This window comes from Benincasa hispida, chromosome 9 (assembly GCF_027475165.1).
Source record: "Benincasa hispida cultivar pf3 chromosome 9, pf3_genome.v1.1, whole genome shotgun sequence".
NCBI lineage: Eukaryota > Viridiplantae > Streptophyta > Magnoliopsida > Cucurbitales > Cucurbitaceae > Benincasa > Benincasa hispida.
This window is the reverse complement of record NC_143486.1, coordinates 14021181-14093269: the sequence shown is the minus strand read 5'-3', so window position 1 is coordinate 14093269 and position 72089 is coordinate 14021181. Positions and strand designations below refer to the sequence as shown.

Genomic DNA, 72089 nt, shown 5'->3' with positions numbered 1-72089 from the left:
GGGATGTTAGGTTCAATTTCAAGAGTTGGGTCTGCCTTATGGTTGAGAATGTTTCACCCCACCGATGACATTTGTCCTGCCTCGCTGGGGCATCATTGCAAAAAAGAAGTCTAATCACTTAGGGTACTTGGAAATTGTTTTTGCTAAAACTAATTGGTTAAAATGTGATTTAGCAAAGTCTTATAAAAGTTTATTCATTTTTCAGCAACGATTTTAAAAATGGCTATGCCACAATAGCTTTGTTAAGCCCCGAAAAACTTACTGGCGACAGCTATTCGAGTTGGAAACATATGATCACGACGATACTCATCATCGAGGATCTCATGTTTTCCCTTATGAAGGTTTGTCCTCCTATTCCAGCTCCAAATGCCGCTCGAAATGTTCGAAAGGTGTACGAGTGATGGACACGGACAAACGAGAAGGCCCGAGACTATATCTTCGCCAGTCTTAGTGACATATTGGCCAAGAAGCATAGGCCCATGGTCTTAACACGTGAGATCATGGAGTCCCTGCGGGGGATGTTCGAACAACCGTCTGGACAGCTTAAGCACGAGGCTCTGAAATGCATCTTCAACTCCAAAATGGAGGAAGGAATCTCAGTTCGTGAACAAGTGCTTAACATGATGGTCCACTTTAACGTGGCGGAGATGAATGGGTCTAGAATCGATGAGGACAGTCAGGTTAGCATAATCTTGCATTCATTGTCGGAGAGCTTCCTCCACTTTGTTAGCAATGCGTTTCTTAACAAAGTGGAATATACCCTTACAACTCTTCTCAATGAGTTGCAAACATACTATACCCTTACAACTCTCGTCAATGAGTTACATACATATCAATCTTTACTGAAAAGTAAGGAGAGGAAAAGGGGTGAGGCAAATGTTGCCTCATCTTCTAGAACGTTCCATTGAGGTTTGATCTCAGGAACGAAGTCTGCACCTTCTACTTCTAACTCTAGAAAGGGAAAGAAGAATAACGGTGGTAAGGGGAAAGGGAAAACGCCTACTAACCCGCCACCTGTCGCCCCAAGGAGGCGTCCGCCGCCGGTTGAAAAAGGTAAATGTTTCCACTACAACCAGGACGGACATTGGAAAAGAAATTTTCCTTGCTGGCTAAAGGAAAGGAAGACAACCAAGGCTAAGGCCAAGGCAGACAAAAGTAAATATGATTTACTTGTGCTAGAAACTTGTTTAGTGGAGAATGATGATTCTGCTTGGATAATTGATTAGGGTGCCACTGATTACATTTGTTCTTCTTTTCAGGGGATTAGATCCTGGCGATAGCTGGAGGCTGGTGAGATGGCAATGCGAGTAGGTACCGAGCATGTCGTCTCAGCTGTGGTAGTGGAAAGCATCTAGTTAACTTTACAGAATAGGTTTCTTGTATTAAAAGATGTTTTTGTAGTTCCTGAATTAAAAAGGAACCTAATTTCTGTAAAGTGTATGTAAATACACTCTTTCTTTTAATGTGAATAAAGTGTTTATTCATAATGATGGTGTTGAGATTTGTACAGCTAAACTGGAAAACAACTTGTATGTGCTAAGGTCATTAGCCTTAAGTTCCCTCCATAGAGATGTTTAAATTTGTCGTAACCTAATCTAAACATCAACGAATTTCTCCAAAAGAAAATGCCTAACTTTGGCACCTTCGATTATGGCACATCAATATCAATAGGATTGAGAGATTAGTGAAGAATGACCTTCTAAGTGAGTTAGAAAAAATTTCTTTACCAGTGTGCGAATCTTACCTTGAGGGTAAGATGACTAAAAGACCTTTTATTGGAAAGATTATCGAGCCAAAAAGCCTCTTGAGTTAGTACATTCTGATCTCTGTGGTCCTATGAATGTGCGAGCCCGAGGACACTATGAGTATTTTATCAGTTTTACTGATGATTACTCTAGGTATGAGTATGCTTATTTGATGCAACGGAAGTCTGAATCCTTTGAAAAGTTCAAAGAGTTCAAGGCTGAAGTTGAAAATGCATTGGATAGACGGATTAAAACACTTCGATCAGATCGAGGTAGAGAGTTTTTGGATTCGGGGTTCCAGGACTATTTAATAGAACATGGAATCGTTTCCCAACTCCCAGCGCTGAGTACACCTCAGCAGAATGGTGTAGTCGAGAGAAGAAATAGAACCTTGTTGGACATGGTTTGTTCGATGATGAGTTAAGCTTCCTTATCGGACTCGTTTTTGGGTTTCGCAGTGTAAACTGCGGTATACATACTCAACTGTGTTCCTTCCAAGAGTGTTGCGAGAATACCTATGGAGTCGTAGAACGGGTGTAAAGCTAGTTTACATCACTTCCACATTTAGGGTTGCCCACACATGTGCTTGAGGCAAATCCCAATAAGTTGGAACCATGGTCGAGGTTGTGCCTCTTTGTAGGCTACCCCAAAAGGTTATTTTTATGATCCATCACAAAATAGGGTGTTTGTTTCCACGAATGCTACTTTCCTGGAGAAAGATCATATTAGGGAGCACAGTCCACGTAGTAAAGTCGTGTTACGTGAGCTTTCCAGCGAAACTACTGAAACTTCAATAAGAGTTGTTGAAGGGCCTGCTTCATCAGCAAGATTTGTTGATGATAGATCATCTAGTAGGTCGGTTCCACTTCAAGAGTTGAGGGAACCTCGACGCAGTGGGAGGTTTGCAAACCCACCCATTCGCTATCTGAGTTTCACGAAAATCCTTGCTATGGTAGCAGATGGCGATGTTGAGGATTCGTTGTCTTATCAGAAGGCAATGAAAGATGTTGACCGGGATGAATGGGTCAAAGCCATGGATCTCGAGTGGAATTGATGTACTTCAACTCAGTATGGGATCTTGTAGATCAGCCTGATGGGGTAAGACCTATAGGTTGTAAATGGATCTACAAGAGAAACGGGGTGCTGATAGGAAGGTGCAAATCTTCAAGGCTCGACTTGTGGTAAAGGGTTATACCCAGGTGGAGGGAATCGACTATAAGGAGAATTCCTTGTTTGTTTCCATGGTAAAGTCCATACGCATCCTCTTGTCGATTGCCACTTATTATAATTATGAGATCTAGCAAATGGACGTCAAGACAGCCTTTTTGAATGGCAATCTTGAGGAGACCATTTACATGGTACAGCCTGAGGAATTCATTGCCCAAGGTCAAGAGCAAAATATTTTCAAACTAAGTCCATCCATTTATGGGCTGAAACAAGCGTCTCGATCTTGGAACATTCGGTTTGATACTGCGATTAAATCATATGGCTTTGAATAAAACGTTAATGAACTTTGTGTTTACAAAAAGATCGTCGACGGTTCAGTAGTTTTCATAGTGTTGTATGTAGACGATATCCTACTCATTAAGAATGGTATAGGACTACTGATTGTAGTTCAAAACTGGCTAGCGATCCAATTCCAAAAGAAAGATTTAGGAGAACTCAGTTTGTTCTGGGTATACATATCTTTTGGGATCATAAGAACCATAAGAGTGTATTAACATTCAGCAGATGTAACAAAGATCAATAAGCATTCAAATTCACAAATTTTGGCATAAACTAAAGCATGCTCATCTAAATAAGAAGATTTTAGATCATACCTTTGTAGAACTCTTCAAGATCTCGATCAATCAGCAACAGTCTTCTTCAAAGATCACCACGAACCACCTCAAGATCTTCCCCACTATTCTTTTGGAGCTTTAGATCGAGTTGTGGGACTCAAGAATTGCTTGAAGCAATGTAATCGCAAGGAGAATCTCACAACCTCACTCGATGAACAGTTCTTCAGCTGAAACTTTCTCTCAAATTTCTATAGAATGCATGCTTCAAAATCACTCCATTATTCTTTATTTATTTCAGGTGAACATGCAAAGAAGAATTATGCATGGCTTACAGCTCATGCTTGGAGTTAATGAAGAAGAGAAATGGGTTTTGTGTAAGCATGAAGCAGATGATATGGAAAACTTTGAAATTCCATTTTGTGCATGTATTTCAAAATTCCAATTTATCTCAAAATCAAATTTTGATTTTAAAATCCATTTTGATTTTAAAACTGAAATTTTAATTTTTTAAAATTAATTTCATAAATTAATTTTTAAATAAAACTAATTGATTTAATATCAAATATTAAATTAATTTTTGCACAAATCCATCTTCATATATTTAAATCATATTTAAATATATATTTTCCTATTCCATTTAATTTGAACATTTTAAATTAATTTCTCAAGCTACTCTAAAGCTTAACCATTTACGAGATAGTAGGGAGACCTCGCGGACTTACAGATCATGGGCTCCAACGATCCGAGATTAATCAGTTAAACTCATTAGACCGATATAACCCTCATTTGTTAACTGATGGGTCACTCCACTATATCCCATAGTTGAACTCCCCTCACTGTAGATATATTATATCCACTTAATATAACCATAATCAGTAAGTCGATCTGTCACAGGTTGTTCGTAATCACAGCTGGGTCAATATATCAATTTTACCTCTGTGAATACATCTTGCTCTTTAAGTTTGCACTGACCCTCTAATGAACAATTATGATTCGTAACATCTATGAATTAAATCCTTTCTTTATCATGAGAATGGGGCCTCGATTGTTCAAGACTTGGAATCAGTACTTAAGAGAACAACCTATCTGCTAACCCTAAATCGAGTAGGAGTAAATTTCATCTTGCAAGGCTATGTCCCAGCTATTCATCCAGTCTTATCCCCAAAATGGAAAGCTTATTGAGCAGTGTTATTGAACTACTCTCACCGTTTGCAGTTCAAAGGATAATCTCGAACAAACAGGAGTTCATAGCTAGCTCAGGTTAAGATCGAGTTAACCTAGGTTATATTAATAAATGAAATAGTCAGTTTTAACAGTAAACGGTTGTTATAAAGAAAAGTGACTATTTTCGTGGTCTAGTCTATATGCAAACTCATTACATAGGATGCCCCCACTCACATGTCTCAATATGAATGATCTGTGGATCACATCGTTTGTAGCACTTTACAACTTCTTGTAACAACTACAAAATGGGCCGCATCCAATAGTGTTACCAGGATAAGATACCCAATTTCATCCATATACTTATTAGACCATTTGGGATATATACTGTTAACTTGATCTTATTTATGTCACTACATAAAGTTACAGTATTCAGACTATAGCCATGAATATGTTTACTGGGTTTTCACAATAAGATGCAAAATCAACAATTTATTATTATTGATAAATAGAATGTTTAACACAAACTGCGAGTTCTAGGACATTCCCAACAAGAACAAAGTGTTAGCACTGTCTTAGGCATCATACATTGGCAAGATGTTGCTTAAGTACTCGATGCAGGACTTCAAAAGGGGCCTACTGCCATTCAGGCATAGAGTCACTTTGTCTAAGGACATGTGTCCTAAGACGCCTCAAGAAGTTGAGGAGATGAGACGGGTCCCATATGCATCTGTCGTTGGCAGTTTGATGTATGCGATGCTTTGTACTAGGCCAGACATCTGCTATGTTGTGAGAATAGTCAGTAGGTATCAGTCTAACCCAGGCTAGGGTCACTAGACCACAGTTAAGAACATCCACAAGTATCTTCGGAGAACGAAGGACTACATGCTCGTGTATGGATCTAGGGATTTGATCCTTACTGGATACACGGATTCTGACTTTCAGATTGATAGGGACTCTCGCAAGTACACTTCAGGGTTAGTTTTTACTCTTAACAGAGGAGTTGTAGTGTGGCGAAGCACTAAGTAGGGGTGCATCACTGACTCCACGATAGAGGACGAGTACGCAGCGACTTACGAAGTTGCTAAGGAGGTCGTTTGGGACAAGTGGGAGATTGTTGGGGATGATGCCCTAAAGTCTCATGTCCTGTAGTTTGTATACACATTTTGTTCAAATGCTTGTGATGTATAATATATGATATTTTCTTCACTACTTGACTTTGCACATTGGATGTTTTATTTGCTTTACCACAAACCAATAAACTAAAATCCTTGGTTGTCATTATGTAACTTAAACATGTATAAGGTAACATACAAGTTGATCATATATTAAGTGATAACCAAAATGGTCTATAGTATATGGATATAGGAAGGAAACCGTATCTTAGTAACGCTACGTATGTGACCCGCTTTGTGGAATGGTTACAAGTGTTGTGACTTACCACAGATGGTCTGATCCTAATCATTCGTGTAAGGACATGCGAGCGGGGACGCTCTATACAAAGATTTTGTATAAGACCTGATCACCAAGTATTAATGTCTCGTTTATATAACGTCGTTCATGATCACTTCACTAGGATAACCATAGGTAACATGACCTCAATCCTGAGTGAGTTGGGAACTCCTGCCATTGAGGGCAGTCTTTTGGTTTGCATGGGTGCAAGTGGCCAGGTCGCCGACTCAAACCTTCCACTTTGGGGATTCGTCTGATTTGGGAGCTGGGAATTCAGCTACACAAGATGGAATTCACTCCTTCCCCGAAGCACGGGTAAGTAGATAGATTGTTCCCTTAAGGGTTGAAACCAAGGCTTGAACGATGTGGTACCACACACCTTCTCATGGACAGTTATGATATTAAACTATAGGTTATGAATATAATATGATTATATTTATTATTTTATTAATTGGATAGTTATGGGATAATTGCCCGGCGTTTTCTCTGTAACATACGTTAGTGGGAAGTTCCATTCGGTTTTTGTAACTAAAGAATAAAATGAAAATTGTTTTCATTTGGCAAGGAACACGATTAATTGCTCAACAAAGTGTTTGTATTCAATCGCTTAGTAAATCAGAGCCTATATGATAGTGCGAGTTTACTAGACGATCGCTTACATCCGCGCGCGCTTCTTCTAAACGATCGTCCACATTTTATTATACGATTGCTTGGCACCCGAGCTTTACTAAACGATTGTATAGATGATCTCTTAGATTTTCCTATATGATCGTGTACTTCACCTAAACGATGAAGCATCATGTCTATACGATAGACGTTGCCTTTCTCCCACTTGCTTGATCGTTGTATACGATCTGTTTTTCTCCTACCCTCTACCAAATCCGAACAGAACACACTCTTTGGATTCTCACTTCGAGAATATTAAGGGTTCCAAGTGGTAGTGTCATCCCCGTCTTCTTTCTATTCGTGTGGAGTCCGTTTGTGGTAGACGATCGGAGTTTTGCTGAACATTAGCATGTTGTTCCAGCGAGAGCGAGAGCATTCATTCGTGGAGAGAGCGAGTTTTTCTTAGAAGAGTCTTTAACTGGTAAGTTCCTTATTCTCTTATTGTTTTATCTTTAAGCATGTCGGTAATTTAATAGTTTAATGCATATTTGTATGTGAGAATGTAAATTTGGAAATTCTGTCACAATGTTTTGGAAAGATACGCTTCAACTCAGAGGTACTCTTGTATAAGAATTCCTTCAGGCTAGACACTAGTAGAGGTGATGGAAGCTGCCGATTGAGGTCCCTGCAGATGGCTAAGAAAGAGAGGCAGAGAGAGTTTGCAGGAGAGGAAAACTCAAAGAGAGAGGTTGAGGTTTATACATGTTGGGATTGCCGTTGATACTAGAGACTTACATCTCACCTAAACGACCATAGATGACATGACCTCAATCCTAAGTGTTTTGGGAATTCTTGCCTTTAAAGGTGGTCCTTTGATTAATATGAGTGCGAGTGGCCAGATTGGCTATTCAACATGCCTACCATTTTGGGGACTTGTTGATCTGGGATCTGGGATCTCGATCCACAAGATGGAATTCACTGCTTTCTCGAAGCAGGGATAAGTAGAGAGATTGCTCCCTTAAGAGCTTATTTCAGGGTTTAAACATAGTGACCACAGCTTCTCTTTGGAAGAGAAGACTCAGTCATAGTAGGGGTATAACTTATGTTCATTAGAGGGATCAGGGGTACTTAAGGAGACAGATGTAACTACAGGGGCATAATGGTTATTGGCCCAGTTGTACTTACGAGTGATCTGGGTTGTCGCACTGCTGATTGATTACGATGAACACATAATATATCTATGGTAAGGAGAGTTCAACTATCGGTCTTTAGTAAAGTGCCTGGCAGTTAACAGATGGTGGATCCCGTGACTAAAGAGTTTAGTCAGTTATTCACGTACCATTGGAGCTTCAAGCTACAGGTGCATAATGTCCCTTTGGTAGCTCAATGGATTCAGTTGAGGATCAGTTCTTGGTGTTGATTTGAAATTTTCAAATTAAAAAGAGGTAATTTGATTATATATGAAATAATCGGGATGATGTATGAGATACAACTAGTGGAGGATTGATGTAAATGAGATTTACATTAAACACCATGGAATAGAAAAAGAACTATGGTTTATATGTTTAATGAGATGAAATATTAAAACTATAGGTAATAAATATAGTATGATAAGTTGGTTATATTTATATTTATAATAATATTAATTATTGGATAATTAATTATTTTTCTTTAATAACCAATTGAGTGGGTGGTTATTGGATTTTCATGGTAACCATGAGATAAAAGAAAAATGGTTTCCCTAATTTTAGTAAGATTTACAAATTGTTGAAAAGGTTTTCATAAAAAGTTTTTTAGATTTCTCTCAGCGCAAAAAGGATCTCACGGTAGTCGTCAAGTAAATATAGATTTACTAAACGACAGCTTGGGCGAGCTAAACGATCGTACAGTATTTACTAAACAATCGCAGAGCTTTTGCTAGACAATCATTTGCCAAAGTAAACGATCGTATAGTGTCTGTAGGCAATAGATCGAGCTAAGCGATGAGCTAAACGATCACATAGATTTTGCTAGACGATCGCATAGCTTTAGCTAAACGATAGGGCATCGACTTATGCAATAGGTCTCCGCCATCTCCTACTTGCCCAGTCGTGAGGATTCTCACACCGAGAATACCAACATAGCCTTCTTGGTGGTGTCATACTCAATTCGACATTGTCGAGGTGTTGTGAAGGTCGTTCGTGCTATTGCTGAGGAGTTTGTGGCCGAGGCTATCATTGAGGACGAGCGCGAAGTGTTCGTGCAGTGTTGCGGTCGTGTAGATCGAGCTTTCGAGGTTGTTGTTGTTCAAGCGGTCGTGTGCGAAGGAGCGTGGAAACGCATCTTCAAATGTTCGTAGAGTTTTTTTCTTTGTTCATTTGACTTTTCATGCTCTAAGAGCGTGGAAACGCATCTTCAAATGTTGTTCTTCAAATGTTCATGATGCATTATTTTATGATGTGAAATAATGGATAAAATGCGTTAAGCACTCAAGTTTTCTCAGTGGAATCCAAGTGTAAACCCCATTGAGTTCCTGGTAAGTCCGGGGTCAAACTCAGGGATTTGTGAAAACAAGTTGCAATGGTAATTTTTAGAAAACCTTACGGTAACCGGTAACTCTATTAATTGTTGGTTTGTTATTGATTGCGGTAATGAAAAATAAACAAATGCAGTGGATTTGAGAAAAGTCTGATTGTGTGATAGATGCACTAAGTATTCGGATGAATGGGTTGAGAAGGTCTTTAGCTAGCGTTACTTGGGAATGCGTCAAACTATGCGATTGTGCTACAACCATGCACAACAAGACATTTTCCAATGCAAATAGGATGCTCCTAAGTCTAGGACGCATGCGTTGAATGCAAAAGTGTCCATAGAGCTTATTCCTAAGTCTCTACTCTTTTCCTATGCGATGATGCAAGATGCATAAAGGCAAGGTGACCACACACAATCATATCCTATGTCTAGGATGCATGCGATGCGTTAATAAGAAACAATGCTTATTCTTAAGCTCCTATCTCTTGATTATGCGTTCTAATCTGACTTTCCCGAGCCTAGATTCTAACCTGACTTTCCCAAGCCTAGATCCTATCCTTACACTACCCTCTTGAGTATCTCTAATGGACGAATTAAGCATACATAGTAAAAGATAATCGCATAGAATGAAGATTCCTAGTTGTGCTAGCTAAATGCTTCTCAACCCATTCAACAGATTTAGCTACTCATGCGTAAATAACAGAGAGTGAACAGATATAGAGAAGTAAATTCCATTTTTATAAATGAGTTTGAGTACAAAATAACAGTGGAAGATAAAGGTAGAGAGCCTGGTAGCAATTCTTTGCTGACTGAGGCTTTTACACTGTCAATCTCTATTCGGTTCAAAAGATATTCCTATTTCCGCAAGAGTCGGCCCTCTCTCTGTTCTTGAAGCTTCTGGTGTTCTCCCAAGTTTACCGGAATGATCTGTCGGCACAACCTTCTTCTCTCTGTTCTTGAAGTCTCCCTTATGTATTCCAATCTTGAGCTTTGGGTTTGGGCCCCAACGGGTACCCATGTTTTGGAGGGAGTGAGGAGATAGACCAATGTGGGTTCGGTGGGCGTCCCACACGCGCACCACCGTCCGTTCGTCCAATTGATCGGGCGAGGCGTGTATATGATTATTAATTTTTAATAAAAAGGAAACGATCCTCCTGTTCTTTTCGTCCGTGCACATTCTAAGGCTCACCGCCTTTTTCGCTCCCTACCGTTCCACGCTAAAGGCCTATAAAAGGCGTGGCCTTCAGCAGTTCAAAAATACAATTCATTGTTCACTTCATTTCATTTTCCTCTCCTCTTCCATTTTAGTTTTCCGAGCAGTGAGTTTAGAAAGGGTGTGTATTTCGGTTGGTAACGGTGCATTTTCGATCGGGTTTCTTTTGACTGTTTTATCCGAGGACGACATGGCAATTTTCAGAACTGCTTGCACATTTTAGCAGAGCCACGAAACGTCTTAAAGAAAGCGAGCTCCGCGACTCAGCCTATAACGAGTTTCTGTTTTGCAGGTCTTGCTCTTTGCTTGACCGTCGTGACTTGATCGTTTACTGTTCGTCGTTTTGAGGGTCCTGCCCTTTCCAACAAGACCACAATAGGGAAGAACCGTTCATGGAAGAATACAATGAGTAAAATTATTATGCGTGGTTAGATATCATTTGAAAGATTTTAAACCTTAAAGATTTGCTAAAAAGGGAAAAAAATACGAATTTGATATATTGAGTTTGAAGTTGGTGTATGCATAGTCGTGCAGTTTTAAAATATGATGTCAACTGATTATGGAAGACGGTTAGTTTACTAACGAAACAATGCGATAATTAAATTAATTACTTTACTTTACTAAAAAAAAATGTAATAAAATGATCACTTGATCATACATGATGATTTGTGTGTGCGGAAAAAATCAATTTACATACAATACCCCTCAAATTTGAATAGTGTTTCATTTATGTCAAATTTTCATTATATAGAAAATTAAAATAAAGTTGCAAATTAGGAATTGAATATGTGTTAATACGTCATTTGAGTCCAATACACCAAATAAACATGTTAAAAATTTTAGTCATAATTTTGAGGATGACACCAGTAGGAAGGAAAAGAAATGAAATATATGTCTTACAAAATTTATAGTGGCGAGACTTTGTTGATCATTTAAATCAGTATATTTGGTGCAGTTACTTAAAAAAGCTTTTCAGGATTTAAGTTGATATTTTTCAGCTCTTTTTGTATTTGGCAATTCATTGTTTTGTTTAGTTTTAAGGAGAAATTTTTATTTTGGAATTTTGTGGCATTTTCTACTTTAACATTAAGTTTTGTGTTTTGTTTGGTTGTTAAGAAAATTGGTTTAAGAAATGAACAACTAAGAAATATGTGAGTATCTACATAGAAAAAAATTGACTATAATAACGATAAGAACATTTTAAAACTTTTTTTCTTTTTAAGGTTATTGGTACGATTGTAATAATACAAATTTTGAAAGTTAAAAGTATTCTTAAAAAGAGATACTGACATTTTTTTCCCATATACTAACTGTTTGAATATTTTTTTTTAAAAAAAATGAAAGTATTATTAAACTTCTACCAGTTAGTGGTTTTTTTGAAATAAAAATATAAACAATTTCATACAAAACAAAAGACGAGAATATTTCTTTTAACATTTTTTAAGGGAAATTTGTATGGATAGCCTCTTAAAATTTGACCTCGTTTTAAAAAATGCTCGAATTTTGGCTTTCTGCTTACGTCAGCTGTGTGTGAAAACACCGTTTTAACCCCAAAACGCGCGCGAGGCCAAACGCAATCCACGCTCTTTCCTCTCGTTCCTTCATCTCGTTTCTTTTGCTCTTTCATCTTGTTCCCCGATTTACGTTGCTCTCCTTTATTTCTTTCTTGATTTTCCCTTCTTTTGAATTTTTCCTCTCATTGATTTCTCTTATTTCTTCCTCTTGCTTCTTCCTCTCACTTCTTCCTCTCATTTCTTCCTCTCGTTTCTTCTCTCGTTTTTTCCTCTAGCTTTTTCCTCATCATTTTTTTTTAGTTTTTTCCTTTGAGTTTCTTAACTTCATTTGAATTCTCACTCTTGTTTCTTTCTCTCGTTCTGATTCACACTCTAACTTACATCTTTAATCTTAGAAGAAGAAAAAAATGTAGACATAAACAGAAGAAATCACAAGAAAAGGAGGGCAACTAAAGAAAAGATGGTAGGAAAGAAATCTTGATGGAAAAATGAAAAAAAAAACGACGTAAACATAAATTGTCGGAAAAGAAAAAAAAGAGAAATTGCTAGAAAAACAAATGGCGTCATAAATATAAGAAATCGCTGGAAAAGAAAAAAGAAAAAAAAAACATAAGAAAGACGGAAAAATGGAAAAAAAAACCAACAAAGGGGAAGGAAGAAGGAATAAGGCTTAACATGGTAAATTCACAGGTTGATGACATCAACAAAGCCAAAACTCGAGCAAATTGAAAAGTGAGGTCAAATTTCCAGATGGTACCAAATTTTCATTTTTTAAGCTTAGAATATCATTGGAACTTTTAAAAGTTCAAGTTTATTTTTTAAACAAGGTATAGGGTTGAAGAGTATTTTATAATTTAACCTAAAATAAAATCAAGAAAGTTAGAAAATACGAAGGAGAAAAAAAAGGGTATTTCCAAATTTAAGAAAAAGGCCCAAACTATTTATAGTGGATAACAAAATTTAAAAAGAACCCAAAACCGGTGGAAGAAAGCCCGGCCCAACTAGTGAAATACGGAAACTATCCACGCCTAATCACGACTCGATAACGATTAAATTGGACTATCCAAATCCGCCCGACACCCACGTCCCTCTTCCACATCTTCTTCTTGCAACAACAAAAGATCTTTGTCTATCGCCCTCTATCTCGCGACTTCTACCTTTGTTCCTTATTTTTTTTCTTCCGCCACTATTGCTTTAGATTTTTTGGTCTCTCCTTCGTCAATAATCATAAGCCAATATCCATAACTTATTTCGTCGCCTCTTCCTCTTAAACCAAAATTTGCTTCATCTTCATCTTCTTCTTCGTTGCTGCTTTCAATTTTTCAATGTTACAATCTATCATCATATCCTTCAAGGTAATAATCATCATCTTTTCTTTTCATTTCATTAATTCTTCTATTTAATCATAATTATTAAACAATATTGATCCTAATTTTGTTTAACTAGATGGTAAGCAAAAAAAAAAAAAAAAGCCAAAGTTGATGGAAGCAAAGGCAAAAGAAAGAAAATATTGAAAGCTGAATCATCAATAATCAGAGCAAAAGTAAACAAATCTAAAGAGAAAAAAAAAGTAGACTATCAATAGAACTTTAACATAAATACATACTTGTGCATTATGTCAACTATTTATCTTAGGAACTTTAGCAAAAATTTTAACATCAATCCATCTATTCTTTATATATTTGAATTAAGATAGACGGAAATAGAGCTCTATTTCTGTCTATCTTCTATCACTTTCTATTTGAGATAGACAAAGATAGATATAGATAAAATACTATCTTTGTAATGATAAATATTTAACACTAATATTTGTTTCTATAGTTTCTATATGGTTTGTATTCTAATTTGTTTAATTGAGTGGATCTATTCATAACTTTGAATTGAGATAGACGGAGATGAGATAAACAGTGACACAACACTATCCCTAATAGACAAAGATAGACGTCTATATTTGTCTATCTACAAAGATAGGCGTCTATATCTATCTATCTACAAAGATAGGCGTCTATATCTGTCTATCTGAGGTAGACAGAGATAGAGCACTATCTTTATCTATATCGACTCCTTTTAATCTAATCTTGTACTAATTTGGAATTTTTGACTAACTGGCTTTCAAAATAGCTTCGCAATGTTGTATGAAAAGCTTGTTGGAATTGTGGAGAAAAAGTTCAATAACTTGGTTTATGAATTGGTTCAAGAACAATTAAAAGAAGAATAATTGTTCTTCACTCGACAACGCAATGTGAGACATAACAAGACAATAGAAGAAGGAGAAGAAGAGGTACCCGTGTGATCGATCCAATCGACAAAGAAGAATAAAATCTTTGAGTTATGTGGTGACAATGAAATGATCAATTGAATTGAAATCAGAGAAAAAAATGAATTGAAATCGACGATGAATGGAATTGAATAAAATTATTTTAGAATTGAATGAAAATGAAGCTCGGAAGAAGAAGAAGAACGAAAATCGTCGTAGGAAATCGAGGGTAGTTTTGGGATTTTTTTAAAAAATATCCGTTGATACGATTTTTTTGCATAATATGTAAATACTTTAGGGGCGTTTGGGGCAACGAGTTAGTTATTATAGTCCTATGTTATTATAGTTGGGTTATAATAGTTTGTGTTTGCGTTGTAAATTATTTTAGTTTGGATTATAATAGTACGTGTTTGAGGTACAAATTATTTTAGTTTAAAAAAAGAAATAGTAAACTAGAATAAAAAATTGATGAATGTAAGATAATAAAAACTTTAACAAATAGTAAATACGGTAGTAAATGAGGAGTTTTGAAATAGTGTTAAATGGAGAATACAAAGCCAACAAGAGCGTAGCTCAACTAGCATAGTGTTCATATTATCGATCTCAAAGTTTGAAGTTCGTTTCCCTCACCCCACACTTTAATTACAATATCTTTCAAAAAAAAAAATGGAGAATACATAATAGTATTTAATGTAGAAATATAGTTATTATAATCTTAAGATAATTTTTGCCCCGAACACCCATTTTATATATGTATATATATATATATTTTTTCTATTTTTGACCATTTCCCTCCAAAAGAAAAAAACTGATAATTGTTGTTTCTGCGCATGCGAGCATTTGTTTGTTGTTTCTGTTTTTTTTTTTTTTTTCGATCCCTTACATGGCTCTTGTTCCTCCTCAGAATGCTCCTTCATTTTCTGCTTAATTTAAGGTGAAAATCCCAGCCATTCGATCAGGAACAGGTCTGTTGGATCAACAACAATGGTGCAATCCTTCATCAGTTCCAAGGGAAAAACTAGGATCAACAACAAAAACTTCATCACAGAGAAGAGGAGGGGAAAAAATAAGGGTAGAAAACTTGTTTTCTTCATCTTCTCGCAGAAAAGCAGAAAAGGGATTTTTATGGTGATTGGGAATCCCGCGAGGAAGAAGAAGAAGAAACGCAATGGCGAGGACTAGAGATCGTGAGCCATCGCGATCGTTAGCAAATGCTACATGCACAATTCGGCTGACTGAAATTTTCGGGAAGGCGACCAGGTCTATTTTGGGCTTCTTTCTCATGGTGGGTCTTTGCAATGGCGTTCATTACCTTCTGAGGCCATTTTCTCAACCTCGCATTACCTCTGATACGATCGTAAGTGTCTCTTCTTCTATTCTCTGCTAAATTCACATCCATTATTGAGATTTAGGGTCTCGTATTTAGTAGAATAATCTGATTCCTGAGATTTTGGGTCTGCGTTTGGTAGAATAATCTGATTCCCGAGAATCTGAGATTACGAGTCTGGTTTTAGGTAGAATTATGTAATTCCCAGATCTTGGGTGTTTCAAAAATTCACATTTCCTGCTAGCCCGGACACTCACGGAAAAAAAAAGTAAGAAGAAGAAGAAGATCAAGTTCCCTGGTAGAAATAGAGCAGTGAGATGGGATGGTGAAAAGGGTAGAAAATCTGCCATTACTACTATTGCTACTGTTCTTATTATCATTATTACTAGGCTAAATGTATCAGATGTTCGTTAAATCTCTTCTGAAAATTATCAATTTGGTCCCTCTATTTTTTTCTTTTTTATTTTTTTTATATTGAAATTTGTTAAAAAAGAAACTCGTGTCTCGTTAAATGATTGGTTTATTAACATAGTTTGCCATTGGGCAAACATATGGACTTGCCCTGTTGAGAAATTGGATTTTGTTAACGGGTGAGTCGAATTTCGAAGATAATAACAATAGTGTAATGATCAATCATTTTTAACAAAGGGCCTAACTGAGATTTTTTTAAATCAAATCAAATAAAACAAAAGTTTAAGGTCAAATTGAGAATAACTAAAAAGATGAGGGACCATTATATATATGTTGCCTTATGATTATGATTATTTATTTTTGGTCAAAATTGCTCCACTGTTTTGGGTCCTTGAGAGTCTCAACTTTATTTCTGGATGGTTATTAGTGTATTCACGAGTGACTTCTTCTTTTCAAGTCACTCTCATAATAACTCAAGTCATGGAAGCTGTATTTATACCGAGCGTCCCCCCCCCCCCCCCCCCCCCCCGCCAATTAAATGGTTTGCAAACCGCTTGCTTTCTTGGTCTTAATTTAAATGCTTATGATTTCCAATGTTCTTTGAACACGCAGGTAGGTTTGGTTATTGGAAACTTCATAAGGAAGCAACTTGATATATCAACGATTAAGACACTGCGTTATATCGTCGACTTTGGTATGATATGCTATATGTTTGTGCTAGGATTGGAGGTGGATCCATATGTACTCTTCAAAGCACCTACACGTGATGCTAAGGTAGCTTATGCTGGAATGATTTCGACACTCATCTTAGCCTGTTCCATAATCCCATTTATTAGCTTTGCAAAGTCAAAAGAGATCAGTTTCATAATCTCCCTCTCAACTGTCCTCTCTAGCACAGCTTCTCCTGTGCTAACCCGTTTGATTACCAGTCTTAAAATAGGCAAGTCAGATATAGGCCGGCTCGTCATTGGTGCCGGAATGCATTCTGATTTTATATCCACTCTCATGATTTGTATTGGTTATCTCTTTTGCAAATGCCAAGAGACACGCATTTCCCTTATAAAAGGTTTTCAATTAGGTATTCTATTATTGATCCAAGCAGTACTGACAGCGAAGGTTTCACCGGTATTCATGAACTGGGTAAATAATGAAAACCCCGAGGGTAAACCTATGAAAGGTCCTCACCTGGTTCTTGCAGTTGCTTTCATGGCCTTCCTTTGCTGCTGCCCTACTGCATTTGGTTACAATCCGATTCTCAGTGCATTCTTAGCTGGAACGTTTTTACCTCGAGAAGGTAGAGTATCAAGATGGGCAATTGGAAAAATTAACTACCTGCTCACTACCATTTTCTTTCCCATCTTCTTCGTTTGGATGGGGGTTGAATCCAAGTTGAGTGACTTTGAACCTGGACAAATAATGACATGGGTCAGGTTAATTCTGCTTTTTGCTATTGCAACCGTAGGAAAAGTTGTTGGTACTGTCATTGCTGGGGCAATTTTGGGGTTTCATTGGCCCGAATCAGTAGCACTTGGACTGCTGTTAACCATGAAGGGCCATTTTCATATATACTTGGCTATTGCTGCAAAAACAGTAAGTACACTTTCTGCTAATGCACTTTTATCTTGATAAATACTATACTAAAATCGAACTATATCACCTTATAAATGATGAACAAATGCAGGCTGGAAAGATAACTACATCTACGAGCTTGGTGATGGTAATTGTAATATTCTTTACAGTCGTGCATGCTCCAAAAGTTGTAGCGCATATAATTCAAAGGGCAAGGAAACGCACGCCTACACATCGAATGGCTCTCCAATTGCTTGATCCATCAAGTGAGCTTAAGATCTTGTTATGTGTACATGGACCTCAGAACAGTGCAGCAGCCATTAACATCATGGAGATTTCTCGGGGGACAGCTAACCCTGGGGTTGTTGTATATGTCACAGACATGATTGAACTTACAGATGAAATAGCATCCACATTAGTTCAGGGTGAAGGAGTGGACACTGTGACTGTAACCCACACAGGAGTGACACAAATGAGAGACCAAGTTACTTCTGCAGTTCAGAGCTATGTAGATGAAAATGGAGAAGGGATTACCCTTAGAAGAATGTTGGCTCTCTCAACATTCAATTCTATGGCTCAGGACATTTGCATTTTGGCAGAGGAATTGATGGGAGCTCTTATCATATTGCCATTCCACAAGAGCCAGCGTGGAGATGGGTCGTTGAGTGAGGGCCAATCAGCTTTCCGCTATGTGAACCGCAAGGTAATGATTTTAAAGGACTGGCAATTCTGCAATAGCTAGAAACTTAGAACTGGTTCATTTCACGTACAGTAGTATGAAGATAGTATAACATATATAACTACAGTCTCAAGGATATTGGTTGATTATAGGATGTGTAGTGCTGAGAAAGTAAAGATTATTGTTGTCTTAAAAGTTTTGAGAATTTGGTATTCCATTAATCCATACAGACATTGTCATCAGTACTTCATTCTAAATGCATCAGTGGCTGACAAATTTCATTCAAATAGGTTCTCAGGCATGCCCCCTGCTCCGTGGGAATCCTAGTGGATCGAGGTCTTGGATCAGTAGAGAAAGTTTCAAGGTCGTATGTATCTCAAAATGTGGCAGTCATCTTCATTGGTGGTAAAGATGACCGAGAAGCATTAGCCTACGCCGGTCGAGTAGCAAGGCATCCTGGAGTTAAACTTTCTGTGATTAGATTCTTGGTGGATGCTGATGCAGAAAATGCTGCAAGAAGAGCTGGGACTTACAGGATAAGTGTTGCCGAGCAGGAAGAGGAAATGAGACAAGACGACGAATGCTTTGCCTACTTTTACGAACGGCATGTGGCTGGTGGGCATGTTGCTTATGTCGAAAAACACCTGGCCAGTTCCTCGGAGACTTATTCTACTTTGAAATCACTGGAAGGGCAATACGCCCTCATAATTGTAGGTCGAGGTGGGAAGGTCAACTCGGTGTTAACTTTTGGGATGAATGACTGGCAACAATGTCCAGAACTGGGTCCCATAGGGGATATTCTTTCCGGGTCTGAATTCTCTGTTAGAACCTCGGTTTTGATCATCCATCAGCACAATCTAAAAGGAGAACTAGATGGACTTGATGATGACTTTTCAATTATGTAGATGTCAAGAAACGATGAGATTAGTTGTGATAGGCATTTAGAAGCTAATTGTAGAATTGGAATACAGTGATTTGTAGAACTTTAGTTGCTGGAAATGATAGAGAAAGTGTAGAAATTAACCGGTATATACAGTTCTGACCATTTGACTTATTCTGTAAAACAGTGATTTCTAACCAGTTGAAAACCAAAGCGAATTCTCATTTTAATCGACTACTAACAATTTGTTGAACATCTCATCCGCAAGTTATTTATTTATTTATCTTTTTCTCTACAATATGTTGGAGAGTTGAATCTCTTTATGGTACAAATTGTATTCCAGTTAAACCATGCTCATTTTAGTATCTAATCTTATATGTTCCTTTTACGTTTTATTCTTTTGAGTCAAATAATCTCTTCATCGAAGTTAATAAACTTTTATGAAGAATGGAAAATAGCCCATAGCAAATTTCCAAAATTCTTTCTTGATTATTGTTGTTTAGCTTACTGTCTAGTAGACTAAAAAATTATATAAAACTTACTCGAATTTGAGTTGAACGTTGGTAGAGTTTATTTCAAAGAACACTTTAAGTGCTTAAAAAAATATTTTTAGGCACCAAAAAAAAGTATTTTTAAAGACTTAAAATGTCAAAACATCTTAATTTAAGGGATGTGTTTGGTGCGTGATAAAAGTAGAGAGTTGAGTTGAGTTGGTAATTATTATCTGGATAGTTAAATTATCTGAGGAGTTAAATTGTTATGTTTCTTTGCAGAGTTAAGTTGAGATCTGATGCAATTTTTTGTGAACGATATTAGTTCTATTTTTTTTTGTTTCATTCTTTTATTTTTTTAGTTTTATGATTTGTTATTGTTGATTAATTTTCAAATATACACGTATTTTCTCAAATCATTTATGACATAAATTGGACAATCTCAATTTTTTTCTCAATTTATAGAACATAATAAATTATTTTTCATATATTCTTTTCGAAAATGGTAATAATTCTAATTCTCTTCAAACCATGGGAGAAGAGAGAAGATGATGGAAGAAACTGAACAACAGACTCGGAAGAAGAGAGAAGAAAAAAATGGTGTAAAAAAACACCAGAAGATTCCTGGGAGATTCCGCCTTGGATGAAAGTAACTGAGAAATTGTTACCAATGACAACCACTATGGAGAAACTTTGGAAAGTGAAAATCAAATTTGGGGAAAAATCCAAATGGTGGAGATGAAGGAAGAGAGAAGGAAATGAAAATATAAACATGTGGTTTTAATAACCCACAGTTTTTCTTTATGGATTTAACAAATATGGATAATAAATACCCACCCAACCTAACAATTTATATCCATTTATCAAACACCCCTCAATGATATTTCTCTAAATTCTCTCTGCCATTTGCATTTCTTTAAATTCTCTCTGCCATTTGCACACTGACCTCCTCTTTATGCCAGGGAGTAATTTTATTTTTCTTCCAGGTTTCTATAATTATGTCATACTTTATTTAGCTGTGAAAAAATCTAAGCTAAGATCGTGAATGGCTGTTCCTTTTCGGAACAGGGAAATGCAGGGAAAATTTTCCTACACTACAATCAATGGTCCATTATGTCAACATGTCAACATGCTTTTTAAAATAAGGTTGAAACCACTGATATTAAAATTAACGTAGGATCCACCAATATTTAAAATAAGATTGAAATCACCCAATATTTATGAACATAAATTCAAAAAAAGTGTTAGACACATTGAATTGATAGTCCGTAGAAGTTGAGAGCTCAAGCGAAGGGAACATAGTACCCGCAGTACTAGAAAATTTCCTTGGCATCTATGGCAATTAGCAAATGGCGGTTGCCTTTCTCTACCGTTTCTTCTGTCTTTCATGCATTATCAACAACTTGAGCTATTTGCATGGCGTTGAATGAAAGCCCCTTATCTTGTGCTCTCTTCCATTAGGTGCAATCATGGTGGTGAAGATAGCTTCTATATCATCAATTTGCAGTGCTTTTTTGGGCTTCGTTTCTCTTCCATTCTGTGTTGTCTCTTGGTGGTGAAGATTCCTCTAATTTAATTTTCATGTTGGAAGAATTTGCAGAGATTGGAAGAAAAACGTTTATGTCCTACTAAGGACCCGTTTAGATTGACTTAAAAAAAACGTTTTTCAAAAAACTCATTTTAATTTAAACATTTTTTATCAAAACAGTTTAAAATACACTCCAAATATTATTTTAAATGGTTGTCAAGAATTTCAAAATGTATTTCAAACACACCCTAACAATAAAGGTATTTTTCAAAATTTTTGAAACGACAATAGTATCAATGAAAATTAGAGGTATAATTGAAACGAAGTTCAATTTTATTTCAAATCAAATACTACCTAAAATGCCTTTTTCTCTCTCTATTTTAAATGAAAATTTGAACATTTAAAAGAAAAAAAGAATACAATCAACTCCCACCAAAACCAACGGGAGCCAAACTAAAAAGTGGCCGTAAATTTTATTATTGGCATTCCATTTCCAACTCGAGATTATTGATCATTTCGAACTTTCCCTTGGTTTTCTTGGAAAGCAAACTAATAGTTCCTCGAGAACCTTGAAATCTCACCCTGCATCAAGCAATTCACGAATGTAAACAACAATAATAATGTTATTATCTTCTCTTTTTATTTTTTTTTCCTTTTAGATATTTACACTTGTAACTTTTTATCCCTTAAACTTTGCAGACAAGTTCTTTTTTCCTTTAACTATTAAATTATTATGCTGCAGTTAACAAAAGCTTCAAATAATTTGAAATGGACTTGTATTATAAACTACATGTATCCCATCCATGTTTTTTAGTACAATAATTGCAAGATATGGGGATTGAACCTCCGACCTCTAGGGATGGAGCATGTGCCAATACCACAAAAGTCGAGCTCACTTTAGTCCCATGTCGCATCGGAGTTGAATTTAAAATAAGTGATCCAAGTTCTATACAGTATATTAAATGTAATATGAACGTTTAACAAGACCACACAAATATTCATGTGAAGATCAAGGATTGCATACCCATATGATTCCCTTCCTTGGATATTCAAATTCAGATATCCCACTTAATGTACCAAAACAAATAAAAATAAATCAATCATTTACAAATACAAGAACAAAAACAAAAGAAAATAGGCATAAACCTAAAATAATCAGAGGACTGGATTCCCCCATTATGAATAAGAACAAATCATACTCATACCACCCAAATTGCAGAAAGAAATAGTCAAGGGGGAGGGAAAGCATTACCTCAAGCTCATATTTCAAAACGTCAAGCTCCTTGTCCAAATCATTGATAGCCTGATTATATGCCTGCATCGGTGAAGACTGGCTAGCCGTTTGTATCTGCAGAAAAATTACATCGAAATAATAAAAAAGTAATGATAAAAGAACACCATCAGAACTTAATGGCCAACTGTAATTTAATCAATAACAGAGCACAGTAAAGCTATTTAGAATCGTATTACTTAAAACCAATCAATATCTGCCGAATCTTTGCTATCTTCAAGAAATTTCTAATCGTGGTTTTCTCCTCAGGAATTCAAAATCTTTCTGGGGGGTAAACGAAAATGTTACTAGAATTGGATAAGGAGCTTAAGCATTCAACTAACGTTTCACTTCCTCGAAGGAAAATTGATTTTATGAACTCCAGTTGAAGAGCCGAATGAAGAATAGAGGAGAGACAATTACCTAATTCATCTAATGACTAAAAAAGTTATACAAACAAAGGTTGAGATTGTAAATATTTCATCATAAAAAGTACTTAAAATGTATAATTCGAAATTTCCTGTGAAAAGTTTCTGCTTTGCCCTGCCAGTCGAGGAAATTCTCATTCGATCAGTCATTCTCAAATAACCGATAACTAACCATAAGAATTAAGAAAAAATCAACGCTAATTACGTAATAAAATTCGATCAGTCATTCTCCTCAAGATTATAATCTTCCATTACCAAAAACCAACATTGCTTTGGAAAGATGCTAATAATGCTATTCGTTTAACCATTCATGCAATAGAGCAAAGATTATACGATGAAAAGATAATCGAAGTACTAACCCGAACAAGTATTCTGTACTTGAGAGGATGAGGAAGCTGGTAGCCAGCAAACAACACATTATCGTCTCTGTGAAGTTGCCTGATTATTCAGGCCATATATGTTAATAAACAAGAACGAAGAAATGAATTAAAATTGCCAGAAACTATCTCCGATTAACAGAAAACCCTTACATCCGGAGGATATGTCCGATAGTATGATCCTCTCTCTCTAATATAAAGGTCGCCGCATTCATGATCTTCGTGTCTCTCTCGTATGAAACCCTACAATGTTCAACAAAATCGACGACCGTCCAGAAAAGAAAATCACAACAGAGACGGTGGCAGTGTATATGGAAAGAAAGCAAAATATCCGTCGTGAAAATGAAAGAGATAACGAAAAAGCTAGGGTTTCAAAAATCAACTTCTTGGCGCCCTCGGGGACGACGAAGCGCTCGTAGCGATCAGGGACATTCATCGTATTTTCTTCTTCTTCTTCTACTTTTCCTCTGAAACTGAACTCTCTCTGAAAATAGCTTTATGAAGATGGCGACGTGGTTATTTATATACGAGCAACACTTGGCCCTTTTTGGCGGCCCAGCCACGTGTCATCGAGTTTTTTTTTTTTTAAATAATTAAATTACCGATTTAGTCCAATTTTGGACTTGTGTTTTCGTCCAAAAATTTCAAAATTATAAATTTAGCCACTTTATTGATTTTGAATTTGTTAAAAACCTACCAACATACGATTAAAATTTTAAGGATCTAATTAAACTTGTTATTTAAAAATTCTTTAATTTATATATGGTTTTTCTTTTTCGTTTATTTAGTTCAATGGTATACGAGGTAGGATTTGATCGATAATATATGCTAATTATTGAATTGTATCTTACTCATGTTGAATTGTATCGAATGGGAAGGAGAATCTCCGGTTAGATGGAAAATGAGAGAGGGATTGAGGATAATTTTTTTCTTGTTGGCTAAACGGAGACGAAGACGGGGATTATATTCCCCATCCGCATCTACGTCCCGATTTCCTATGCCGCCCCAATGTATGTATTATATAATTATATTTATGTAATAACAATTACTTATTATTATTATTATTTTATCGATATACTTTTTACAAAATTTGTGTCATAAAATGTTAGTTATTTTCTAATTTTCATTTAAACATTTTCGTATTTCAATACATTTCTAAATTGTTTTAACATTTAAGACTTTCGATCTTAAGCCATAAATGTTGTAATATTTAAATGGAAAGTTAGACTATGATATTGTAATATTTAAATTTTAACTTTTATAAATTATAGGATTAAATTATATTTTTACATATATAATAATATTATTTTGATACTATTTTATTTGAGTGGAAAATTTAATAGAAATAACTCATTTAATATATATAATTTTATTTGATTGAGAATAAACAAAATTGTTAAAAATGAATATATTAAAAAAAAAAAGGAAAAAAATTCTCGCAAGAAATCCGATCCCCGCGAATTTCCTGCGGGAAACCCTTGTCCCGATTCTCGCAAAAAATTTGGTGGGAACTGGGAATGAAATGGAGGGCGAGGATAGGGACGAGAAAGTCTTCCCCATCCTGCTCTGTGGATATCTCTACTCATATTAGCTTTTAAAATTTTCTTTTTAATTTGTCTTTTCTTAAACAAAAAGAAACGATATATATGTATATCCCATATGTTTGTATTCTATTCTTTTTGTTTCTTTACAATTTCTTTTACAATATGAACATTTATTTTTAAGACATTAGATGAAACTTGGTAGGATTTGAATAGTTGGCGATGGTGTTACATAGGATATGAAGGAGTTGAATGTGAGGGGATGTCATCGGGAGTCTCCATGTCAGGTCCAAATTAGTAGGGGTTGACATTGTGTAATGGTTGCATGACACTTGATGCCATGTCTTTTATATTTTTCAGTGTTTGAATTAGATTTTAGATGTAGGTAGTTTATTTTCATTAATTAATAAGTATTGATGTCGTACTAAACAATATAAGTAGATATGTTGTCTTATTTTATGGTTAGGTTGCACTAAATCAGATTTTAGTGTGTAATGTACCTATGATCTTACTTAGTTGGCCCGTGAAATGTAAATGTACCTATACTCAGTGTTAAGTTGCATTGAACAATACTGCGTATAAGCACAAATAACAATGAAAACTAGGTGATTCTCAGTTTCATCAATTTGTGACCTATCTTAACTCTCAAGGATCTACTAATCTCATATAGTTTGTTTACGACTCATTTAGACATAAATTTAACTTCATTATAACAACATGCACTATAACTAACTTATTAACTGCCAGTTTTTTTCTTCAGTGTTAATTTTATCTTACTTAAATCGGGTCATTGAGTATTTAGATTTTATAACAATTATGTCAATAATAAGCCGTTTAAGGCAACATTACTTGAATTACATACTATTTCAATAGCTAAACTACAGATATTTTTGTGAATATTGTTTTACTTAGAAAAATGCTGTCCATAACAAGTGTTTTGGTATATTTCTCGCCCAAAATTACTAGGTCTCATACATATATCACTATCCGATCCTTCCATTTTGGGAATAATAAATATTGATAATTGCTTCAAATAAAAAAATTGATAAACATTAAATACAATATTCACAATATCGAGGATTAAATAGATGAATTTACATCAACACCTACCTACTTATTAACACACATTATTTGGTATCATATTTTGTTTCCCAAAATGCAAAAGAAAATCAAAAGGTAGCCATCAAAATTACTATAGCCTACTAGAAATTTAAAAACACAACACTTAATACATAAAAATCCAATCTCTTTATTTTATCATTCCTAATCTAGATAATAAACTAAAAAGAAAAAAAAAAAATCTAAAACAGCCCATATTATACATAGGAAATATATTTCACATAAATAAATTAAAATTCAAACTCTCAAACGTAGGTTTTATGATAAAACAATATTTAAAAACAAATATATGATGGAATACTCTACCTATTTTACATTAAAATTTGAAAAAGAAAAAATAAATTCATTAATTTTTTTTAAAACAATACTACTAATATCAAATTATTGTAAAGTTATTATGTTGCATTTGATCTAATTTCATATAAAAATACAGATCTTCAATTTATATTCTATAAAGTCAATGGTCATTTATATGAGATATCTAAAATTTTATAATTTTTTTAACGACTAAATGTTATAAAAACATTAAAAAATATATTTGATTGAAATTTTGTTCAAACTATTGGTGAAAAGCTAAAGATTGATGTTGCCATGTATGAGTGAGATTGTGAGAAGGTGAAGAGGTAAGGCAAGTAGGGTGACTTCTGAAAATTTGACTTGAAGCGAGGGGTATTTTCGTCAAACCAAGAATAAATTGACGGCATTTAGACAAAATAAAAATACGGTCTTTGTTTCAAACAGAGCGAAAAAAATTTTACTTCGCTCAAAATCTCTGCCCCGCCCCGCCCTTCGTCTTCGATTCTCAAAACTCTCTCCTCATCGGTCCTAATATTTATAAAAATTTCAAATTTTTTTTTCGATTTATATATATTTTATATAATTTTGGATGAGATTAAAATTTTAGAGGGAGAGAGAGAGAAGAAAGAGATCCCTAACGCACAATCAAAAATTCAAAATCTCTAAATCTCTCGCAAATATGGCATTTCACGTAGCTTGTCCAATTACATGGTATACACACTTCCCCTCTTTTGCTCTCTCTTTTTTATTTTTCTTCTCATTCTTCTAATCCCATTTTACTTCTCTTTTACTTTCGCTTTCTTTTGGGTGTTCTCTCTTTCGTTGCCGTTTCTCTTTCTTTTCTCTCAACTACCCATCTCGTTTTGGGGTCTTTCCGCTTTGAAACTTCACACGGGGTTCTTTGTTTTTTGTTGTTTAGTCGAAGGATTTGCTTCTGTTCGCTAGGATTTGCTCCAGGTTTGCAGAATGGGAGAGCTAAGAATGAGTTTCTTGATGGGGTGCTTAAGGTGGAGGAGTTTCTCAAGGATCCTTGGGGAATTAGGGTTAGAGATGGAAAGGGAACGACAGTTCAGGTGTGGGTTCCGAAGGTTGCGCCGCCGCCTCCACCAGTGCAGCCTGTTGGGGTTGTTGGTGAGGCGTTGGGTGGAGCTGATGGGGTCGATGAGATGGCGGCGGCTATGTCGGCTCAGACAAAGCGTATTGCTCTTCAACGTAAGGCTGCTGCTGCTATGATTGCTGCTGAGGACTATGCCAGGCGGTTTGAGTCTGGGAATTTAGTGGTGAGGGTTTTAGTTTTGATTGTTTTATTTATGATGTTGGAGATTTGGCTTTGTATTGTTGGTTAGTTGAGTATGTTTTTGTTGTAAAATATTGTTGAGTAGAATTTGTGTATGGGGATTTGTTTTTCTATTGTTGTGATGCTGAATTTAGCTTGATTTTTGCTGATTAGCCAGTACGTATGGTAAGTCATTTACCCCTTTTCCCTAGAAAAAGATGTAGCAGATCGTGCATTTTAGATTACCACGAGTACTATTTGGAATTTATAGGGGGCAGATCTTTAATAACTTTTATAGTCATTTTGAATACTTGGACATGCTCTGGATGGATGAGGTTTTCTTTCCTTCTTTTGGTCGGTAGTTACTAACCGCAGATTTGCATTTGGCTTTTAGCTAGTGAGAAATACAAAAAACTTAACTCGGGATTATGCAGCTGCTGATAGCAATTATATAGTCATTTGGTTTTTACTAGAAAAGTAAATGACCTATACTGTCAGGGCTGCCTCGTGCCAAAATTCCCTCTGGTTCTTTTTCAGTATGGAATGCCATTTATAAGATATTTTTGAAGTTCCCTGTCAGCTGCAGGGGCAATCCAATGTGAATGTAATGTGCAGAATATGTTTTAATAGTGGGTTTTCCCCCTTGAACAGCGTACAGTTATAATAGTGGGTTTTCCCCCTTGAACAGGATGCCTCCGGTAATGTTGTAGGGGAAGAGCAGGGGCAATCCAATGTGAATGTAATGTGCAGAATATGTTTTTTTGGTGAAAACGAATCTAGCGAGAGAGCAAGGAAGATGCTTTCATGCAAAACTTGTGGGAAAAAATACCATCGCAGCTGCTTGAAATCCTGGGCTCAACACAGGGGTAAGGCTACTTGGTCACAAGATTTTTTTGAGACGAGAATTATTTTGAACACTTGCTATGTGCTTGTTCGCAGATCTATTTCACTGGAGTTCTTGGACTTGCCCTTCCTGCAGAGCATGCGAGGTAATAAGCAATATGCAGCATTCCTCTATATTATCTCTTCATCAACGTCACTAATTATTAGTTACTTCCATTTCAAAGGCAACACATTTTCATTTAATAGCCTGATGGTCTGTAACCACCAAACTTGATGTTTTCCATTATCAATAAACTCCAATCATGGGCATTATGATGGGGTTTATACAGAATAGAGGGAGTGATACTTCAAGCTTTTACATTTCTGTCTTGGGTGAATCAGAAATCACTGATCTTACTACTTCTCTTAATTTAAGTTTGAATTCAATAATTCATATGAACAGGATTATATGCAGGTTTAATAAATATAGATAATGGTACACTAAATGATATAGTGAACGTTGTATCATACAACAAATGACTGGTGAACTTGAGAGTAATTCTTCTAGTTGCATATTGGCATGCTACTATCCAAGTCTTATACCCTTGGTACTGAGCTTAATATTGACATGAATTGTTTTTCATCATTTAAAAACTTGGTATTTTGCTAGAATCTTCTATCTGAGATGTAATATTGGTCCTTAGTTGATGAAATAGGAGCACGTTGCCATGTGATTTAAATAAGTTTTTCTTTACAATGTGTACTCAGGTATGCAGAAGAACTGGCGATCCTAATAAATTTATGTTCTGCAAAAGATGTGATGGTGCATATCATTGCTACTGTCAGCATCCTCCTCACAAGGTAGGAACATTTTCCCGTTATTGAGGTTTTTATCCCATTCTAGTAACCTTCTTATGGCTGATCCATGTGGTTGAATATTGTAGAATGTAAGTTCTGGACCCTATTTGTGTCCGAAGCATACAAGGTGTCACAGCTGTGGGTCTAATGTTCCAGGAAATGGTCAAAGTGTGAGGTATGCATTTTCTTCTCTTGGATGGTCTTGCTGATAATTTCTATTTTGATTGGAGCTTTTAACTATCACTTGTGTTAGTTTCCCAATTCTTATCATTAAAAAGACCCTACTTTGTCACATTCACCTCATTTTCTATTGTTCTTACTTTTGATTGGTATGGTAGATTCAATGCTTTAATCTATAAGTCACCATCTGGAATGTGTGAAGTCACGCATTAGCTGAAGATGGTCTAGTGGTAATGTAAAATGAAGTCCCTTTTAGCTTCAGTCTCTATTCACTTCCTTCACTTTCACCTCTCTGTATTCACTAGGTCTATTATGGTGACAACTGTCTAGGTTTGAAATATTTGCTAGTCAAGCTACCCACGGCTTGTTAATATCCTAGAGAACTAACCTCAATGGTTTTTAACCCTTAATTTCTTCTAGACCCATGAGCTTTTATAATTATGCCAAATGTTCAGGACATGCAGTTTCAGAGTTGCACTTACATTATAGCGTATGAATACTATCCTTCTATATTCTGCATCGTGGCAATGCCTATAGTGATTATTATATTGAATTAAAAACTCAATTTTATGTGGTGTAAGTGAACTCCAATCTGTTTTTCTATATATGCAGTTTGCAAACTCAAGTTCCCCCTCAAGGAGGATCTCTTAAGTTTTTTGGCTTGCTTGTTGCAATTGACAATTATACTTTTTGTGCAGTTTATCAATCTAGATTTGCACGTTCTTAGATAATTTCTGCTAATGATGCATTTTTGTCAGCTTGTCATGATTATTTACAGAGAACAATTAATTATTACTATTCTTCAAATTTATTTGCACCATGCAATGCCATGAGTTTATTTCCATGGGCACGGGGAATGAAAACCATTTCTTTTGAATTTCCATGAGTTGAACTGTTGAAGACAAGAAAACACCTTATGCTTGCTGTTGAAATGCAGGTGGTTTCTGGGATATACATTTTGTGATGCATGTGGTAGATTATTTGTAAAGGGGAACTATTGCCCTGTGTGTTTGAAGGTAACAACATTTTTATAAACGCTATATTTTGGGATTTTAAGTTGCTTGTGGTCATATAAAGTATGGAAAATCCAGTTTCTGTGGTGGGGGTAATTAAAATGGTGAGTTCACTTGTGTGTTCTTTTAGGTTTATAGAGATTCAGAATCTACTCCGATGGTTTGCTGTGACATTTGCCAGCGTTGGGTACACTGCCATTGTGATAGTATCAGGTTTTACTCTTAATTATCTTTTGTTTGGTACACGTCCTTGTTTGCCACCAGTGTTTTAAAAAGCCCTTAGAGCGCAGGTCTGGCTCCTCACCTTGGCAAAATAAGGCGCGCGCCTTTTATGGAGTGCCTAAATGCAAAATTTATTTTTGTTTGAGGTCTTTTTTCCCCTTCATATTTCCACTTCAACCATGCTTTCTCTTTTTAACGTAATATTTTTATCAATAGTGCGCCTCACGAAAAAAGGGCCGGTGCCTTTTTGTGCACCTTGCGCCGAGGCGCCAGAGGTCCATCGTGCCTTAGTGTGCCTTGGGCATTTAAAAACACTGTTTGCTACTAATGATCTGACAGCAGTTTCCTGATTCTTTGGATTAAATGATCTATATTTGGACATTTTATTTTCAAAATTTCTTCTCGCCTGACTCCTGAATGTGTGGGAAACAATATGGAGCCAATCCTATCTGATATCTTAGTTCCACGTCTGACATCAGTGTTTCGTTCAACTAATAATCAGTCCAAATTTGATAAACGTGAATGATGGATAAGCCTAATTATTTATACTGGTGGTTGCTATTGTTAAATTAGGGATTGTACGTAAGGTTCATACAACTATTGCTTTCCTTTGGCTACATTGTAATAACCTTATCGTTCGGATGGTGTCATTGTGAAGGTAGTCTAGAATTGTTCTCTCGATATGATTTGATTTCTCTTTAGCTGTAACTGATCAGTAACACGATCTGTCTTTTCCTTGTGAAATCATTACAGCACAGTATTGAATTAAATTTATCGAGTTCCCGATTCCATGTGTTTTTAGTAAATACATTAATGATGAAGTTGCTGTTCTCAATTTTTAACTGTGTCAGTTGTTCTTTCCCCCCTTAATGATGCCAATCTTTTAGGTTTGAAGTAGAGGATCTACACTTGTCTTTGCACCTGCTAAGTTCAGTTTGTTTAAATTTTTACAGTGATGAAAAATACCTACAGTTTCAAATAGATGGGAATCTCCAATACAAATGCACTGCATGTCGTGGAGAATGTTATCAGGTTTTCTACACACAACCTTCTCTCCCCAGTGGAGACACTCATAGGAGGTAGATGGTTTTTATTTATTGTTTTCGAGGCCCTACAACTTTATTTTGTAGGTAAAAAATCTTGAGGATGCTGTTCAAGAGATTTGGAGAAGAAGGGATGAAGCTGACCGTGATCTAATTGTTAACTTGAGGGCTGCTGCTGGATTACCCACACAAGATGAAATATTTTCCATTTCACCTTACTCAGACGACGAAGAAAATGGTCCTGCGGTTGTTAAGAATGAGTTTGGACGTTCATTAAAACTCTCTCTGAAGGGGTTAGCTGACAAAGTGCCCAAGAAGAGTAAGGATTATGGGAAAAAATCATCGAATAAGAAGTATGCAAAAGAAAAAGGAGCTCCTTTAGCCAATCGATCTGAACTAGATCAGAGTTTCGAAGGGCGAAATGATGTTCAACAATCTGGTTTTGGTGAAGGCAATGAGAAGAATGGTGGTTTGCAACCCCAAAATAATAATGAAGGACTGGACACATATTCATCTCCCGTTGCTGGGAGTCTCAGCCACAATGAGGGGATGTGCTCTATTAATCAACCAGGGGTCTTGAAACACAAATTCGTGGATGAGGTAATGGTAAGTGATGAAGAGAAGACCTCAAAAGTTGTTCAAATCAAGGCCAGCAAGGCTCAGGGTTTGGATACTGGAGAAGATTCAGGAAAATATGCCAGTAAGTCAAAGACAGCTAAAGGAAAGAAGCTAGTAATAAATCTAGGTGCACGTAAAATTAATGTTGCTACTTCCCCAAAGTCTGATGCTTCAAGTTGCCTAAGAGAACAAGATTTGGTTGCCTCTAATGGTATGGTTTCTAGAAAGACTTGATAAGCTTGTAGTGCGGTGTGTTTACCTTGAAGAGGAAGGGTTGGGATCGGGATTGTGTTCTCTTTTTTTAGATTCTACTATCCAATATCTAATTTGTATATCTCTTTCAATGTGCAGGAGAAAAGGTGAATAACTCCAGCCAATCAGCAGGACTGAAGGCTGGGGAAACAGAGAAGAGCTTTCCTAGCTTTGGAAAAGTTAGAATTGGATCATCTGACACAAATTCTGCATTTGGCAGAGGAAATACTGCTAGTGGATCTGAAGTTGGTCCTCCAGACGGCCCTCGCGTATTTTCTCGTAAAAGAAACATGGAAGGAAGCACGCCTGCAGTTGGTTCCTTCAGTGACATTTCTACGATAAAAGAAGAGAAGGTACCTTCAGGAAAACAACTTGAAAGTCGATCCCATATACGCAATGATGGACATGGTGATAATGGACAGACACCTTTACCACAGTCTTTGCCTAGAGACTCAAAACCTTTGTTGAAGTTCAAATTTAAGAAACCTCCCCTTGAAAATCAAATTTCTTGTCACGAGGAAGAAAAAAGTCTCGTCAAAGGCCAGCGGTCAAAAAGGAAAAGACCATCGCCCTTAATGGAGAAAATATCCTTCAATGAAGTTGAAGACTTGAAACGGTCTCATCAAGATAATTTGTTGGATGAGATCATGGATGCTAATTGGATTCTCAAAAAATTGGGTAAAGATGCAATAGGGAAGAGGGTTGAAGTCCAACACCCATCAGACAAATCGTGGTAAGTTTTTTTTTTTTTTTTCCCCTCTCTCCCTAATACACTTGGAAAGCCAGAGAGTTTATACATTATACACTCGAAAACAATTGTCTAACTAAAGCCTAGTGAGATCTGTAGGCATTGGCCAATGATTACCATCTTAAATGATCAAGAAGTCATTTCTTTGCTAGGCTTATAAAGCACATTTTGGTTTGAAATAGATATTTTATTCGTGGTTATATTTTCATTCCTGTAAGACGTTCCAATGACTACAACAGTGCCAGTAGAGATGACTCTGTCTATGATTTTTGTACATGGGATCATTGTGCCCTAGGAGTTCCTAGTCTTCAATTCTTGCTTCCTTTCTCTTCCACATTCTCAAAAGGGCAATAAACAAAAGGAAGATGAATGAAAGAACTTGTTCAATATACTTAGCAGTTGAAAGTGCGGCAAGGTCCCTACATCCATTTTTAAGAACTATAAGCTAACTTCATTACTCTTGGTCAGAATTGAGATAAATCTCGTGCATCACTAATATTCTATATTGCATTTGATATGATGTTCAGGCAGAAAGGAGTTGTTTGTGACATGATCGATGGTACATCAACATTATCAGTCACCCTCGACGATGGTAGGGAAAAAACATTGGAACTTGGCAAGCAAGGAATTCGCCTCGTTCCTCTTAAGCAAAAGAGATCGAAATCATGAAGGCTGAAGCCAGATCCCCCCTAATTATACCATGTTGGGGTTCTTCTCCAGTGTATATGCAGTGTGTATGGAGATGATTCTTTCGAGGACCTGAAGGAGAAAGCAAACAGTGGCTTTCTGGTTGCTTGTGTGGAAGCTGACACTTCTAACTCGAACATTTCATGGAGGCTGAGTCTTTATCCCCTTTGCAGAATTGGGTAGGCAGTCTCCTCGAATCAGTTTCCTGGTAGTGTTTTTAAGCTTTCATTTTGCTAAAATTATAAAGTTTTACTTTTAGGATATCATTGTGATAGAATAGGGAATGGTGGACAGTCGACCTAAATGGCCATTTGGGTTGCTATTGGATAGGACTCTTGTTCAATGAAAGTATGAGATTTTTTTATTTTTTTTCATTCTATGAGAAGGTTCCATTCTATTGTAACATCTAATTCGATTTGTCCCTAATTCCCTTGCATATACATACATACATAAATATATAATCAGTTAATTTGCAAAGCTTATAGGCTTATCTCTCAACATAGCAGGGCAACCAGGGTTGTTATTAAGAGAATGTGATAGAGCCTGATTCGCCCAACAAATTGGTGTCACGTAGTTCAATTTGAAAAATTAGGGATGATATAACATGTTGAAACCCATGGGTCTTAATTTGAGATTGAATAGGTTTATTTGTGAAATAGTTTCCATGTTCGTGTCTACTCTCATTTATCCTATTTGCTTGTTCGATGATGGGTTTACCCAAACCTTTAATGTGATGCGACTTGAAACCTTTAAGTATCTTGAGATTTTTCTTAGGAAAACTTATTCGATTTGACCGTTAATTGTGCAACTGCCTGTTTGTTGTAAACCATTGAATTTATTGTTGGATTAAAATCACTTGTTATTTATAGAATCACTATGAAACATATTTTTAATCATTTAAAATTAATTTTGATGACATAAAAATTGCATTTAAAAGTTCAACATTAAACATTAAATTATATTTGAGTGTTTAAAGACACATTTGGAGTGATTTGAACACGAGAAAAATGATTTTAATAATTTCAAAATTACTCCGAAAACCTACACTAATAGTTGAAAGAAATATTAGTAAATAAGGAGAAAAAGAGAAAGAAATGTTAGTAAATTGATAAGGAGAAAAGGAGAGAAAACCAAACGTTTTTTTGAAAATGGAGTGGAAAAAACCCACCAAAAAGAAGGTAACAAATAGTCAAGGGCTTCAATTGTAGAGAAGAAAAGATGAAGGCCAAATGAAAATCCTATCGATGTATGAGACAATTTTTCTTGATTTATGAAGATAAACTTTGATACTTTGTCTGAGATATACATTTTTCCTTTATTCGATGCAGAAGTGATAACATAGAAGGAATTGGTAACTTCTGAGCTACCAAAATTAATGGATTGGGAGATGCAAGTTTTGCAGTGTCTAAAATGCATTCCATTTTCGAGTTCATTTCTCAAGCTTTGTTGGAGTTTAGTGTTCTTAAAAAGACTCTCAATGGTCCCATCTCCCAAAAGGGCACCACATCCTTTAATATGAATTGTTTGTACAATCAACAAATACTAAAGTTACAAGATTTGGCATGCTTTATACGACTACCTACATTGTTAAAAAAGGGGGAAAAATGCAACTACATTGATTATACTGGCGGCGGCGGCAAGTCTAGTAGAAGCCAGAATCCAACACAGTCCTCTGAATCCAAGTCGTCTTGTATGGCAAGAAAATGCAAGCCTCCACAAGCCTTTTTGGCTGCTTCCCAAGCTTCGGCCTCAGCAGTTGTCACTGGAGTTTTCTTATAGGTAGCATAGACATATCGAGTTGCGATCCCGACAGATAGAATCAAACAAGCACGAGATGTATCGGCTTCGACTGAATATACTTCCATTCCATTCATCCACGCTGTGGAACATATAGAGAACAAATGGCAGATTGTTTTATAGCCGTCATGCTGCAAAGTATTGTTTGGGGAACATGTATGAAACAGCAGAGTGAAATTTCTTACATCACAAAATCTTAGGGATGGATGACATGTCTTTATAGAATTGTTTAGGTTAAATCACAAGTTCAATCCTAACTTCATCAAAGTTTATCTAATCGATCAATGTAGTAAAAGTCCATACACTTTTAATCTTGCATTGTTCAAGACTCTAAATTTTTAACTTTATGTCTAATAATAATTGATCTTGATACTTTTTAAAATTTTGTGAATTTATTAGACACAAAATTTAAAGTTTAAGATCCATAATTTATGTGTGACAAATTTGACAATATTTTAAAATGTTGAATGTGTTAGATACAAAATTAAAAACTTGGAAATTCTTGAGACACTTTTACATTATAGGATCTATTAGACAAAAGAATATGTCCTTTTTTTTCAATTTCAAATACCTATTTGACACCAACATTACAATTTAAGGATTAAACTTGTAATTTAAACAATTATATTATTCTACAATGGTAGGGGCACATAAAATCTTTGGGAAGAACAATTTAGTAGACTGGGAAGATTAAAATTAGAGAGATGAAGGAATTTATCGTGAATCATTTGTTTGTGTGTTTGAGAACACCACAAGTCTGTGGCATACCTGCCAATGGTTGAGCTCGTGAAGTTGCAACAGACAACCCTGGGATCATTGTCTTCTCATCAATTTCAATCCCCAGTAAATCCAGATCAAGACTGGAACCAAACATGAAAGTTTCCTTTAAGTTTGAGACCTCCTCTTGAACAGCTGAAAATTAATGGAAGATCAAGTAATTATAGGAGAAACTATAAGAACAACAAAGCAACATCCCTTTGTAAGGTAAAGCAGCAACTTTTCAGCCATGTTTAGAGTCAATGCCAAGCAAAGGAAGAAAAACTATTGGTATACCTGAAAAGGGCAATTGAACAAATGCCCACTTCTCTCCGAAAAGATTCTCTGGAAGTTCCATTGGAAATGGATTATCTAATGCAAGGAGGGGTTTAGATCCTTTCTGAAAACCAGGATGACGCGTATAAACGGTCTCGTAGCGCTCTTCCAGCCACAAAAGCAGGGAAAGACACTGGTGGGAACAATGGAAATTCTTCAGCACAGAAAGCGTCTAATCATAACCTAAATCCATTCAACTTCACCAAGAAACAGAATCGAAGAAAACACCTATAAATTCATAACTACCAACCCTTTTACTAGGAATGGGCTTTATGCCAAGCTCGGTACATGCTTTGGTAATGATTGTCTGCATCTGTGACCTATAATCCCATCAACATTTCAATCATATAAAGACACCATTCTTCAACAATTTGCTAAAACTACTCAATCATAGGAGATTTTATCCACAGTTTCGGACATATTTTGAAATTCAGACGCATAAACACAAGAATCAGAAGATGTACCTGAAGAAACGGATTTTCTCTGGTAATGGTACTCCCAACTCTTCAGTAATCGAGGAAATCGCGTCTCTCAAAGTAATGCTATTAATAACATTGTTAGGAAAATACTTCGTGTATTGAAGAGAGAGCGAATTATCACATGCTACAAGCTCCCACACCTTCTTCCCTCTGATATCCAAAATAGGTCTGGAGCAGAAATCCAGCTCCCACTCCGTAATGCTCTCCGGATCGGTTGCCGCATCCAAATAGGCCAACTCCAAGGTCGGGTCATCCTCATCCTCGTTCAATTCCACTTCTTCCGGCGCCGAAACCGAGCTTTCCGATACAGAATTTGATCGAAAACGACGTAGTGGTTGCTGATTGATACGTCCACTGGCTGAGAATCTGTTTACGGTTTTGATCGACTGTGAAAACGGCGACGAACTAGGTTTGGACTTGCTAAAATGAAGCCCACCTAGGGTTCTTATTCTGGTGGGGTTGAAGCTTAAGGTCGCCATGGAAGAGGAGCTCTCTCAGTAAAGATAAGCTTTGTGAGTTGAGACAGAGAGCCAGTTTTGTTAGTTATTTTTCCGCCACAAAATATCCTTTCTGGAAATTTGTGTTTTCTTGGGCTCTCTCAATTCTCAACCTTAAGAAAGCCTCAAAATGATATGAATTCTATTTTATTTGCCAATTTCTAAAACAAACCATGTAATTTATTGGACTATGATGGGTGGTTTTACTAGAAATTTCTATTAGATAAGGCATTTTACTTTTTTTTAAGCATGATAGCCCTTAAGGAGATTCGAACCATAAACTTTGTGATTGTTAACACATAGCAAAACCAACTGAGCTATGTTATCTTTAGCTATTTGAATTGCACTTAACATTATAACATATTACTTCAAACGACTTGTGAATTTGTAAATTATGTAAAATAAAAAATGTCAACCTGAGCATAGCTCAATTGATTAAGAGACTAGTAAACTATCTAAAGATCATAGGTTTGAATCTCTACTTTTATCAAGTGGAGATTCGAACCTCTGACCTCTTAGATAGATTACTAATGTCTCCAACCAATTGAACTATACTCAAGTTGATATTCATTTTCCTTCTTTGTATTTATTAAAATGAGATTCATAAATATAAATAATATGAATTCAAACCACAACTATTTTAAAAAATTGCTATTTTATTATATTTCATATCAAAATTCCATTTCAACCACATTTGGATGCATCTTGGGCAACATCCATCTTTTTGCTGTCCAACCCAACCACACATTTAAAAAAAACTTAAAAATATTTCAAAAAAAAAAAAAAGATTTTGTCACATAGAAAATTGTGGTTGGATAACTAAATGAAGTGCAACTACAAGGATGTGCCTAAATACTTCTCTACATTTTTATCTAGCTTTTACTTTCTCTTCCTCTAGCTACGAAGATGTGCCTAAATACTTCTCTAAGATGTTTCAGTTTTGTTAGGTTTCTCTTGCCTATACTTGGAATCTCATTCCATTTTAGTTTTAGTACTTTCAAATGTTTAAATTTAGTTTGTGTACTTTAATAAATTTTAAAGGTAGTTCATACCATCAGCATCAGTAACCTATATTTATTAATTTTTTCGATATGTTTTTTTTTTTTTGCATGAAAACTTATTAGCATTATTTTGATAAAAATTTACTTGTAATAATTAGGAAGAAATTTAAGATTTGTAGGAAGTAAAATGACTAAATTTGAACATTTTAAAGTACACAAATTACAATGAAATGAGACAAAAATATAGAAACCTAGATGATATATCTTAACTTATATTTTATTTCTTCATCAAAATTGAGATCTAGCTTTGTGTGGATCAGATAAATATCCATAATCTGCATAATCAATTAGATCAAATTTTGATTTATTTGAATAAAATAAACCCATGTTGATTGTTCCTCGGAGATAATGGAGTATATGTTTAATTCTATTTCAATGTCCTTTTGTTGGAGAAGAACTATATCTTGCTAATAAATTTACTGAAAATGTAACATCTGATCTTCTATGATTAACAAGATACATAAGTGCACAAATTGCACTAAAATATAGTACTTCAGGACCAAAAAAGTTTTTTATTATTATCTTGAGATCGACATATATCTTTCTTCATATCTAGTGAACAAACTTCCATTGGAATGTTAAATGGATGTGCTTTGTCCACATAAAATCTTTTCAAAACTTTTCCTGTATAAGTTGACTGATGAACAAATATCCCATGTGCTAAATGCTTAATTTTCAAGTCAAAGCAAAATTTTATTTTTTCGAGATATTTCCTTTCAAATTCTTTCTTAAGATATTCAATTGCCTTTGAAACTTCTTCAAGAGTTCCAATTATATTTAAGTCATACATATATAATTATAATAGCAAATCATGATTGTGAATTTTTTTATTTTTTATTTAATATAAAAACACATGGACATATTGGATTGTTTCGATATCCTTCTTTCAACAAATATCTACTCAGGCGATTGTGTCGCATTCTTCCTGATTGTTTCAATCCATATAGCGATCTCTGCAACTTTATTGAGTACAATTCCCAGAAATTTGATTTATATGTTTCAAGTATCTTAAATACTTCTGGGATTCTCATATAAAATCATTATCAAGAGATCCATATAAATATTTTGTGACTACATCCATAAGATGCATATCCAAACTTTCATATACGGTTGGACTAATTAAATATCTTAGTGTAATTGCATCCACCACTGGAGAATACACCTTCTCTTAATCAATACCAGGTCTTTGTGAAAAACTTTTGCAACTAGTCTTGCTTTATATCTTGCTACCCCATTATTTTCATTTCTTTTCCTCACAAATACCCATTTGTATGGTTTGAAATCTTCCGGTGTTCGGACTATTGGTCCAAAAACCTGACGTTTTGAAAGTGAGCTAAATTCTGCCCGATTGCTTCTTTCCATTAAAACCAATCTTTTCTATGTCGAATTTCTTCAACAGATTTTGGTACAAAATCTTCATTTTTAGATATAATATCAAGAGCAACGTTATATACAAAAATGTTGTCAATAACTATATGAGTTTGGTTCCATCTTGTTTCTGTCATGACATAGTTTATTGGAATCTCATTATTATCTTTATGTATCCCACCTTTTAATTTAAATTCAAAAATAAAAATATTATATATAAATTAAAACTAATTTCAATTTATTTAATGTATAATTATATAGTAACCACCTTGCTATATAATATACATATAATACTATGTGTAGATATAACATATAACCTATAGTTGATATCTTTCAATGATTTACGATATTTAATATAAATCAAATTTACATTAATTATATGAATCTAATCTATATAATTAATATTTGAATCATATTCAAATATTTATTTTCTCTCAAAATAAACTTTATATTATAATGTATTAAATACATTTACTAATTATATCCCATATCATTAATTTAAATTAATTATATCACATATAATTAATTTATTCAATTAATTTGAACAATTCAAATTAACCCAAAATTAATTTGATTCTCAATTATCCCAGTTGAGCTCCCGAGGGGGCCTTATGGACCTGTAGATTGAAGCTCCAATTGTACTTGAATAATTAATTAAACTCTTTTAATTAATTTACCCAATTTCATTAACTGTCGGTCATTTCATTAAAGATCGATAGTTGCACTCTTCGCACTACAGATATATTTCTGGGTCCATTGGATATAACCGATCGACGGTGTGATAACCATTCACAAATTACTCGTAAGTATAGCTAGGCCAAAATTACTGTTTTGTCCTTGTAGTTACATCTAACTTCTTAAGTAACAGTGATCCCTCTAGTGAATAATAAGTCATAGTCCAACTATGACCAAACCCCTATCGGGCCAAGAGAGGGTGTAAGGCTACATTGCTCAAACCTCATAATTAACCTTAAGGGAGCAATTTATTTATTCACCCCGACATTATGGAATGAGTGAACTTTGTTTTGTGAGCTATGTTCCCAGTTCACCAATCAGACGAATTCCAAAATGGTAGGCATATTGAGTCGGCGACTAGCCATTCACATCCATGTAAATCAAAGGACCGCCTTTATAGGCATGAGTTCACAATGCACTTAGGATTCATGTCATGTCACCTATGATTATCCTGGTAAATGTAAGTTTCTACTATTAATGGTCTTATATAATGGGATTATTCATTTCGTGGTCCGGTCTTATACATACCATTTTGTATAGAATACCCCCGCTCACATGTCTCTACATGAATGATCAGGAACATATCATTTGTAGAGCTTTACAATAATTGTAATATCTATAAGTGGGTTGCATTCGTAGTGTCACTAAGATAAGGTACCCAGTCTTATCCATCTACTGCAGACTGTTCAGGTTATCACTTAAACACGATCCACTTGTATGTCTCCACATACATGTTTAAGCTATAGAAGATAACCTTGGATATTTGTTTATTGGTTTTATAGGTTAATGCTACTAAATGTCAAATAAAATACATTAGATTTTATTAAAAAAAAATAAATTGTTTGTATAATACAACTAAAAACTACAAGACACATGAGATTAAGGCATCAACCTTAAAAATCTCCCACTTGTTCTAAGGCTAGTGAGATGTACATCATAAAAGTCATACTAATAAAAAAAGTACACAAAACAAGAAACTAGGGCATAAAATGCGCCTAGTACAAAATCTCCCCTCTGCTCTAGACTAGATGTGGCATGTCCCATAGACCCATACTCTGCAGCTGATCCACAAACACCTTAGCCATGGGAGTCTTCGTAAATGGATCAGTAACGTTGTGCGCCAAAGCTATTTTTGTGATAATCACATCTCCTCGATGCACAATCTCTCGAATGAGATGATACTTCTGCTTTATGTGCTTCTCGCGTTTGTGACTTCAAGGCTCTGAAGAATTAGCCATAACACCACTATTATCAAATAAAAGGGTGATGAACTTTGATATGTCTGAAACCACTTCTGGATCAGTCAAGAATTTCTTGAGCCACACATCTTCCTTAGCAGCTTCACAAGCTTCTACATACTCAGCCTCCATAGTGGATTCAGAAATGCACCCTTACTTGGTGCTCTACCAGACTACTGCTTCTTTGTTAAGAGTAAACATTGATCCTGATGTAGATTTCCTAGAATCCCTATCAGTCTGAAAATCAGAGTCCGTGTATCTTGTAAGGATCAAATCCTTAGATCCATACATGAGTATGTAGTCCCTCGTTCTTCGAAGATACTTGAGAATGTTCTTAACGACAGTCTAGTTGATCAAATCTTGGATTAGACTGATATCTACTGACTATTCCCATTGCACAACAGATGTCAGGTCTAGTACATAACATCACATACATCAGGCTACCAAACAACCGGTGCATAGGGGATTCGTCTCATTTCCTCAATCTCTTGAGGTATCCTAGGACATTGTTCCTTAGACAAAGTAACTCCATGCCTGAAAGGTAACAAACCTCTCTTGGAGTTTTGCATTAAAAACTTAACAAGCATTTTGTCAATGTATGATGCATGAGACAAGATCAACGTTTTGTTCTTTCGATCGCTAAAGATCTTAATGCCCAGAACAAAGTGTGTCTCTCCCAAATTTTTCATTTGGAATTTGGTCGCTAGCCAATCTTTAATTTCAATCAGTAGACCTATATTATTCTTAATGAGTAGGATATCGTTTACATACAACACAAAGAAAACTACTGAACTGTTGATGATTCTCTTATAAATACAAGGCTCATCAACATTTCGATCAAAGCCATAAGATTTGATCGCAATATCAAATCTTATATTCCAAGATCGAGAAGCTTGTTTCAATACATAAATGGACCGACTAAGCTTGCAAACTTTTAGCTCTTCAACTTGGATTATGAATCCCTCAGGCTGCTCCATATATATGGTCTTCACAAGATTGCCATTAAGAAAAGTAGTCTTGACATCCATTTGCCAAATCTCATAGTCATAATATAAGGCAATGAACAGGAGTATCCAAATAGACTTCAACATAGAAATAGGTGAGAAAGTCTCCTCATAGTCGACTCTCTCAACTTGGGTTTAACCTTTTGCCACAAGTCTAGCCTTACAGGTTTGTATCTTCCGATCCACACCCTATTTTCTTTTGTAGATCCATTTGATGTTGGGGTTGATGTCCTAAATCTCATGCGATCTATAGTTTGTAATTGTAATGTATAAACAATTTATTTATTTAATAAAATCTTGAGGCATTTTATTCGAAATTCAGTAGCATTAACCCACAAAACCATTAAAGTAATATCCAAGCTTATCTTATGTACTTTAAACATATATGTAGGGATATACAGGTGGATCATGTTTAAGTGATAACCTAAATGATCTGTAGTAGATGGATAAGGCTGGATACTTTATCCTAGTGACACTACGAATATGACCCGCTTTGTAGATGTTACAATTGTTGTAAAGTGCTACAAATAATCTGATCATGATCATTCATGTGGAGACATATAAGCGATGGTGTTCTATACAAAAGGGTTTGTATAATATTGGACCACAAAATGAATTGTCTATTATATAATGCCGTTAACAATAGAGACTTACATTTCATCAAGATTACCTGAGTGAGTTGTGAACTCCTGCCTATGAAGGTGTGTTAAGATTAATGCCCTAAATCTTGTAGGGTCCTGTAGTTTCTAAACACATTTATGAACAAACACTTTGTTATTTATAATATGAGATATTTTATTCATTTCAGTCTATGAAATATGAGATATTTTAGTTGCATTAACCATAAACGAATAAACTAAGATCCCTGGTTATCTTTTTAACTTAAGCATGCATGTGGAGACATACAAGTAGATCGTGCTTTAAGTGATAACCTAAATGGTATGTAGTATATGGATAAAGGAGGGATACCTTATCCTGGTGACACTACGAGTGTGACCCGCTCTGTAGGTGTTACAAATATTGTAAAGTGCTACAAATGATTTGATCCTGATCATTCGTATATTAGACATGCGAGTGAGGATACTCTATACAAAAGAGTTTGTATAAGACCGGACCACGAAATATTTAGTTCCGTTATATAATGCGGTTCATAATTGAGACTTTCATTTTACTAAGATGACCATAGGTAACATGACCTTAATCCCGAGTGAGTTGTGAACTTTTGTCTATGAGGGCGGTCCTTTGATTTGCATGGGTGAGAGTGACCAAATCGCCAACTCAAACCTACCACTTTGGGAATTCGTTTGATTGGGGAGCTGGGAACTCAGCTACACAAGATGGAATTCACTTTTTCCCCAAGGCAGGGGTAAGTAGATAAATTGTTCCCTTGAGGGCTAATTTCGGGACTTGAACAATATGGTGCCACACCTTCTCTTGGCCAGAGAAGGGTTTAGTCATAGTGAGACTATGATCTATTGTTCATTAGAGGAATCCGTGGTACTTAAGGAGTTAGATGTAACTATAGGGGTAAAACGGTAAATTGGCCCAATTGTACTTACGGGCGATTTGTGAAGGGTCATCGTACTATTGATTGGTTATATCCAATGGACATAGAAATATATCTGTAGTGCGAAGAGTATAACTGTCGGTCTTTAGTGGAGTGCCCGACAGTTAACGGATGGTGGATATCGTGATTAAAGAGTTTAGTCAGTTATTCACGTATCGTTGAGGCTTCAAGTTACAAGTTCATAAGGTCCCCTTGGTAGCTCAATGGATTTAAGTTGAGAATCAATTTTTGGGTTAGTTTGAAATGTTCAAATTAACAATAGGAAATTTGATTATATATGATATAATTAAATTAATTCAATTATATATGATATAATTGATATGATGTATTTGATACGTTATTTGATTGGAGGAATTAATATAAATATGATTTATATTAAATGCCATAAGAAGAGAAAAAGAACTATGGTTTTATATGTTGCATATGATGCAATATTAAAAATATAGGTTATAAATATAATATGATAAGTTAGTTATTATTTTTATTTATAAAGTATTAATTATGAGATAATAAATTTTCTTTTTCTCCAATAACTACCTTAGTGGGTGATTTTTTTTACGGTTTATGGCAATTGAGGGATAAAAATGAAAAATAGTTTTCATTATTCATTCCACACAAACGAAACAAGTAATCTGATTACTTTTGAGAGACTAAACGATAGTTATCGAGTTTTCTATACGATAGAACTCATTTCTACATGATCAAGTATCAAGTCTATACGATAGATCTTCTCCTTCTTCTACATGATTGTTCATCGCATAGTCGATTGTTTACTCATTCACTTCCTCCATTCTTCTATCCAAATTCATACAAAGCCCACAATTTCTGGATTCTCATACCAAGAATGTTGCTCAATTGTTTTTTTTTATTTGCTTTACCACAAACCAATAAACATAAAATCCTTGGTTATCTGTATGTAACTTAAGCATGTATGTGGTGACATACAAGTGGATCATGCCTTGAGTGATAACCAAAATGGTCTGTAGTATATGGATATAGGAGGGAAACCTTATCTTGGTAATGCTACAGTTGCAACCCACTTTGTTGAATGGTCACAAGTGTTGTGACTTGTCACAGATGGTCTGATCCTGATCATTCATGTAGGGGACATGCGAGCGGGGGCATCCTATACAAAGAGTTTGTATAAGACCTGACCACGAAGTGTTAACATCTCGTTATATAACACCGTTTATGACAGAGACTTCACTTCACTAGGATGACCATGGGTAACATGACCTCAATCCTGAGTGAGTTGGGAACTTCTGCCATTGAGGACGGTTCTTTGATTTGTATGGGTGTGAGTGGCCAGGTCGCTGATTCAAACCTACCATTTTGGGGATTCGTCTGATTTGGGAGTTGGGAACTCAACTACACAAGATGGAATTCACTCCTTCCATGAGGCAAGGGTAAGTAGATAGATGGCTCCCTTAAAAGCTGATTCCGGGGCTTGAACGATGTGACGCCACACACCTTCTCTTAGCCTGAGAGGTGTTCACACATAGTTGGACTATGTTGTATTGTTCATTAGAGGAATCAGTGGTACTTAAGGAGTGAGATGTAACTATAGGGGAAAAACGGTAAATTGGCCTAGCTGTACTTACGAGTATCTGTGAAGGGTCATCGTACTCATGATTGGTTATATCCGATGGACACAGAAATATATCTGTGGTAAGAAGAGTTTAGCTGTTGGTTTTGAGTGGAATCACTGACAGTTAATGGATGGTGGATCTCGTGGCTAAAGAGTTTAGTCAGTTATTCACGTACTGTTGAAGCTTCGAGCCACAGGTCCATTAGGTCACCTTGGTAGCTTGGATAAAGTCGAGAACCAGTGTTTGGGTTAATTTGAAATGTTCAAATTGACAAGAGAAAGTTCAATTATAATGATATAATTGAACTGGTTAATTATATATGATATAATTGGCTAAATGTATGAGATACATTATTTTGGAGGAAATTAGATATAAATATGATTTATATCAAGTGGAGGAGAAATTACAATAGTAGATATATGATATCAAACTATACGTTAAGAATATAATATAATTATATTCATTTATTAATTAATGGTTAATTATATGTAATTGGTTGAAAACTTCTCCTCAATCGTGCGTTAGTGAGAAAATTTTATTCAGTTATTGTAACTGAAGAATAAAATGAAAAATATTTTCATCTTGCAATGGGTTTGGAAAAATCGCTCAAGGTGTGAAAACGTCACGATCGCTTAGCTGAGAGCCTATACGATAGTGCCTTATCGCTTAAACGATCGCACACCCCACGTCTAAACGATCGTACGCCTTCTCTAAACGATCGCTCAGCTGAGAGCCTATATGATAGTGCCTTATCACTTAAACGATCGCACACCCCACGTCTAAACGATCGCATGCCTTCTTTAAACGATCGCTCGTCTTTTCTAAACGATCGTTTAGCGTGCTAAGTTTACTAAACGATCGCTTACTCTTTACTAAACGATCATTTAGTAAAACCTACAAGATCGTGTAGCTTTCTCTAAACGATAAGCATCCGCTATACGATAGCCTTCTTCCACTTGCTTATCGTTTTACATGATCATCCCGTTCCTTCTTCCTCTACCAACTCCATCAAAGACCATTCTTTGGATTCTCACTCCGAGAATACCAATGGCTCTAAGTGGTGTGTCGTCCCTGCTCTTGCTTGTTCTTTGCTGCCGTTCGTGTAGACGATCGTGTTGCTGGTAGCCGACTGTTTGTTGGGCGATAAAGAACATAGAGGTTTGCTTCCACTGGGTTGAGTTCGAAGTGAAGAGAGTCTTCAACTGGTGCGTATAATCAATCTTTTGTATTTTATTTATCAAAGTATGCCATTAATTAGTGTTAAATTTCATAACTGTTTATTAGAATGTGTGTTTGGTAATTCGATCACAATGAAATAGGAAAGATCCGAATATGCTCATGGTTACTCTTGTATAAGAGTTCCTTCAGAAGACCAAGGTAATCTTGTGGTGGTGTCGAATTATGTTCGAGGATTGAGGATTGAGTTGTACTCGTTGGTGATCAAGGATTTTCCAAAGGCTTGTTGCATTCATGCTTGTTTATTGAGTTGCTGAACGACCGAGGGAAATACGTGAAGAAAGGGTACTTCAAAGGTATTGTTTACTCGATCCCTTGAATGTTTGTTAAGAATCATGCTGCAATTTATCTTTATGCATAGCTATTTCTGAATGATTGTAAATGTTTATGTTCTTTCACAATGGGGTTTGGAACGATCTGCTTCCGCTCACTGGTTCTCTAGTTTTAGAGTTCCTTCAAGGCGATCCTTTGATTTGTATGGGTGAGAGTGGCCAGACTGCCGACTCAATAAGCCTACTATTTTGAAGATTCGTCTGATTGGGGAGCTGGTAACACGTCTACACAAGATGAAATTCACTATTTCCTTAAGGTTTGGGTAAGTAGATAAATTGTTCTCTTAAGGACTAATTCTAGGGCTTGAACAATGTAGCGTCACACCCTTTCTTGGCCCGAGAGGGGTTTTGTCATAGTTGGACTAGGACTTATTGTTCATTAGAGGGACTAGTGGTACTTAAGAAGTTAGGTGTAACTACATGGAAAAACGGTAATTTTAGCCCAGTTGTACTTACGAGCAATTTGTGAAGAGTCATCGAACTGTTGACTGGTTATATCCAATGGAGACAAAAATATATCTGTAGTATGAAGAGTGCAACTTTCAGTCTTTAGTGGAGTGACTGGCAGTTAATGGATGTTGAATAATTTAACTAAAGAAGTTTAATTAATTATTCAAGTACCATTGGAGCTTCAATCTACAGGTCCATAAGGTCCCTTGGTAGCTCAACTGAGATAATTGAGAATCAAACTAATTTTGGGTTAATTTGAATTGTTTAAATGAATTGAGAGAATTAATTACACATGATATAATTAATAAAATATATTTGATACATTATAGTATAAAGTTTATTCATAGAGGAATTAAATATTTGAATATTATTCAAATATTAATTATATGGATGAGATTCATATAATTGAATTTAGTATACATATGATTTATATTAAATACCATGCATTGTTGAGAAAAATAAAAGCTATAGGTTATATTGTATTTGATATAATATAAAAACTAAAGGTTATGTATTTTATTTAATATAACATATAGTTTAATATATATATTATATAATAAGGTGGTTATATATATATAGCAAATAATTTATTAAAATAAATTATTTAAAAAACAATAATTTAGAAGGGAGTTGTAACTCCCTCCCCTTTTTTTCTCTCTTAATCTATCGTGGTAGTGGGAGTGGTTTTGATATCTTCTTAGTTTTCTTCATAGAGAGAGTCTCTATGTGTTCTTCAAACTGAAAAAGAACATAATTTCTCTCCTCTAAAAAATACTCTCCCTCTACCCAAAAGATTACAGAGCCCACACCTTTTGTAATTCTCATCCCCTATAGAGAATACAAAAGGCTCACTTTTAATGGTGTCTAAACTAGTTTGGTTTTGTTGTGAATTTTGGTTCTGTTCAAGATTCCAAGAGGAGAGTTCGTGACCGGTTCGAGGGATTATGTGAAGACTTTGGATTCTTCAAAGGTAAGTAATTTTTTCTTCCCTAATTCCCTCTTCTAAGCATGCTGTAATTTTCTATATTATGTATAATTTTTTGTACTGTAATTTTATTATGTGAAAAATTGAAATTGGGAACGATTTCACTTTTGTTGCAGACCTCACGGTTCCTTCATTTACAACCTATAGGTTTTACCCCATCGAGTTGATATAAAAATTTTTAAACTGAATTGAAGTACATAGAGTCTATTTCGAGATCCATGGCTTTAATCTATTCATCTTTGTCAACATCCTCTATTGCGTTATTATAAGACAATGGATCTTCAACTTTGCCATCAGCTATAATAGCTAGGGTTGCTGTTAAACCCATATAATGTATAGGCGGGTTCACAACCCTCCCACTACGTCGAGGCTTCCCCCACGTTTGAGGTGGATGTGACCTCCTAGATGAACCAACTTCAACAACTTTTGTTGAGGTATTGGGCTCTTCAACAACTCTTATTGAAGGTTCAGTAGTTGAAGGAACTTGTATGAGTTGAACCTTGAGTAGAAGCGGATCGACCATGCTTTACAAGAAAAGGTTTCAAGAAATATCACCTTTGTAGAACCTTTTCTTCACGAATTCCCCCGAACGGATCATGAACAACTTGAAGACCTTCTTCAAGATAACCTCGAACCAAAAACCTAGACACTACCACAATAGAAATCTTGATATTCTCAGGGTGAGAACCTAGGAATGATGGGCTCTGACTATTTTGGTTAAGAGGGAAAGCTTAAGGTGGAGGAAAGGAAGAAGATTGAGAACTTTCTAATCTCAAGACAGAACTCACAAAACTCTTCTGTAAAAAATCTCAATCATCCAACACTCTTGCAAATTGTAGAGGAAGAAGAAAAACCATTTTTTTTATTCCTCTTGCCATAAAAGATAACCACCACCCACTAATGTGAGTGAAGAGAAAAGATGGGGAAGAGAATTGTAACTCCCTTCCTTATTATCAAAATAATAATAATAATATAAATATAAATATGATAACTAACTTATCATATTATATATATATCTTATACTATATGTTATATCAAATATATAACCTATAGTTTTAATATTGTATCACATATAATATAAACTATAGTTTCTTTTCTCTATTATATGACATTTAATATAAATCATATTTATATTAAATTTAACAACTATGAATCCAATTTATAGAAACTATATTTGAATCTCATTCAAATATTTATTTCCTTCCATTAAGCTAAAATGTATCAAATACATTATGACAATTATATCACATATAATTGAAATAATTTAATGATATCATATATAATTAAATCCCTTTATTAATTGGAACAATTCAAGTTAATTCAAAAAGTGATTCTCAATTAAAGCCTATTGAGCTACCAAGGGGACCTAATGGACCTATAGTTTGAAGCTCCAACGGTTCGTGAATAATTAATTAAACTCTTTAATTACATTATTCACCATTCGTTAACTGTTGGACACTCCACCAAAGACCGACAGCTGCACTCTTCACACTACAAATATATTTCTATATCCATTAGATATAACTAACCAACAGTACGATGACCCTTCACTAATTGCTCAAAAGTACATTGGGCCAAATTACCGTTTTGCCCATGTAGTTATATCTAACTCCTTAAGTACCACCGATCCGTCTAATGAACAATAGATCATAGTCCAACTATGACTAATTCCCTCTCAGGCCAGGAGAGAGTGGCGTCACATTGTTCAAGACCCGGAATTAGCCCTTAAGGGAGCAATTTATCTACCTACTCCTCCCTCGGGGAAGGAGTGAATTTCATCTTCTGTAGTTGTGTTCCTAGCTCCCCAATTAGTCGAATCCCCAAAATGGTAGACTTGTTGAGTCGGCAATCTGGCCACTCTCACCCATACAAATCAAAGGACCGTCCTCATAGGTAGGAGTTCACAACTCACTTAGGATTCAAGTCATGTTACTTACGGTCATCCTGTTGAAATGTAAGTCTCTATTATGAACGGTGTTATATAATGAGACTAAAAATTTTGTGGTTCGGTCTTATACAAACTCCTTTGTGTGGAATATCCCCGCTTGCATGTCTAATACATGAATGATCAGGATCAGATCATTTGTAGCACTTTACAATAATTGTAACACCTACAAAGCGGGCCATACTCATAGTGTTACCAAGATAAGGTACCTAGCCTTATTCATCTACTATAGACCTTTTAGGTTATCACTTATGAAGGAACTCTAAATAGAGAATAGTGAGTGGAAGTGGATCATTCCAAATCCCATTGAGAAAAAACACAAACAATTACAGTCTAAAAGAATAGATTATGCACAAACAATAAATTACAAGCATGCTTCTTTAAATGAACAAGGATAGAGTATGCAAACCTTTGACAAACTCTTTCTTCAAGTATCCCTCGATCAATCTCCAATGCGTCCAATGAAGAACTTGAACGCAATGATCAGAACAACCAACAATACGAACTGAAGAATTCTTGATCACTATCGAGTGCAACTCGATCTTCGACCCTCGAACGGAACAAGAACACCACCACAAGAGTTACCTTGGTATTCTCGGTGTGAGATTCCAGGAATTGTGGGCTCTGTGTGACTTTAGATAGAGGAATGAAGGAGGTGGATGATCGAGTAAACAATCGAGTAAGTGGGAGAAAGAAGAAGTCTATCATATAGACTTGATACTCGATCTTGTAGTCAGAAGAAGCCTATCGTATAGACTTGCTACTCAATCGTGTAATAATGAGTAACTATCATATAGTAAACTCTATACTCAATCGTTTAGTCTATGAGATGCTATTGTTTAGTAAAACACTTTTACTCGATAGTCTTTCTTTTGTGATATCGATTCAATGAATCATCAACCAACTCTGATTTTGGAAAACCATTTTCCTTTTTATCTCATAGTTACCATAACTGTGTATAACCTCCCACTTAAGTCTGCCATTAAAGAAAAAGAATAATTAATTATCATATAATTAATATATTATAAATAAATGTAATAACCAACTTATCATATTATATTTATAACCTATAGTTTTAATATTTCATCACATGAAATATATAAACCATAGTTCTTTTTCTATTTTATGGTATTTAATATAAATCACCTTTATATTAATTCCTCCAATGTATCAAATACATCATATCAATTATATCACATATAATTAGATTTTCTCTTGTTAATTTGAACACTTCAAATTAACCCAAAATCTGATTCTCAACTTGAACCCATTGGGCTACCAAGGAAACCTTATGGACCTGTAGCTTGAAGCTCCAACGGTATGTGAATAACTGATTAAACTCTTTAATCATGATATTCACCATCCATTAATTTTCGAGCACTCCACTAAATATCAACAGTTGCATTCTTCGCACTACATATATATTTCTGTGTTCATATGACTAATCAACAGTGAAGGAGTGAATTCCATCTTGTGTAGCTGAGTTCTCTCAGACCAGGAGAGGGTATGACCATTATGTTCAAGACCCAGAATCATCCCTTAAGGAAGAAATTTATCTACTTACCCCTGCTTCAGGGAAGGAGTGAATTGCATCTTGTGTAGCTGAGTTCCCAACTTCCCAATTAGACGAAACCCCAAATGGTAGGCTTGTTGAGTTGGCAATCTAGCCATTCTCACCCATACAAATCGAAGGACCGCCCTCATGAGTAGGAGTTCCCAACTCACTCAAGATTAAGGCATATCACCTATGGTCATTCTAGTGAAATGTAAGTCTCAATTATTAACGGCGTTATATAAAGAGACTAATCATTTTGTGGTTCGGTCTTATACAAACTCTTTGTATAGGATACCCCTACTTGCATATCTCCACATGAATGGTCAGGATCAAACCATTTGTAGCACTTTACAACACTTATAACATCTACAAAGCAGGTCGCATCCGTAGTGTCACCAGGATAAGGTATCCCTCCTTTATCCTTATACTACAAACCATTTAGGTTATTACTTAAGGCATGATCCACTTGCATGTCTCCACATACATACTTAAGTTACATGAAATAACCACAAATCTTAGTTTATTGGATTGAGTAAATGCTGATAAAATAACACTTATTTTATTAATGAAAATATGTTTACAGAATGTTTACAAACTACGAGACTACCAGGAGAATTAGGACACTAATCCCAATAACTTAAACGTGATCCACTTGTATCTCTCCACATACATATTTAAGTTACAAAGATAATCTTGGATGTTAGTTTATTGGTTTGTGATTAATGCAACTAAAATATCAAATATTTTATAGACAATGAATAAAATATCAAATATTTTATTAAATACATAATGAGTTTATTCAACAATGTTTACAAACTATAGGACCCTACGAGATTTAGGGCATCAACCCCAACAATAGTTTCACTGGAAAGTTCATTTAACACTATCTTAATGCAGGTCTTATACTCCCTTATGTGGCCCTCTTTTAAAAATGTGCCAAAACACCGTATTATCTTTAGGATCGTAAAAGTAACCACCTCTCGGTCCTTTGGGGGTAACCTACAAATAGACACAATTTTGAACGAAGTTTCAATTTCTTAAGATTTTCCTCAAGCACATGTGCTGGACAACTTCAGATCCTGAAATGACGTAAACTACCTTTACGACCATTCCATAACTCCAAAGGTGTTTCAGTAACACTTTTGATTGGAACACAGTTCAAAATGTAGGCTGCAGTCTGTACTGCATAACCTTAAAACGAGTCAGGTAAGGAAATATAACTCATCACAAACCGAACCATGTCTAATTGAGTTCAATTTCTCCATTCTAATACCACCATTCTGCTGAGATGTACCAGGTGTTGAGAGTTGGGATACAATTCCATGTTCTATCAAATAATCCTGGAATTTCATATCCATGTACTCACCACCTTGATCATATCACCACCTTGATCATCCCTAAACTTTTCAATGGCTTCAAAATGCATTAAAAAACATACCCATATCTAGAATAATCATCAGTAAAAGTGATAAATATTCAAATCCTCCTTTTGCTTTAACAATCATCGGACCACAGAGGTCTGAATGTACAAGCTCTAAGGATTATTTGGCTCTGTGACATTTTCCAGTAAAAGATCTTTTAATCATTTTCCTTCAAGGCATGACTCAAGTATAGGTAAAGAATTTTCTTCTAACTTGCCTAGAAGTCCATTCTTAACCAGTCTCTCAATCCTAAGAGATTTATGTGTCCTAATCTTAGGTGCCAAATATGCGCATTTTCTTTAGTGATAAATTTTCTATCTTTTATTATGAGTTACCATAGTCTTAAATAGTTCAGTATTTAGGAGAGCTTTTGTTGCTAATGGTCTTAGCACATAAAGATTATATTCGAGATTTTCAGAACAAATATGTACTTCATTCTTGTAAACAAACATTTTATATACATTAAAATTTAAAGAGTATCTTTGTTTAAGCAAACATTTTACAAAAATTAGGTTCCTTTTCAAGCCTAGAACCACATATACATTATCTAATAAAATATATTATTTCTGGAAGTAGAGTCGAAATCCTCCCACTCCGTAGCTGAGACGACGTACTCAGTTCCAACACGCATTGTCATCTCACCAACATTCAGTTGTTGTCAGGAATTAATTCCCCAAAATGAAGAACAAATGTGGTTAATGGCTCCCAAATCAGTTATCCAGGTGGAATCATCATTCTCTATTAAACAAGTTTCTAATACAAGTAAATCGTATTTACCTTGTTTGGCCTTCTTCTTTTTTGCAAGTATTTGGGACAATTTCTCCTCTAATGTACTTCTTGGTTACGAAACATATTCCCTTTGTAGCCTTGACCTTTTTGCTCTTTTGGGTTGCAGCTGATGGTTAGCCTTTCCGTTTCCACCTTTCTTTTTCTTCTAGTTTTTGGAGCTGGAAGAGGAAAGCACAGACTTAGCTCTGGAGGTTGAACCTCTGTAGAATTTTTTTGAGGATGAGGTAACATTTGCCTTACCCTTCTATTCCTTGACTTTCATCATGGATTGATAAGTCGTAACTCGTTGAGCATGGTGGTCAGACTGTAGTTAATCTTGCTCATAACAACATTGCTACGGAACTGTAGGAAACTTTCAGGTAAAAGTTCCAGGATGAAGCTAACCTGACTGACCTCATCAATGATAGACCCGTTCATCATTAAAGTGGACCATCATGTTTAGAACGTGTTCTCGAATAGAGGCCCCTCTGGCATGCAGGCATTAAAGATGAATTTGAGTGCATCATGCCTGAGTTGAGTGGACGACTGTCCAAACATTCTTTGCAGGGACTCCATGTTCTCACGGGGAGTGAGCATCGGCTCATGCTTCTTGGCCAAGACCTCGGAAAGGCTTGCCAAGATGTACGTTTGGGCCTTTTCATTTGCCCATACCCAGTGTTCGTATGCCTCTCGAACGTTTCGAGTGGTATTTGAAGTAGGGACTTGAGGACACACCACAATGAGGACAAATCTCAAGTCACCGATGATCAAAACTGTATTGATTGTGTTTTTCTAGGTTGTGTAATTATCGCCAGTTAATTTGTCGACGGATAACATGTTAAGTGTCACGGAAGTCATTTTGATAAAATTGCTTAAACATACAATTTATTTATATTAGTAATCCATGCATAACTCATTTTGGAAAAACTAATCAAATTAGCAAAATATTTTAATGCACCCTATTTGAATTTTATTTTGCAATGGATGTTTCAATGAGATATGGTAAAAGCCACCATAGGTTGGTTAGGTACCCCAATGAGACCATCTCAACCAATAAACAGAACAATTCTTTGTTCCTGTAATTATTAGTCATCATTGTTTGGCCTAGAAATTGTTAACTTGCTTAACATTTTATTTATGTGTAACCCCTCATTTTAGATTCTAGAGTCCTGCCCCAATGGGCCAACCACAGGAAAAACCAATTAGGGCAAAAACTAAAGCAACCCTATCGATTTTTGAAGTTTGAGTAAAGAGTCATTAAAATGTCATATGTAGGGTGACACAAGCAAACGTGTCTCAAGGCCGAGTATGAAAATTTACTACAAACTAGTGAGGGAGACTGTGGGATGTGTTGACACACGTCCAAGTCCCACTTACTATAAAGGCTCTCTTCATTCACCTTGGTATTAACCTATACAAACAACACCCATATGGGACACAAGCAAAGGTGCCTTGAGGCCGAGTATAGGTCTCATGGTGTGAACTATGAAGAAGAAACGTGATAGGAACAATGAAGTTTCATATACCCCATTTTCCTCCAACTGCGTATTTTTACCTAAAGTTAATTTAACTTAGAAAAAGTACCGCTACTTATTTTTACTAAGTTATTGTTTATATTTTCCTAATAGTAACATTTACTTTTGATAGTTAAACTACTTTGATTATTGTTCATTAAACATTTTAATAAACTTTTAATCAACAATTGCATGCTTGTAACAAATCTATCTAATTCATCTTACAAGTCGGTTCCCAGGTAGGGGTATTCCATTTTCGTCAACTTAAATACCCCAGTCTAGACAAAACTGGTCTTAGACAAATGTCCCTTATAGATACATTTGCTACAATTTTAATCTTTTATTAAAATCAATTTAATACTATTAAACTGATTAAAAAGATTAAACTAATTTTTAATCAAATTAGAAACATTATGAACTTAGGTCTATGTGAATCATATTTTTAAACTATTTTAAAAAATAAGTTTAACCTAAGTTAGCATACAACTCTTTCTTATTGATTTTAATTTCTAATTTCATTTAATTATAGCAATTATAAAGAAATGAAATAAATTAAAAATCAAATATTACAACTATTGACAAACTAAATAAAATTATAACAATTATAAAATTACCTAAAGGAGTGTCATGCTTCATGCAATCTCAATTGTAATTTTCATTACTTAAACATACATGACCATTATATACTAAAGTAATGAAAATAAAATAAAATTATAACATTCGTATACACATCCAACTATATATTATAATTCTTATAATATAAATAATGCATGGCAATGTTATTATGCATGCAAACAAATATCATAACATTTATATTATATGATGCACGAACATGTTATAAAATTAAATCATGCAACTATATTATAATATTTATAATACACACGATGCATGAAAAAATACATAACCTATGGTGAGATTTTCTATATGGCATATATTATAATATATGTAAAAAAAAAAAATCATACACCAAATACATAATTTAAATATCAATAAATGGACCGGAATTGGACTCTTTAACAATTAAGTAAATTAATATAATTTTTATATTAATTTAATTAATTAAAAAATACAAATAAAAAAACTTCAAAATAGACTGAATTGGCCCAGTGTCACGAACCAAATTGCAAATTGCTCGAATCAAGCAAACCAGACTATCTAAAATCCACAAACCGCACACGAACTTGCCAAAATGGCTTTCTCCTCCGTTTTGGCTCCGATTTGGGCCTCGTTTTCTCTAGAAAAATGTCGAAAAACTCATGAATGACACTGGACTTACAAATTACGACGCTATTGCAAATTTATGCCCAAAATAATGAGTTCTTACAAAACAATTTGTAAATGAAAGCAATAAATCTACATACCAATCCCAAAAATACCCATAATTATATATATATATTGATATATATATATATAGATATTATATATATATATATATATATATATATATATATATCCCAGTAATTCAATCCCACCATGATATCTTTGAAATTAATTTCGGAAAAATTAAAAAAAAAATTGGGACACAGACTTGTCTTTGATACTAGGACTGTGAGGTCCGATGCGGAAGCGGGGATTAGTCTCAATTTTCAATTTTTGCAGAAATTAAAATTATAGAAACCTAGTTACGTATTCTAAAGGAGAAAATTAAATTTTACAGCATGCTTCTTAAAAATAGTAGAGAAGAAATTTAGAGTTTGCTATACTAACCTTTGAAGACACAAAATCTTCACAAATTCCTTTCGATCGGGCACGAACCCTTTTGGATGACGAACACCTAAAAAACACAACAATACTAAATCTCAATTTGGTTGAACACCACCAACAACGAGACCTCCTTATTCTCTTAGGGGATGAGAACCATATGAGTGTGTGAGGCTCTGTCAAGTTAATTTTGGGAGTAGAGAGAGAATGAGAAAATTGAGAGAGAAACCTTTTTTTCAAAATGATTATGGATCAAGATCAATTGATCGCAAAAAGGAATATATATATATATATATATATATATATATATAAATTCTGTGTATTTTGGCACGAATATCCAGCAACCCCAACCCACGTCTAATTAAAGAGAGAAAATAGGGGAGGAAGGTTATTAAAATAACTCTCTCCTTTTAATTTAAATTCAAAATTTAAATATATATATATATAGATTAAAACTAATTTTAATTTATTTAATATATAATTATATAGTAACCACCTTACTATATAATATACATATTATAATATATGTTATATCTAATACAACATATAACCTATAGTTTATATTATATGGAATATAATATAATCTATAGTTAAAATTCTCTCAATAATTTACGGTATTTAATATAAATCAAATTTGTATTAAATTTAATTATTGAATCTAATCCATATAATTAATATTTGAATCATATTCAAATATTTATTCTCTCTCAAAATAAACTTTATATTATAATGTATCAAATATATTATACCAATTATATCACATTTAATTAATTCAAATTAATTATATCATATATAATTAATTTCCCCAATTAATTTAAACAATTCAAGTTAATCCAAAATCAATTTGATTCGCAATTATCCCAGTTGAGCTACCGAATGGACCTTATGAACTTATAGATTGAAGCTCCAATGATACCAGGATAGCTAATTAAACTCTTTTAGTTAAATAACCTAACTTCCATTAAATTTCGGTACTCTACTAAAGACCGACAGCTGTACTTTTCGCATTACAGATATATTTCTGTGTCCATTGAATATAACCAATCAACAGTGCGATAACCCTTTAGAAATTACCCGTAAGTACAGTTGGGCGAAAATTTCTATTTTGCACATGTAGTTACATCTAACTCCTTAAGTATCATTGATCCCTCTAATGAATAATAAGTCATGGTCCAACTATGACCAAACCTCTCGGACCAAGAGAGGGTATGACGTCATATTGTTCAAGTCCCAGAATTAGCCTTTAAGGGAGCAATTTATCCATTTATCTCGACATTAGGGAATGAGTGAATTTCGTCTTGTGTAGTTATGTTCCCAACTTCTCAATCAAACGAATCTCCGAAATAGTAGGCATATTGAGTTGACGAACTAGCCACTCCCATCAATGCAAATCAAAGGATCGCCTTCATAAGTAAGAGTTCACAACTCACTCAAGATTCAAGCCATGTCATCTATGGTCATCCTGGTGGAATATAAGTATCTACTATTAACGGTGTTATATAATAAGATTATTCATTTCGTGGTTCGGTCTTATACAAGTCTTTTTGTATAGAATACCCTCGCTCACATGTCTTTACATGAATGATGAGGATCAAATCATTTGTAGAACTTTACAAAAATTGGAACATCTATAAAGCTGGACATATTCGTAGTGTCACCAGGATAAGTTGCCCAACCTTATCTATCTACTACAGATAGTTCAGATTATCATTTAAACATGATCCACCAGTATGTATCCACATATATGTTTAAGCTACAAAAGATAACCTTAGATGCTTGTTTATTGGTTTTGTGGGTTAATGCTACTAAATGCCAAATAAAATACATCAAATTTTATTAAATAAATAAACTGTTTGTACAATACAATTACAAACTATAGGAGCCATGAAATTTAGGACATCAACCCCAACACAAGTGACAATGCATGTAAAATAGCATGTCCTCATACAAATGTAGAAAACTTAGTTTCATAAGCAATGGTCTAGCAATTAGCTGTAAACGTTTTATGAATGATTCTATTAAACCATTTTGTGTATGAATATGAGTTACAGGATGTTCAACACTTATCCCAATTGACATACAATAATTATCAAAAGCTTGGGGTGTAAATTCACTAGCATTATCAAGATGAATGGTCTTAATTGTATAATCAGAAAATTGTGCTCTTAACTTAACTATTTGAGCAAGTAATCTTGCAAATGCAATATTTCGACTTGATAATAAGCACATGTATGACCATCTGCTAGATGCATTTATTAATACCATAAAATATCTAAATAATCCAAGTGGGTTAATAGGTACACATATATCACCATGAATTCGTTCTAAAAATGCAGACGATTTAGTCCCTACTTTGACTGGTGATGGTCTAATGATTAATTTGCCTTGAGAGCAAGCATCACATGATAATTCATTACATTGAAGAATCTTCTGGCTCTTCGATAGATCTTCATTTTGTTGGAATACAGAAACAAGCAGCAGAAGAAAACAGGATCATTAAGCATTCTAATTCCTTAAATTTGACATTAAAATAAGCATGTTCATAGGGTAATAAGATGGCTTCAAGAAATACGTACCTTTGAAGAATTCCTCTTCGATCCAAGTTGCTCCTCACGAATTCTAAGCTCCAAATCTTCAGTGAACCACAAAGAGATCTTCTCTACTATTCTCAGCCTTGAATTTGAGTGGTGGAACTCAACAATGAAGTAAATTTGTGAAGGGAATAGAATGAGTTTCAGGTCAAGAACATCTTCTCTGTTGAAAACTGATTTTTCAGCAACCCTCTTCATCAGATATTTTTTAGAGTTTTATATATCATCTTCATGCAAGCACTGAGGCATTGGTTAATGCCACTTCAATTTTTACTTGCAAGTTGTGGCTAGGTATTGAATTAGGAATTAATCCACCAAATTATTGTTAATTCCACTAACTCAATCAAATTGAATTAATTTCAATTTCCATTTTCAAATTCTAATTTTAATTAATTCCAAAATTAACCAAAATCTAGTTTAATTAAATAAATAATAATTTAATATCAAATATTAAGTTAATCATACACAAAATTTTGAACATGAATTCCATTCATGTAATGCTCCAATTTCGTTTAATTTCAATAAATATAACGTTAATTAATTATATCGAATATAATTATACAAACCCTAATTTGAATTTGAACTATTCAAATTCAAATCCTAAATTCAAATTGAACATTTCATATTGAAATTCAATTTGAACACTTCAAATTGATATCATTCCAAATTCATTTAATTTACTAATTCAAGATGTTCATGTTTTATGAGCTAGTAACGAGACCTTATGGACCTACAGATCATGAACTCCAATGATTTGAGATTAATTGGCTAAAACTCTTTGGACCTAATTAGTCGATATTCGTTAATTATCGAGTCACACTACCATAGCTCGATGGTTGTACTCTCCTCATTGTAGATATATTTGTGTCCACTTGATTTAACCATAATCAGTAAGTCACCGCTTCATAGGTTGTTCATAATAACGGCTGGTTCAAATGTTGTTTTACCCCCGAAATTACGTCTTGCACCTTAAGTTATACTAATCCTCTAACGAACAATTTTTGTGATCCAATCACTAAACTGGATCCTTCTCGGGCCAATGAGAGAGTGAGGCTACTTGCTCAAGACCCGGATTCAACACTTAAAAGAACAACATTTCTCCTATCCCTCAATTGGGTAGGTGATGCGTTATTTTATTGAATGGAAATATGGATGATATGCGTTGATGGATTGTGTTGTGCACTCAAGTTTCCCTAGTGGAATTCAAGTGTAAATTCCCCTGGGTTTCCTGGTAAGTCCAGGGTCGAACACAGGGACTTGTGAAAATAGTTATGTTGATAATATTTATGACACTTACTGGTAACCAAGTAAATAATAAGGTTTGGGTGTGTTGTTGCGTTGGTGAAAAAGAAGTAAATAAAGGCGGCGGATTTAAGAAAGATAGTTGCATTGATAGATGCAATGAGTATGCGAAGAACGGGTTAAGAAGATCTTTTAGCTAGCGTTACTCGGGAATGTGTCAAACCTTGCGATCATGTTACAACCATGCACAACAAGTCATTTCCCAATGTAAATGCGATGCTTCTAAGTCTAGGACGCATGTGTTGAATGCAAAATGTCCATAGAGCTTTGTTGAATGCAAAATGTCCATAGAGCTTATCTCTAAGTCTCTACTCTTATCCTATGCGTTGATGCAAAATGCATGAAAGCAAGGTGACCGCATACAATCATACCTTATTGCTAAGATGCATGCGATGCGTTAATAACAAATAGTGCTCATTCCTAAGCACCTATCTCTCATTTATGCGTTCTAATCTGGTTCTTCCAAACCTAGATTCTGACTTGACCTTCCCAAGTCTAGATCCTGTCTTTAGACTACCCTCCCGAGTATCTCTAATAGACGAATGAAGCATACATAAACAAGATAATCACAAAGATGAAGATTCCCTCGTTATGCTAGCTAACTACTTCTCAACCCATTCAATTAATTTAGCTACTCATGATTAAATAACAGAGAGTGAACAGATATTGAGAAAGACATTCCATTCTTATAACTGAGTTGAGTACAAAATGATAATGGAAAATAAAGGTAGAGAGCCTAGTAGAAATTTCTTGCTAACCGAGGTTTTTTACACTGAATCTCTATTTTGATCTATAAATGTTCCCGCTTCCGTAGGCATCGGCCCTCTCTCTGTCTTGGAGCTTCTGGTGCTTTTCTAAGCTTATCAGAACAATCTATCGGCAAACCTTCTTCCTCGCGTCCGCCTTAAAATGGAAGAAAACTACGGACAGAGGCGTGAACTTATAAAGTGATGAAGTAATCGACTGCTTATCCCCTTCTTCGAAGAATGCACTTGGTATTTATAGAGTCTCCATGGTGAAAGGCGGCTTCTCTCTCCCGGTTGTACAGATTGGACAACTTTAATTCCTGACTGATGCGCCAGATAATTGTCACCAATAAAGCTGAATGTACTTTGTGACCGTTATCGGCTGTCAACTTAATTTGGATCCGACTGCCGTCAGCTTTCTGTCCCATCGATTTTAATTATCCTTTCACCCAGATGCGCCCACCATGTTACGCCGACCAAGTTGCAGTGATTCTTCTTGGGCGAATGTTTGTGAGCACGATCAACGCAAAGTCTTGTAGTGAAATTGCGCTCGACCAATGTATTCCTATGATCGCAATCTCTGCATTGCATTAACGCATATTATGCATAAAAATATAAAGATCAACTGCTCTAATGCGTTGGACGCGTGCGACGTAATATTATATAATTTATACTTAATAGACGCAATTTAATATATTTCATCAACGCAATCCAACATTGTTTAAGAAATTAGTACTATGATAACGTGCATTTCTGCCCGTTATCAGTAGCCGTGAATTCCGTCTTGCACCCTATGTCCCCAACTATCTACCCAGTTTTACCCTTGAAATGGGAGGCTTATTGAGCTGGTGCTGTTGAGCCAAACTTCACCTATGCAAATCTAAGTATAATCCCGAATAAACAGGAGTTCATAGTTAGTTCAAGGTTAAGATCGAGTTACCTAGGTTATCTAAACGAAATAGTTAGTCTTAAACAGTAAATAACATTATAAAGTAAGAGTGACTTATGTCTTGGTCCAATCCTACGCAAACTCTTTACATAGAACGCCCTCACTCCTCATGTAAATACATGAACAAATCAGGATCACTTCATTTGTAGCATCTTATTATTGGGATTAGTGTCCTAATTCTCCCAGAGTCTCATTGTTTTGTAAAGATACACATTGTTCAATGAATAAAATAAGTGTTATTTAATTCTGACATTTACTCATATCCACAAAGCTCCTTGGTTATCTTATATGAACTTAAGCATGTATATGTGATATACAAATGGATCATGCCTTAAGTAATAACCTAAATAGGTCTGTAGTATAAGGATTAAGGTGGGATACCTGATCTGGTGACACTATGGATGCGACCCACTTTGTAGAGGTTTGCAAGTGTTGTAAACTACTATAGATGGTAGATCCTGACCATTCATGTGGAAGAGCGGGGGTGTCCTATACAAAGAGTTTGTATAAGACCTGGACCACGAGATGACTAGACTCTGTATATAATGTCGTCAATACTAGTGACTTGCATCTCACCTAAACAACCATAGGTGATACGACCTCAATCCTGAGTGTTTTGGGAACTTCTACGTTTGAGGGTGGTCATTTTATTAGTATGGGTGAGAGTGGCCAGATTGCCAACTCAACATGCCTACCTTTTTGGGGACTTGTCTGATCTGGGAGCTGGGAACTCAATCCACAAAATGGAATTCACTCTTTTCCTAAAGCAAGGATAAGTAGAGAGATTGCTCACTTAAGGGCTGATTCTGGGGCTTGAACATAATGGACACAACTTCTCTTTGAAAGAGAAGACTCAGTCATAGAAGGACTATGACTTATGTTCATTATAGGGATCAGTGGTACTTAAGGAGACAGATGTAACTACAGAGGGCATAACGGTTATTGGTCCAACTGTACTTATGAGCGATCTGTGAAGGGTTGTCGCACTGCTGATTGGTTGAGATGGACACATAATATATCTGTGGTAAGGAGAGTTCAGTTTTTGGTCTTTACTGGAATGCCTGGCAGTTAACGGATGGTGGATCCCGTGACTAAAGAGTTTAGCTAGTTATTCACGTACCGTTGGAGCTTCGAGCTATAGGTCCATGAGGTCCCCTTGGTAGTTCAATGGATTCAATTGAGGATCAGTTCTTGGTGTTGATTTGAAATGTTCAAATTGACAAGAGGTATTTTGATTAGATATGATATAATCGGTTTGATGTATGAGATACATCTAGTGGAGGATTGATGTAAATGAGATTTACATTAAGTACCATGGAATAGAAAAAGAACTATGGTTTATATGTTTCATAAGATGAAATATTAAAACTATAGGTTATAAATATAGTATGATAAGTTGGTTATCATTTATATTTATAATAATATTAATTATTGGATAATTAATTCTTTTTCTTTAATAACCAAGTGAGTGGGTGGTTATTGAATTCATGGTAACCATGAGTTTAAAAGGAAAATGCTTTTCCTATTTTCAAAAAAAAGTTTTACAAACGCTAAAAAGGTTTTTGAGCTTTCTCTCTCGTGCAAAAGAAAGTCACGTAGTCATCAAGTAAATACGGATTTACTAAACGACGGCTGGGCGAGCTAAACGATCGTGCAGTGGTGAGCTAGACGATCGTGTAATATTTACTAAACGATCGCATAGTTTTGTTAGACGATCGCTTGCCCTAAGTAAATGATCGTGTTGTGTCTATAGGCGACAGACCGAGCTAAACAATGAGCTAAATGATCGCATAGCTTTTGTTAGACGATCGCTTAGCTTTATCTAAATGATTGGGCATCGACCTATACGATAGGTCTTCGCCATCTCCCACTTACTCATTCGTGTACGTGATCAGTGTTTCCTCCTTCGTCTGCCTCATACCAAGTCTGAACAGAGCCCACCCTTTGGATTCTCACATCGAGAATACCAAGGTAGCCTTGTTGGTGGTGTCAGACTCAACTCGACATTGCCGAGATTTTCTGGAGGCCGTTCGTGGTGCTGTGGAGGCCGTTCGTGGCCGAGACGATCGTTGAGAACGAGCATGAAGTGTTCGTGTGGTGTTCCGGTCGTGTAGATCGGGCATTCGAGGTTGCTGTTGTTCAAGAAGTCGCACATCAGAGCGTGGAGATGCGTCTGCAAATGTTCGTACAGTTTTCCCTTTGAGCATTTGTAGTTATTCATGTTGTAATTTCTCTGTATGATTTGCATAATCGTATGTTTAAGTCGACTGTAAATATATTGTTCATTCATGAGTGTGATTTCGTATTATCTTTCTTCCACTGCTCATGGAATTCTCACATTTAATTTCCTTCACTTACAATAAATTGTAATAACTACTGAGTGAGCCGCATCCGATAGTGTTATCAAAATAAGGCACCAAACCTTATTCATATACTATAGATCATTTAGACTATATACTCAAACCTGATTCACTCTTATGTCTCCACATAAAGTTCAAGTATTCATATAATAATCATGGATCTTTTAGTTTATTAGAGTTATTTCTAAAACGAAATATCCAATTCATATATTCAATACAACTTTATTGAATCAAACTTCAATAACAACTTTATTGATTTACAGAATGAGTTTATTGTTTATCAACCACGAGTTTTAGGACATAAAATTCAACACATTTGAATTCTCAAGAATTCTTCTTATCATTATAGACCCTGGATGACTTAATCTATCATGTCAAATTGTAAATATCTGGATTCATGAACTTCAGGTTCATTGTTGCATATGTTTCAATTACTCGTATTGAGTATAATATAATCCAGAAGATAAAGCAGACAACTCTTCCAATATACATTTTTCATATGAGATAGTAGATATGATATAAAGATACTCCATATTAGATATGATATAAAGATACTCCATATTATTCTTTCTATCAGTCTCAATATGATAACCATTGCACTGTATATGTTTAAAACTAAGTACATTTCTCTTTGATTGACTAGAGAACAATGCATTGTCAATTGTAAATTTTGTTTCTCTAGGTAAAATAATATTTGTTTTTCCAAACCCTTCAGTTAGATTTGTAGAACCTGATATTGTATTGACTTTTGCTTCCAACATTATCGGTTTGGAAAAATATTTTCTACTTGTAAGTATATTATGTGTAATTGAACAGACTGCCAGATATAGCTCTTCTTTACTTATATTTGAGTCACCCAACATAAAAATGATCCAAGCTTCTTCAATAAAAGAAAATAATTACAATAAGAAAAACAACATTTGGCATATACAAAGGTTAACATCTACTAAGAGGAAAAAAAACATGGAGATGAATAAGAAAAAAAGACATTAAGTCTAGATATTTTGAAAGTTAAAGGAAACACTAGATGTTCCATCAATTCTATCGATTTTCTCTACAAGAGATTCAAAGAAGTCCACCACATCCAAATTTTTTATATGGGATGGGTCAAATATGTCATTATCCTAGTATACAAAATTTGCTTCCACGTTTTTTTTCCTTTAGGGATTCTAGATAGAGATCAATTAAGTGTTTTGACGTACAACAGGTATGTGACCAATGTCTAGTCATTCCACATCGGAAGCATTTATTTTCAACATTTTTTGAACTCTTATCTTGTGAGTTTTTCCTTTGTGATAATAATTTTATGTGGTTATTTTGAAATTTGAATGAATAGAACGACTACCACGAAAATAATAATCATTTATTCCTCTAGCAGGATCACGACCTCGACCAAGATTATTATTAAAATTTTTGGGAATGTCCTAAAACTCGCAGTTCTTAATCCTAAGCTAACTATGAACTCTTGTTTATTCGGGATTATCCTTTGATCTGCACAGGTGAGAGTGGTTCAACATTAACGCTCAATAATCCTCTCATTTTGGGGATAAAACCAGATAGATAGTTGAGGACATAATCCTGCAAGAAGGAATTCACTCCTACCTGTCTTGAGGTTAGCAGATAGGTTGTTCCCTGAAATATTGATTTCTGGACTTGAACAAAGGGGCCCCACATTGTCATGAATAAGAGGGATATGGTATATTAGTTGGACTATAAACCAATTGTTCAACAGAGGATTAGTGGGGACTTAAGGAGCAAGATATATTTAAAAAGGTAAAACAATAATTTTGACCTAGCTGTAAATACGAACGACCTGTAAGGGATCGACTTACTAATTATGGTTAAGTCAAATGGATAGAAATATCTCTACAATAAGGAGAGTGCAACTATTTAGTTATAGTGGTATGTCTCGATAGATAATGAATATCGATTAATTCAGTTTAAAGAGTTTAGCCAATTAATCTCAAATCTTGGAGCTCATGATCTGTAGGTCCATAAGGTCCCTCTACTAGCTCGTAAAAGTTTAAACCTTAGATTAGAATATTGAGTGATTTGAAATGTTCAAATTCAATTTGTTTTGATAATTATATTCGATATAATTAAAGTTTAAATTTATTGAAATTAAACCTATTTAGAGAGTTTTATATATTTAAATATTGATTACATGAATATGATTCATGTTAGAATTATGTGTTTTTATTAATTTAATATTTGATATTAAATTATTTTTTTATTATTTAATTAATTATTTAAATCAAATCAATTTCAATTTTTCAATTTCAGAAATTGAATTTTTTGTTTTATTTAATTAACTCAAAGATTAAATTAAATTAAAATTAGAAAATGGTTTTAATTAGTGGATTTATCCCAAAATTGAGTTTGAATGGATTTTTCCAATCTTTTAATACTTATCCCACTTAATTAATGTTATGTGAAGTGTCAAGTAACTGATTAAAGGGAGTTTGCATGTTTAATTTGAATATATATATCTAATTTGATCAGATTTGAAGGTATGCATTCTACAGAAAATTATTTTGCTCTCAAACCCCTCCAATCCACCTCAATTTCCCTTTCAATTTAGAGTTCTACCATTCAATCCAAGGCTGGGAATAGTAGAGAAGATACTCTTGGTGGTCTAGTGAAGTAATTGAAGGTCAATTTTGTGGAGATTGCAAGCATCAAGTGGATTTCTATAAAGGTTGTGAAACTGACACCCTATTTATTTTGAAACTTTGTTTTTAGCATGCTTATTACTTAAATTAATGTAATTAGAGTGCTTAATGATTTTGTTAGCTTACATTTTTTTCATGTTTACTCTATCAATAAATTCACATCATTCACTTTAGGAAATGGTGTCGTCCCAGTTTGTTGAGATTCATGATTTTTCATTAATAACTTGTTATTTTTTTCGGCCACGAGAAGACATGAAATTTGTTCAGAATATTGTTTAAAACCTTTCTCTCGATATTGCTGCCGCGGGAGCATATTCGAGACATGAAATGTAGAAAATGTCTTCTCTAACATATCAGCATTAGTAATTTTCTCTCCAAGATTCATAGCATCTAAGTGGATTTCCGCATCAAGTACCAATGACAAATAATTAATGCCGTTAATATCAAGGGCGAAAAATTCTAATTTTGTGAGATTTGTCATGGTAGCTGAAGGATACGTTGAAAGAAACTTTGAGCGGAAGCGGGTCGTCCCAATTCCTTTTTTTTTTTTTTTTTTACATAATCAAATTTTTACATAAACAAAAACAAGAAATTATGCATTTACAACATTAATTCAACATGTTTTTATAAACAAAATACATAAAGTTTCAGAAACCCTTACCTTTATAGATTTGTATTCAAGAATCCCTCAATCAGTAATGGGCACTACCACAATACAAACCCCGATATCCTCAGGCAGAGAACCCAGAAGTGGCAGGACTCTGACTATTTGGGAAAGAGAGGGATAGAATTGTGAGAGGAGAGGAAGGGAAGAAAAAAAATCTCTGGAGATCACACACAGAGAGAACTATTTTTCTTTGTAATTTTTTTTTTCTTGCAGGATGATCACCTCCCTAGAAGAGTCTCTCTCCCAATATAATAAAATAAATTTTCAACCACCACTTACGTGGGTGGAGAGAAAAAAAAAGGGAGGGAGTGGTAATTCCCTTCCTTAATTACTTAAATCAATTTTTAATAAAAATAATTTAATATATATTTAATATCATAACAAATTTATCATATGATATATATATATACCAAACTATATGTTATATCAAATATAACATATGCCTTATAGTTTTAATATTGTATCATATACAATATAATTTATAGTTTCTTTTCTCTCACATATGACATTTTTATATTAACTTTAACAAAATATGAATCCAATTCATATAATCAATATTTGAATCATATTCAAACATTTATTTCCTCTCACAAATGTATCAAATATATAATAACTATATCACATATAATTAAAATAACTTCATGATATCATATATAATTAAATCCCTTATTTAATTTGAACAATTCAAATTAATTCAAAAACTAATTCTCATTTAATCCTATTGAGCTACCAAGGAGACCTCATGGACCTATAGCTTGTAGTTCAACCAGTACATGAATAATTAATTAAACTCTTTAATTAAATTATTCACCATCCGTTTGCTGTTGGATAATCCATTAAAGACCGACAACTGCACTTTTCGCACTTCAGATATATTTCTGTGTCCATTGGATACAACCAATCAACTGAAGGAAATCGAACTCGAGATTTTTGTGAGCAGCGGAAGCAAGATTATTCCAAATTACAATCATGAATCAACAAATCATTTACAGTCGACTTCAATACAAAAAATTATGCAAATATACAGAGAAATTACAGCATGAACATCAAATGAACAGAAGGCAAAACTGTACTAACAAAGGTAGAAGTGTCTCTACACTCCGATACGATCTCGATCACAGCAACCACGAGTGGTCGATCTACACGACCGCAACATCGCACGAACACAGCACGAATACTTCGCGATCGTCCTCAACGATCTCCTCGGTCACGAACTCCTCTGCAACAGCGAATGGCCTCCACAGCACCACAAACGGCCTCCGAAAAACCTCGACGGTGTTTAGTTGAGTCTGACACCACCAACAAGGCGACCTTGGTGTTCTAAGTGTGAGAATCCAGAGGGTGGACTCTGTTCGGACTTGGTGTGAGGCAGACAAATGGAGGAAACAATGATCGCGTACACGACATGGCAAGTGGGAGAAGTCGAGGACCTATCGTTAAGGTTGATGCCCAATCGTTTAGATAAAACTATGCGATCGTCTAGCAAAAGCTATGCGATCGTTTAGCTCTATCATTTAGTTCGGTTGATTCTCACAATCGTTTACCTTGGGCCAACGATCGTCTAGTAAAACTATGCGATCGTTTAGTAAACACTGCACGATCGTTTAGTTGGCACAACTGTCGTTTAGTAAATCTGTATTTACTTGACGACTTCCATGAGTTTCTTTTCGCCGGAGAGAAAACTCAAATTCTTTTCAAAATTTTATAAAAAAATCTTTTTTTTTTTTTCAAAATAGGAAACTTATTTCCTTTTAAAACGTCACGGTTACCATGATCAATAACCACCCACTACATTTGGTTATTTAAAAGAAAAAGTATTAATTATCTAATAATCAATATTATTATAAACATAAATGATAACCAACTTATCATACTATATTTATAACCTATAGTTTTAATATTTCATCTCATGAATCATATAAATCATAGTTCTTTTTCTATTCCATGGTACTTAATGTAAATCTCATTTACATCAATCCTCCACTAGATGTATCTCATACATCATACCAAGAACTTTATCTTTCAACATAAATCCAAGCTACCAAGAGAACCTCATGGACCTGTAGATTCGAAGCTCCAACGGTATGTGAATAACTGACTAAACTTTTTAGTCACGGGATCCACCATCTGTTAACTACCAGGCACTCCACTAAAGACCGACTGCTGAACTCTCCTCACTATAGATATATTATGTGTCCATCTTAACCAATCAACAATGCAACAACCTTTCACAGATCGCTCGTAAGTACAGTTGGGCCAATAACCGTTATGCCCCTGTAGTTACATCTGTCTCCTTAAGTACCACTGATTCCTCTAATGAACATAAATCATAGTCCTATTATGACCGAGTCTTCTCTTCCAAAGAGAAACTGTGGCCACTATGTTTAAGCCCCGGAATTAGCCCTTAAGGGAGCAATCTCTCTACTTATCCGTGATCGGGAAAGGAGTGAATTCTATATTGTGGATTGAGCTCCCAACTCCCAGATCAGACAAGTCCCCAAAAAGGTAGACATGTTGAGTTGGCAATTTGGCCACTCCCACCTATACTAATCAAAGGATCGCCTCAAAGGCAGGAGTTCACAAAACACTCAG

General features: G+C 35.0%; 4 protein-coding genes across 4 annotated transcripts; 2 read left to right on the top strand and 2 right to left on the bottom strand.

Moving 5' to 3' along the window:
• The first annotated feature begins 15095 nt into the window (after positions 1–15095).
• Positions 15096–19359, top strand: CHX28 (cation/hydrogen exchanger 28). Its single transcript, XM_039040944.2, has 4 exons — positions 15096–15597; positions 16591–17568; positions 17660–18250; positions 18517–19359. Exons 1-4 carry the CDS (start codon positions 15409–15411, stop codon positions 19129–19131), a joined length of 2373 nt encoding a protein of 790 aa, XP_038896872.1. The 5' UTR covers positions 15096–15408; the 3' UTR covers positions 19132–19359.
• A 1357-nt stretch (positions 19360–20716) lies between these two features.
• LOC120086665 (DNA-directed RNA polymerases II, IV and V subunit 11-like) lies at positions 20717–23692 on the bottom strand. Its single transcript, XM_039043408.2, has 5 exons — positions 23584–23692; positions 23354–23443; positions 23183–23261; positions 22378–22473; positions 20717–21707 (listed from the first exon to the last, which is right to left on the bottom strand). Exons 1-5 carry the CDS (start codon positions 23634–23636, stop codon positions 21675–21677), a joined length of 351 nt encoding a protein of 116 aa, XP_038899336.1. The 5' UTR covers positions 23637–23692; the 3' UTR covers positions 20717–21674.
• A 2902-nt stretch (positions 23693–26594) lies between these two features.
• Positions 26595–34286, top strand: LOC120085718 (PHD finger family protein). The gene is made up of 12 exons (XM_039041876.2): positions 26595–26868; positions 27077–27437; positions 28122–28299; positions 28373–28422; positions 29024–29116; positions 29200–29288; positions 30231–30309; positions 30437–30519; positions 31482–31560; positions 31659–32400; positions 32541–33174; positions 33717–34286. Exons 1-12 carry the CDS (start codon positions 26837–26839, stop codon positions 33856–33858), a joined length of 2562 nt encoding a protein of 853 aa, XP_038897804.1. The 5' UTR covers positions 26595–26836; the 3' UTR covers positions 33859–34286.
• A 984-nt stretch (positions 34287–35270) lies between these two features.
• Positions 35271–37916, bottom strand: ATAB2 (RNA binding protein). The gene is made up of 5 exons (XM_039044336.2): positions 37230–37916; positions 37016–37085; positions 36727–36898; positions 36442–36585; positions 35271–35755 (listed from the first exon to the last, which is right to left on the bottom strand). The coding sequence occupies exons 1-5, from the start codon at positions 37721–37723 to the stop codon at positions 35496–35498; spliced, it is 1140 nt and encodes a 379-aa protein (XP_038900264.1). The 5' UTR covers positions 37724–37916; the 3' UTR covers positions 35271–35495.
• Between the last annotated feature and the right edge of the window lie 34173 nt (positions 37917–72089).

Bases quoted from the DNA above. Each gene is read 5' to 3' on its own strand.
- CHX28 (XM_039040944.2), top strand. From the start codon at position 15,409: ATGGCGAGGACTAGAGATCGTGAGCCATCGCGATCGTTAGCAAATGCT. The intron at 17,569-17,659 runs GTAAGTACACTT...GAACAAATGCAG, and splicing joins TGGCTATTGCTGCAAAAACA to GCTGGAAAGATAACTACATC. The intron at 18,251-18,516 runs GTAATGATTTTA...TCATTCAAATAG, and splicing joins TCCGCTATGTGAACCGCAAG to GTTCTCAGGCATGCCCCCTG.
- LOC120086665 (XM_039043408.2), bottom strand. From the start codon at position 23,636: ATGAATGTCCCTGATCGCTACGAGCGCTTCGTCGTCCCCGAGGGCGCC. The intron at 23,444-23,583 runs GTTGATTTTTGA...TGAACATTGTAG, and splicing joins GTCCCCGAGGGCGCCAAGAA to GGTTTCATACGAGAGAGACA. The intron at 22,474-23,182 runs GTTAGTACTTCG...ATTTTTCTGCAG, and splicing joins AGTACAGAATACTTGTTCGG to ATACAAACGGCTAGCCAGTC.
- LOC120085718 (XM_039041876.2), top strand. From the start codon at position 26,837: ATGGCATTTCACGTAGCTTGTCCAATTACATG. The intron at 27,438-28,121 runs GTGAGGGTTTTA...CCCCTTGAACAG, and splicing joins TTGAGTCTGGGAATTTAGTG to GATGCCTCCGGTAATGTTGT. The intron at 29,117-29,199 runs GTAGGAACATTT...TGAATATTGTAG, and splicing joins GTCAGCATCCTCCTCACAAG to AATGTAAGTTCTGGACCCTA.
- ATAB2 (XM_039044336.2), bottom strand. From the start codon at position 37,723: ATGGCGACCTTAAGCTTCAACCCCACCAGAATAAGAACCCTAGGTGGG. The intron at 36,586-36,726 runs GTATACCAATAG...ATTAATTTTCAG, and splicing joins TGTTCAATTGCCCTTTTCAG to CTGTTCAAGAGGAGGTCTCA. The intron at 35,756-36,441 runs GTATGCCACAGA...TATGTTCCACAG, and splicing joins ACGAGCTCAACCATTGGCAG to CGTGGATGAATGGAATGGAA.